The 72,089-nt window shown below is 37.9% G+C and overlaps 1 protein-coding gene across 3 annotated transcripts; it reads right to left on the reverse strand.

Annotated features, from left to right (window-relative positions):
• Nucleotides 1-10,911: 10,911 nt before the first annotated feature.
• LOC131239645 (protein TIC 22-like, chloroplastic) lies at nucleotides 10,912-32,058 on the reverse strand. Of its 3 annotated transcripts, none has more exons than XM_058237442.1 (7): nucleotides 31,382-32,056; nucleotides 26,376-26,450; nucleotides 13,035-13,091; nucleotides 11,745-11,804; nucleotides 11,576-11,656; nucleotides 11,468-11,503; nucleotides 10,912-11,320 (listed from the first exon to the last, which is right to left on the reverse strand). In XM_058237442.1, exons 1-7 carry the CDS (start codon nucleotides 31,946-31,948, stop codon nucleotides 11,240-11,242), a joined length of 957 nt encoding a protein of 318 aa, XP_058093425.1. In that variant the 5' UTR covers nucleotides 31,949-32,056; the 3' UTR covers nucleotides 10,912-11,239. The 3 variants fall into 3 exon arrangements, with proteins under 3 accessions (XP_058093425.1, XP_058093426.1, XP_058093427.1); XM_058237443.1 differs by having other exon boundaries at nucleotides 10,912-11,381; nucleotides 31,382-32,054; XM_058237444.1 differs by lacking the exons at nucleotides 10,912-11,320; nucleotides 11,468-11,503; nucleotides 11,576-11,656 and adding an exon at nucleotides 26,157-26,256 and having other exon boundaries at nucleotides 31,382-32,058.
• Between the last annotated feature and the right edge of the window lie 40,031 nt (nucleotides 32,059-72,089).

The raw sequence follows: 72,089 nt of genomic DNA on the forward strand, positions 1-72,089 counted from the left end.
TGGAGATGGAAATGCCCACCATTTAAACCTTCCAAGGCCCATTATGATATTTACATGCCATTCAACCCAGTCATGTGGTGACTTTCATAGAGATGAAGGGAAAACACAAATATCACCTTAATCCATAACACATTGTGGCTCCCAAGCCATTAAGGTAAAGGAGCCTATAGGATCATTCTAAGGAGTTTGGATTAGATTTTGAGGGCTCCCATAGTGATGAAGACTTGGATATCTTTGAGTTCTAAAGGCCTCCGCCATTACTTCTCTCCCTAGAGATTTGGGAGGAAAATCTGACCATAACACCTTGGAAGAAGAAAACGAAATCCTTCTCCAATGAAGAAGATGAAGATAGAGAAGATGATGACTTGCAAGAGGCCTACGACCAGTTGTATGCTAAATGTATAAAGATTTTTAAATAGTTGGGTCGAGTTAAGGTAGAAAAGAATTAATTGGCTAATGATCCAGAAAAAAGTAAAATCTGAGAATGTCTCCCTTTTGTAAAAAAATAAATAAATAAATCTCCATCTAATTTAAATGAGACCTTGGAGAGATATGCAGGTCTAAAATATGAACTTGAAACAGTTAAATATATAAATCAATGCCTAAGATAAGATGTTAGCATACTCGAATCTCTTCTTGTCATTATCAAGGCTAAGGTTGTTCAACCAGACCAAATAAGAAAATCTATGTGACATACTTATGGAAATATGGGGTACATAAAATTAATACTTCAAACTCTACCCCTCTGGTAATCCAAAAGGATTTGTCTGCTTTAGGAAGTAGATCGAGAGCCTCTCCTATGTGACATACTTATGGAAATATGGGGCACATAAAATTTGAATGCTTGATCTAAAAAATGCTCCAATCCACCTCAGTCCTACACCGAATAGGTAAATATATCATGACTGAGAAATCGATACACCAATGGAGTACTCCTAGAGGATCACCGAAAAAGAAGAAAAAAATTTTAACCCCTCTTAAAATGACCAATCATATAAGGGAGTTGTTAAAATAGGTTGCCCTCTTAAATGAGAAAACTAGAAAAATGCTTAGTTAAGAGGACAACAACCATGATAGGAATCACATAGGTAAATCCCCAACCAAACATAGATATTTAAATAGGACATCACCTGAGAGAGTAGAATCTGGGAAAGAAAACCTCTTTCCCAAACGTAGTCTGGCTCTTAAAAGATTCACACCCAAGTAGATTGTGAAAAGGGATAAGTGATCTTAGAAGGTCTATGTGGGCTTAATAGGTAAATCTAAGGATTTTAGCCTCATTTTCATTTAGATAGTTTAGCTTTAAAAGTAGCTTCATTTAAGTGTCATATGTTTTTTTTTTAAACTATCATTGGATATGTTGTTTGATAGATATATCTTTTAAATGATCATAATATGCATGCTCCATATTTTAATATTTATATGCACCCTATATTCCCTTATTAGTACAAGTTTATAAGTAAATTGATAACTTATAAAGCTTTTCATTTTTTTGAGTTTATAAGCATATCATTGGAATTGACTCATTGTCATTTACTGACAAAAAGGGAGAGAAAGATCAAGTCCCACCAAAATAAATTGAATGTTGTTTTGCAGGTTTTATTTATTGAAGGTAATTGATGAAGATAGGAGAAGAAATTAAGGGAGAGCATTGTAAGTGTTTACATGTTTAGTCCTGTATTTTTATATATAAATCATTATAATTTGACATGTAATATTTTTGGGTTATTTTTGTTTGTCATTGGTATGGACCATTAAAAGGTCTATGTTAGTTTTTGTCACGTAATTGACAAAGAGAGAGATTGTAAGTACATCTGTTTGTCAATCACATGTGTTAATGTGTTAGTAAGTCAGTTAATCCCTTAAAAGCTGAAGACCGAAGACACATGAAGACTTAGAGTATCAAAAAGTGAAGAAGTAGATAAATTGAGGTGTCTCAGTGACTCTAACCTTAGACCTATTTAGGTCCAAAATAACTTTCGCCTCTTTATAATCCATTCCTAAATAGGTAAACCTTTATTTGATCATCACATAGCCTTATGATCTTAATTATATCATAATTAGATAGGCTTTATAATTGCTAAGTTGTTGTAAATACATAGTCCGAAACAACAGTTTTCGAGTGGATCTCGATCCTATCGACAAGCTGTCAATGGGACTTGATAGTATCAAAAATCAGCTCGATTAGATCGAAGATACAATCGAGCAACCAAATTGTAAATTCTTAAATTTTCTTGATGGGATCGTAGACCAGTTCGATCATATCGAAGGATAGTTCAATCCTATCAATAGAGTCGTTAACTAGCCAATGGAGACTTCTTTCTATAAAGCGGGCATTTGGTTCTTAAGAAAATTGATAGGTTTTTATTGCATTAGAAGCCTTTATGCTTATAACTCCTTTTCAACCATTATAAACTCTAAGGGCCTGTTTGGCCAGACGTATCCCATGGGATTAGGAGGGATGGGATGGATTTTAAGGTAATGATGGTGGTGTCAGTGGATTGGTTTAAGATCCATGGGATTGCTATATCCCGGGACAAGTTCACCAAGTATGTTTGGCACGCCCGGCATATCCCGAGATTTTACCATCCAATCCCTTCCATTCCGTCCAACCAAACACGCCCCAGGCATGATTGAACGGGATTAGGAAGGATGAGATCAATTTAAGGTAATGATGGTGATGTTAGTGGATTGGTTTAAGATCCATGGGTTTCCTATATCCCGAGACAAGTTCATCGGGTCTGTTTGGCTCATTTGGCATATCCCGGGATTTTACAATCCCATCCCTCCTAATCCCATGGGATTCGTCCGGCCAAACACGCCCTAAACATAAGAGATCTAATTCATATTTCTTGTGATTTATCACTCTAATGATGATTTCAACCTCCTTTATGAAGATGCATATAGTCCATTTTCATTTTTTAAAGATTAAACACTAAAACTATAAGTAAATCCTTGTCAATATTATCTAGAACACCCATCTAGGTGAATCCATACTATGAACCAACTAAGACCATTGGTTGTAGAAGATTCAACTCAACTCTCATTACCTTGACATCTCATAGGAAGATCATTGTCAGTAGTCGATTCAAGAAAGTGGAAGAAGACCGACTTCAAAGATCGAAGGAGCACAAGAGAAGCAAATTTAAGAAGTGAAGACGCATCTCAAGTAAAGAATTATAACGAGGCTCAATTCGATAAGTAAGGTTTTCACTTTTAGAGTCCAACGAGTTTGAGATCCAAACTCAACTAGGTTCTTGTGTAGGACCACCACCAGGCATAGGTGCGTACGTGTTAGTCTCCGTGGAAAACTTTAGCGGGAGTATACTTAGGTCCTTAAAATTATGATCGTAATGGTTATTAGTTAGCTAATAGAAAACTAAGCCTCTGCGGGAGCCATCGACATAAGTGAAAACGTGTTTTACCAACACGGGTGAGTACATATAAGTTTTTTTGTAAGACCGTCACCAACATGGGTGTATACGTGGTCCACCGATATGGGTGTGTACGTGTAAGTTTGCGGTACACCTATAAAACCATTATAAAGGTTAGGGTGAACCTATTGCAAACTTTTAAGATAGTGAAATCCAGTACACTCGAGGATAGTGCATTCGTCGGAAGTGAAGTAGTCAAATAGTCAAACCATTATATATATCATTGTATTTGCAATTGTGATTTAAGTAAAATTTTATTCATGCTTATAAGTTTAATTGGTTGAATATTATATGAATGCTTGAATGGATTGTATTCTAGACATTTGATTAAAAGCATACGCATACACAAGATATCTATCTCACACATTGACTAGTGGCTTAACTTATTGTATAATTTGTAATATATATAATTAGATCCACTTAGCATGAAAGCATAAGTGTTAATTAGTTTTAATTTATAAATATTTTTAAGTGGTCTTATTCAACACCCCCCCCAATCAACGTAATTTCATGAGATACTAAGTCTGGTGTGCCCCAAATTCAGTACCTAACACATACATGTCGTTTCATAAATCCAACATGCAATGAAAATTTTTTGCTAATTTTTTATATTCGATCAATAAGCCTGTAACCTGCATAATATATCAAAATAAATTTCATTGACATTATATATAACGTTTACGCATACAATGATCTTCAACAAACAAGTACATTTCAAAAGGAATATCAAATTAGTATAACATTGTGGGCATCCTACTGTTGAAATTTAAATATTGCATATTTATCCTCTCAATTACATTAGCTTTCCTGGTATCTAGATGTTAATTCGATAAAATTATATATGTTATCTTCATGCAATATGATTTTGGACCTAAAGATGGATACATGCTTAAAAGATAATATTAAAGCTCAAAAAGAGAAAAAGTTGAAGATGATGAAGAGATAGAGATTTTAAAGTCATTAATGAAGATTTTACATGCCAAAGATCTAAGAAAACCAAGTATAAATGATGAAGAAAAGGTTGAAAAATCACAAAGTACATTAATAGAAATAACAAACTGTTTGGTCCCACCTGAGGTTGGTTCGATTCGACCGAATGTGCATAGAATAATTCAGCAAGAAATTGCAGTTTTCAAAGTTAACTCATCTTAGCCCTTAGGTGTGACTAAAGCCATGTTTGGTGCCACCGAAAGAGAGTTCGGTGTGACCTAAGGGAGACCAAGATTTTAGATAAATATTGAAAAAATTCATTTGCAACCGTGAGACTAATTCGGTGCGACCGAAGGTAACAATCTATGCGATCGAAGCATAACAAATGTGCATAAATTTGAAGTCAATTCCAAATCAGTAAGGATTTTTTCTATTTAAAATTATGTTTTAAGTTTTATTAATTACGAATTAGGGCTTAGGAGAAAGACCTATGAGTGGCAGAGCTTTCACGGAGATGTCCTTCTTCTTATTCCCCTCAAATCTAGTTTTTTTTTTACTTTTTCTTTTTTGAGATATTGGTCATGTTAGGCTAATCTCTTAGATAAGACTAAAGGATAAAGCTTGTAGTTGAATTACAGTATTTAGTTTATTTGATTTAATAGCATTGGTTTGAATTATGATAATAAATTGATTTGATTTAGATTTACTTTAAAGTCTTTGAGTTGTTTGTTTATGGATTTGTTGTACACTCCAGGTATAATGAATACTTTGATTTAACAATTGTTTAGCTTGAATTAGAGAAGAATTCAAGTTATATAATTGATAAATTTATTGAATTCATACTCTTAATAGTGTTAATGAATGTTTTAACAGAATAATCTTTTGATTGGATAAGATAGAACTTCAATTCTAATTGAGTTATACATTGAATCAGTAAATTAAATATTGTAATTGTTATAAGTGGATTCCTTATTTTTTTAGTTTTTTATTCATTTATTTTAAAATCATTTCTTTAATCGTTGGATTAAAAATTCAGGCAAACCATTAGATTTATATTAGTTCTAAACCATATTCCCCATTTATTGTGGATTCGCCCTCAATCTCATCGAGTTACTACTACATCGCAGCCCTGCACTTGGGATTGTCAACCCTTGGGTTCGATCAGCTACTCCAGGTTCAAATTCATCAAGTCCATCACCCCAGATTAAGCCTTGAACTTATTTAAACCTCTCCATTTACCCCAGTATTGAATCCCTCCAAAACTTCTAAAAGTATGTGGTATGATTTACCTTGAGTTTAAGAATTGAGCGATATTTCATGAGTACTTCCCTGTCAGTAAAAGGGTCCTAAGTAGGTTGGATGGCAAATGATAGCCACAGTAAGCCAGTATACAAAACCCATCAAAATGTCACCTATCCTCGGAGCCATGAAAAGGACATGACAAAGGTTGTATACCCTAGGTGTCTACTTTCTCATGAATAGCACTTGGCATGTAGTATGAGTTGATTATATGGCAGGCGCGGTGATTGATGGGGCCCCACAAAGCTTGTTTGAAAGTTGTACTTGGAGCATTTCTCCCTTGAAGTAAAGTGGATACCATCTAAAATAAAGTGCATGATTGTAAACAATTCCCCTGCTGTATGATAAATGTGAATGCTTCCCTCTTCTTTTATTATATATAACCCCTCTGTTTCATGACAATTTTAAATACTTCCTTTAATATTAGATAATTACATATACCTCTCCTTTCTTCCAACACCAGGAATAAGTTGGAAGAAAACACTGCCCACCTGAGTTACAAACCAGCTAAATTTTTTGCGGGACCGTTCATGTTGTGCCTCACGGAAATCAAGAGTTAGCCTTCCCTCTCAACTTGTTTTACCAGTGATGTGGCCCACCTGATTTATGGATCAGCCTGACTTTTGCACCCTAAGGTAATCTAGGCCGCCCATCTGATGGATAGGTAGGATGTCATGCATGCATCAAATGATTCCCACGTCAAAGCACCATGTCTGCCAATGGTATGGCTCTCATGCCTGTAGCAAAAAGCTAAATGTCTCATGTTTTACCTAAAAAGGCTATTATGGCTATCATTCATCTATCTAGCAAAAAGCTAAATATCTAACGTTTTACCTAACAAAAGCTATTATGGAATGTCTCGTGTTTTACCAAAAAATACTATGATGGCTCTCATTCCTATAGCAGAAAGTTAAATTTCTCATGTTTTACCTAAAAAAGCCATCTCCAAGTACCCTATCATCTTCCCTTCTAGCACACTTTTCAAAAAAGAAAAAAAAAAAAAGTCACCTCAGTGTGCTAGTCATACAGGGCGTTGCTATTTGCTGACGTGGATGGGTAACTTCATGTGTTTGAGATCCACCCAATTCATCGGGTGCGCCACCCCGCACTTGTTCGGCATCAAACTACCCCATCCATGTCTTTTCATTAACAACAGTATAAAATCTCTCTAAAACTTATAAACTTATGTGATGTGATTTACCATGAGTGGGTGTAAGAATAAGAGTAATATTTTAAGAGTGCCTTTGTCTTAGTAAACGACTACCATGAGTAGGTTGGATGGCAAATAATAGCCATAGTGAATACAAAACCCATCAAAATGTCACCTATGGTTGGAGTGATGGAGAGGACACGACAAATGTTGTACCTTAGGTGTTTACTTTCTTGTGAATAGCCGTCCGCATGCATTATGATTTGATTGGATGGCAGGCAGATAGGACAAATGGAGTCACACAAAGCTTATTTGAAGGTTGTTCATCTTGGATAATAGCTTATCATCACGTCATGCTTTTACTAAGTCCATTCAGGAAGAGCAGTACTAAATTCACTGAATATAACATTTATCTGAATCAATTAAAATATGTTCCAGCCAACCAATCTAAAACTCCTTTTCAAATGTTTCTACTATCGTTTCTTGACCGTCCACACAAGAAGAGTGAAGAGAGAAGTGATCGGATGATCCAACCATACCTGATTTGCCCTAATTTCTAGTCCAATCTTTTTTCCAAGCCATTGATAAAATTATTATAATTGCCTAACAAAAGTGATTCTTTAGAATTATAAACAATCTATGATGGTCTCTAACAGATAAATGAATCAAATTGTTGATTGGACATATTTTTGTATAAACAATCAAATGGTTAATATTAAACAAATCAGTGTGACTTTTGCCATGAAATGACACTGGACCTAACCAATAGTCTAGATCAATGGATTGGGTTGTCAAACAGTGATACTAATATAGGTGATTTGTGGAGCAATTAGGGTGATGCCGAGACATGTGTCCTCTCTCCAAGCACAGGCAACATAAGCCTCTACAGGGCCCACCATAATGCATATGTGGAATGCAATCTGTCTGTCAAGCCATCCCATTTTTGGAGGTGAACCTGAAAATCATGTCAATTCAAAACTCAAGTGGGCCACACCATAGGTAAAAGTGTGAATGGAGATTTCCACTGTTGAAATCTTCCAATGGCCACTGATGTTTATAAGACATCCAACCTGTTTATTAGGTAAATACACAGAGGACCTGGTTTATTTTAAACTACCTCACAAGTAGGGCTGTCAATGGGCAGGGCCTGGGGTAGGTCTTGGCCTGGATTTTAAACTGTTCCGGGTTGGGCTATCGGGACAGGTCTATTAAGATTTCTGATTTTCAGGCCCGAGCCCAGCCCATTGACACCCCTTCTCGCAGGCAACTAGGCGTAGACATTTGGGCCTACCATGGTCTGCTAGTGCCATCTAACCGGTTCGATATGGTAACTACACCGTGAATCAAGATGATCCAACCACGTGAATCTAGAAGTTATTTGGGGTCAGTAGCGAGGTGGCTACTGGACTGCTGTGTGAGCCCCACCATGATGTATGTAGTTTATCCATGCCATCCATCTATTTTATTTTATTTTTTTCAGATCATTCTAGGGCATGAATCCAGAAATGAGAGATCCAAATATCAAGTGGACCACACCACAAGAAAACAGGATTCATTGAATGGCCACCATTAAAAACTTCCCAAGGCCCACCGTAATGTTTATTTACCATCCAACCTGTTGATTGGGTCACACAGACCTTGATAAATGGAAAACACAAATATCAACTTCATCCAGAGCTTTTGTTGTCCCCCAAGAAGTTTTTAATGGTGGGAGTTCAATCATCACTATTTCTGTGGTGTAATCCACATGAGATTTGAATCTTCCTTATTTTTGGGCTCATGCCCTAAAATGATCTTGAAAAATGGATGGATGGACAGCATGGATAAAACACATATACCATGTAGGGGACCACAAGCACAGTCGAGTAGCTATTGACGTAGGCAATCGACGTCGGTTATTGGGTGCTTGTCAATTGTTCTGTGGTGTGGCCCTCGGTGATTGAATTAGACTGACTTCTTGTATCCAATTTTTATGTTATTCAACACTGCTAGATGGTTAGGTGCCATTTGCACTGAAGGTAGGTCTCGCATGCAAAATTACCTCTCAAATGAGGGCATTTTTGTTATCTATAGCATAGATTCCCCTAAAGTTTTCATTGAGAGGAGGTACTTGTAATCGACCAAAAAGGAGGTGAGGTGTCTGCAGTTTTCATAAAACTAGCTGAGGTTTTATGTGTTTACGTAGTAATAATAATAATAATAATAATAAATGAAAAGATACAGTAAAACTAGAACCGTAAGATGGCGGTGAACGGCGATGTATGATAAGAGTCCGGCCATATGCTGACACCGGGACGGACAGCTTACATTTTAAATAGGACAATCCTATCCATTACTTTTCTCTATTTTACCCCCATTATTTTTGTTTCCACAGTCGCTTTAGTTGGCCACAAATCAGATGGATAGGATCGACTAATAGGACGACGATTTCTAGGTGGGAGCCACCATGATGTTTCTAAAAAATCCACCCCGTTCATCCATTTTTCCAGATCATTTTAGGAACTTAAATCAAAAACCATGTGGATCCAAAACTCAAGGCGGCCATAAGAGGGAAAATTGGAGAAAGAGTTTCCTACCTTGAAACCTTACTGGCTCCACCGTGATGTTTATATGCCATCCAAACCGTTTATAAGGCTATTCCCACTTGGATGAAGTCAAAATACGAAAAGCTTTGCTTGATACCAGAATTTTTGTTGCCATTACGAATGTTTAAAGGGTGGTCACTGAATCTCCACTGTTTCCTCTCCTGCGGCCCACTTGAGTTTTGGATCCACCTGATTTTTGGTCTCACATCCTAAAATGATTGGGAAAAACGAATGGACGGGTTGGATTTTCCAGAAACATCATGTTGGCCCCACCTAGCATCCCAGCGCAGGAAATTCCAGCTTCCGGTACGAAGAGAGTAGGCCCTGCCATACGGGAAATTCCATGCAGCCAGGTGCAGCACCAATGAAAATGTCCCACATGCGTGGGTCTAAACGTGGGACCTACAGTAAAAAAGGCAAAATCTTCGCAGAAATCTTTACTTTTCACTATGGGGCCTATCATCTCCAAGCCCTGGGTCTGCTTAGCAAAGCTCTTATTTTGTAGATACACCCACAACCAATACCTTCATTTCCTTCTAGTAACTAGATGAAACCCATGATCCAGACCACTGGTCTAATGGCCCACTCCATGATCACCCAAACATAATGTAGGTTTTCTCAGGTAGAACATTGTATAATACAATACATCTCATTGTATATGGTCTGTTTGCATAATAAAAAACAAACCATTTGTAACAAGCATGCAAAGAGAGTAGCATAATACTCGGGCTGTATATGATGCTTGATACGCAGGCACTCAGAATTTCCACACGTGACATACATAAAATTAAACTGGCCGAACTGTGGAATCAACTGTCGCTTAGGGAGCGTTTGGATAGTAAGTTACTTAACATAAGCTACTTATACCTTAATTAGCTTAACTTGATTTCTACTTTTTAAATTGAAGTGATTAACTTCAAATAATAATAAAAGCTACCTTTTTAACAAGCGCGCGCACACAACATCACAGTGGGATTTCGACCTCATACTGAAACTCTTGTGAGTTGAATAAAAAAGCTACTTATAATTAGTCATAAACCAAACCTACTAATCTCAAAGAAGTTACTTATCTACTGCTCTTAAGTAGAAAAAGTAACTTATTTGGTGGTATCCAAACAAGCCCCCCAAGTCACAGTCCCAAAATCAGATTGGTTGAACAATCCTTACTCTTGATTCGTGGATACTTGTTTGTGGAATTAGGATCATTGGCATGATGTGCCATAACAGCCATTACGGACACCATAAAGGCCTGTAGCAACCTTTCCATATTATCAGGTCACAACAGCCGTTGTGGGAAAAAAAAAAATTTGGTTTTCAATCACCGTTACGGCCCCATATAGGCCGTAACAGTCCATTACAGGACAGATACAGGTTTTTTGGATGTTTTTTCGAAAAACAAAAAAAAAAAAGAAAAGAAAGAAAGAAAAAAAGATATTACCGTCATTGGGCTATTATGTCCCATATCGTAGAGGTATTTGTGGTGGCCATTACAGCCACCGTTGCCATTACAGAATACCTTGATCATTGGATAGTTTCCATTTCTAATAGTCCAATAAATGTCCACCAATCCAATGGTTGGATAATCAAATAAATGTAATTTTTGTACAAGGTACATCTAAAATGGGAAACATAATTTCTATAGTTTAACTTAATTGTATGTGACGTATGCAATTTCTAAGTAATTTTTAAGTGCCTGCGTATCAACCATTTCGCTGCCATACTATCAAAGTTTTTTTTATCACAAGAACTCGTACAATTTGCAAGGCCATCTACATGTAAGATAATCCTTTGAGAGATGCAAAAACTCTCCCTCCGACAATCCTAGGGAGTAGCTTCCACTATCATACTGGGGTATTTGATGATCTTACGAAATGACATGAAATGCTCTCTTGTAATAAGCTTCTCCTACTGACTGACACCGGCTGAAACATCAAAACCAGGAGGAATAAAAACGACATCATCCCACTCCGATGAAGAACTCTCCTACAATCATATTACGTGTTAGTGGCAGCACATCATCTTATGAATTCACATGATGCAAGCAAGATTTTGGTAGTTGAAGCCCTTACCTTCATCCCCTTGATTATTTCCTCAAGAACACAAACCTAAAGGAAAGTGATGAAATGTGTTAAAATCTTCATTTCACAAGCTAAATCAAGAGGCACAAAAGACCGCACCTGAATATCTCCCTTACTGAAGGCAGGATTTAGATTCTTCTGCTGCTGAGATGCTCTTAGAAGCGACTTCTCTAGATCCTCCTTGAAAAATATGGCAAAAGCATTTTAAATTATTACGTTAGAAATGACTGAAAGGATACATGCAGAAGCCGCTATCTGCTTGACTCACCTGTCTAAAGAAAACTGGACGATATCGCTTGTTTTGGCTTGCCAATATCAAACTTCGTGACTGAAATTCAAATTCGAGGGGGAAAAAAATTTAATGACGAATTCAACTTGAGGGAACATGGGTGAAAATGAACCTCACTGTGTGATCATCAAGCGTAAATAAGTGAAAGAGGCATGGATAAAATCAAAGTAACATCATGACAAGCCAACAGTTTGCAAATTCTCTCTTAAAAGAAGGCATTTTTTTTCATGTTAGGTTAACAATTCAATAAAAGGCAGAAAGAAAAAAAAAAAACAATTTTACAAAAGAAAAATCAAAGGCAGAATGTGATCCTCCGTCACTTGGCCGCGACCAACCAAAAAGTAAAAAGGCAAAACACCACCTAAAAAACTCAGGCCAACACACCCAAGGCCAACTACGCAAAAAATAAATGATGCAACGGAAACATGTGTAATAACTAGGTAGAGTCATTCTACCAATCTGATGGCATCGCATCGCACCAACAGTTCTAATGACATCTCACCAGAAGAATAACAATTCCCATAGTGGGAAAGGTGGAAGAAACACTCAATTCACTATTCAAAACATTATTCCACTAATTGCTTACATATGGCCTTAAAGATCTTTATCTAGGCCAAAATACAAAAATCTAAAGAGATCTTACACAAATCTAGACTTTACAGCTTTCAAACTACCTAATGACAGAATAAAATCCAGGAAGGATTTGACACATGGACTTCCGCTAAAACAGGAAAATAGCCAATTATTTAAAAGATTCTACGTCTAAGAGGGAAATAAAAAGACCCTAAAATAGGAAATACCCAAAATATGCCATTAAGTCCAAGCCATATGAGAGTTCTAGTGATGCCGTCTGTTCAAATCAGTAGACCACACAAACCAATTGGACCATTGAATCGGGTCCATAGATCACCCAACCCTTGATCTGATCAATTTGAACATTTGAAGCTAAGGTGCTCATGTTATATATAGCACAGAACACAAATAGTTAGGACCATTGAATCAGGTCCATACATCAGCAGACCCTTGATCTGATCAATTTGAACATTTGAAGGTGCTCATGTTATATATAGCATAGATAATCGTACAGCCAGGTAATTAAAGCAACCAGTGGAGAAGTTATTGAGGAAAAAAAAAACTCACATCTCATCATCTCTTATGGCAAATGAAAGGGGAGCAAGGCAAACTACAAAAGTGACCTTTTATTTTTAATCAGCCTGTAAGTGAAATACAATGTTTAAATAGGAGGACATTTGGATAAAATTAAAAAACCTGAAAAACAGGAACTCCAGAGAACCCCTCAGCAGATTCGCCAACCTTCTCCTTTTCCTGCGAAAGGTAAACTTGGTTAAAAGCTTTTGATAGAATATCAGCTGCACAAATATACGTAACCGAACAGACAAATAAAATACTTTCCGCTAATGTTACCCTTCCAATCCTCACTGCTAATCGAAGATAATTATGTGAACATCATTACTATATGATATCATGATTAATCTTCTCATATTAGCCAGCTTAGCAACAGTCAATTGGATTAATCATTCCCATCTTATGACAAATAAGCAGCCTTCATTCCAGCCTTCTAGCTGAAGATAGACTATTTCCATCTCCCTCTTTCACATTCACGTGCAGTCATGTCTTTTGTTCTTCCATGCCAATGATTTTGGCGAAGTTCATAATGGTATCATTAGTGAATATAAATAGGACTACCTAGTGCAAAAAAATCAACTATTGTCCAAGATTCTCTTTCCTATTAGTGAAATATTAGAGGCAGCACCTCAGATTTTGTACTCTTCTGAACAAGAACTCTCTGATAAAGGACCTGCTCCTAATATTTTGTTGGAGAACCTGGAGCTTGAATGTGCTTCCAGGATCTGTGAAAATAATGCACAAGATGGCCATTCAATGCGATCCACTTCCCGTTCATTTGGCTTTATCAATCCACCTCACAAGGTCATTTTTGAGAAACCAGGGATAGAAATCTACCTCTGAGATCTGCAAAATCAAGAAAAGATAACTGAAATTCCTTTTTTGATTGGGCTATGAGGGAGGATCTTGATGACTATTCAAAAGCTTTCCCTTATGAGGTGGTTTGTTTCCTTGAATTCGTCAATTCTGGATTCACCAACCCAGGGATTTGCTTCAAATCCAATGTTTGAGGCCTCCACGAATTGGCAAATCTCAGGACTAACGAGTCCGCCTACTGCCCCCAAAATCTCCAAAAGCAGGGATTGACAACCCCTGAAGGATACTACATTTGTCCATCCAACGCCTGCCCTTTGAAGACATACTCTCCAGATGAAGAAACTGCATTGAGGAAGAAGAGAAGTCAGACTTCTGGATTTTGTTCTTTGATGGCGCAATGAACAGCAAAGGTAGTGGCGTAGGGGCAATCCTAATATCACCCGATGACATACCAATATCAAATCTCCAAGTACAAAAAATGTCGCAGAATATGAGGCCTGTATCGCCAGATTAAGGAAAGCCATCACGCTCGGGATCAAGATGTAGAAGGTGTGCAGAGATTCTTTGTTAATTATCAGTCAGATGAATGGGGACTGGAAGACTAAAGAAGAAAAGTTAATCCCACACCATGTTTACCTTGATAACATGATTGAAGGAATCAAAGAGATCTCATTCACCGCCATGTCTCGGACCAACAACCAATTTATGGATGCCATGGCCACTCACGTTAATGATGAGATACCTGAAGGAGCAGATCGTTGGACGATCACTGTAGAATTGCAATCAGAGCCTGCTTTCTTTTCTCCAAATCAACGAAATTGAAGCAGTCCTAAACAACCTTCCATGGTATGCTGACATCAAGTGTTATCTAGAAGAACAGTCATACCACGAAGATGCAACCCCAAACAAACAAGTGATCCAATGGCTGGCTAGTCAATTCACCATTGCTAGGGGTGTTCTATGGAAACAGTCACACAATCAAATCCTCCTTCAATGTGTAGACGAGAGAGACGCATCCAGAATTATGAAAAGATTCATGGAGTTTGTGGACCGCTTAGAATGGGCTCATGATGCAAAGAAGATTTTGCAGCTCAGGTTTTACTAGATGACGATGGAAATAGTTGCCAGCACGTCAGGAGGTGCTTCAAGTGCCAAGAGCATGGGAATCAGATCTACGCACCGGCAAACGAGCTCCATAATTTAACAACCACCTAGTTGTTCACCATGTAGGGACCCAATGTGATCAGGAAAGTCAGTCCCAGGCATAAAATAGGCACGAGTATATCCTGGTGGCAGTTGATTATTTTACCTAGTGGGTAAAAGCGGCATCTTTACACAACCATCACAGCAGCTCAAGGGGTCAAGTTCATTCAAAATCATATCACCAGCCGATTCACAATGCTAAATGCCATTATCACAGATAAGACAACCAATTTTATGAACAAAAAGGAGGATGATTTCCTGCAGCAGTTCCGTATCAAGACGCACCGTCCAACTCCATGTAAACCACAAGCTAGATGGGTGCATAAATACTTTTCGACATTCCAGGGCTGTTGTCAGCTTGGCGCAGAAAAACTTTTCCCATATCCTAGATCTGCACCCTGACTTGGTGCTTTTCTGTCTGTCATATGCCCCTGGGCTACAATGACTCGTACCCGCATTGCTAGATATTCAAAATCAATTAATCCATTGTCCAGATCACCTAGACATCATCTATGAAAGCTTTCATCCACCCAACCACATTCGGACATTCAAACTCAATTTCCGAAGCCAATTTATCCATACCATGCAACTGTTCCCTCATACAGAACCCCAATTCATAAATCTGCATTCTGTCATCTAATTCATGTAGATATCCTGCATTCGCATTCCATTCATGCATCAACCCCGAGGCATTTATTATCCTATTCATTGCATTCACCCATTCACACAATCATTGAGACATCCAAACCATCTATCCATACATTTTGAAAAGTTTGATGTAAAGTGAGAAAAGAAGGGATGAGAGAGACAAACATGGGCAATCACTTGAAGATGTAGAATGACGAAAATGCTCCTCACTTGCAATGCAACAACCCACAGGCTTAAAACCAAATCTAAATACATGTCTAGGTCCCATGCATAAAAACCAAGCAAATGAGATCCAAGGGCGGTCCACACATGGACCCCGGAAAGACTACCAACAATGCTCCCCCTCAAGTTGGAGCATATATATCATGTGTGCCCAGCTTGACAAAGAATCGATCTAGATGCGCACGACTTAAAGCCTTTGTAAACATGTCTACCACTTGGTCTTGTGACTTGATGAACGGCATATATATCTCCATGCCAACAACCTTCTCTTTGATGAAGTGACAGTCTACTTCAATGTGCTTGGTCCTTTCTACTTCTCTGATGAAGTGAACGTCTATTTCAATCAATCTAGACTGGTTGTTTACAATGTGAGTTGCAGCCTGATAATCGCAGTACAATCTCATACATGTATCAACCAGGAACCCAAGCTCATACATGAGTCTTCAACCAAATGAATTCACAATGTGGGCCATTGCTCTGTATTTCACTTCTGCACTTAATCGTGAATACACTTTGCTTCTTGCTTTTTCACATAACCAGATTACCTCCAACGAAGGTCCAATAACTTGTGGTAGACAGCCAGTCAAAAGGTTGACAGCCCAATCAGCATCTGAATACCCTTCTACTCGTAGATGTCCAATCTGTTTGTAGATAATGCGATAGTCAGGTGCTCCTTTTAAATATTTGAAGATGTGAAGCACAACCTCCAATTCCATACAGGAAGTACGAGAAGCCTACAAGAACTGACTAACTACAGTGATTGAATAAGTGATGTTCGGTTGTGTATTCGTCAAGTAAATTAGTTTTCCAACAAGTCTGTGATACCTCCTTGATCTATACCCAGCTTCTAATCCATGAGGGTGACAACGAGCTTGACTCCCAAAAGACCTCTCTTCTAGTAAATCCAACACATACTTTCGCTGCGACAAATTAATTCCCATCTTCAATCTTGCATTGCAACTCAATACCCAAAAAGTATCGAAGATAACCCAAATCTTTGGTGTAAAAGTGTTGCTGTAAAAATTTCTTCAACTCAAAAATAACCACACTCAGTGTTCGAAGTATTGGTATCGTTACAATTTCCGTTGGTCGGGGATAGGGAAACGATATCGATATCAACGATAATATCGCCGATAACTGGAAATGCGGGGAAACGTGGGGAGAATGGTGGAATTTTTCAATAAAACTTGGGGAGATGCTAAAATACACATATTTGCATATTTAGGAATAAAAAACTGCAAAAAGAGTACATACATAATAAGTTTTGATTTAATAGGGGGCCTAAAAGCACGAGTAATGAGGACATCACTTCACGTACACCTTTGCATTCGTATCAGAGGCGAGCCGCACCGATTTTCCTATGGCTAGGCGAGTACCCGTGATCATGTTGAAGACCCCATGTGCATATGCGAGCATCTGGAAGACCCCACACTAGGAAGATGCACATGGCCTGCTATATGGAATGATCTAGACCGTTGGATTGGAGGGACATGACGATCAGGCCGTTGGATCACATGGATCACATGATCAGGCCATTGATCATAAATCGTCCACATCAAGTTTTTTAGACTTTATCACCTTTTAGGATTTAGTTTTGATCATTTTATGTTTGGACACCATTATGAGTTATTTTAGTATATTCTCTTTAGACTATGGCTATTTTTATTAAAATTGACCTCTCTCCCCATTAGATTTTGAAGAAGAGAGAGAGAGAGAGAGAGAGAGAGAGAGAGAGAGAGCTCCCTTGCTTTTCTTCTTCTTCTATCTTCATGTGATTTGAAGATATCTTCCATATGATTTGGAAAAGAGGTTAGTGTGAAGCCGATCTTCATCAACGGTGATGTGAGGTGTCCATCTATCCCCACATCCTTATCCATTCATACACCATCAAGGTATTTCGTTTTGAAATTCTTCGATCTTCAAATCCCAAACATTCACCTTTCTTCTAATCTCCGTTACCCATACCCATCCACAAGTCAAACCCTGAAAAAACCCTAAAACCCTACAAATCTAGCCACACGTGTGACCTCTCTCAGGTTGGCCGTATAGACATCCCATTATCCCCTTTGGTTTCCCATCACCTTTGAAGCAAAACCCTCTTCTTCCTTTTCCTAAACCATAACCTAAACCTATAGATCTCAAACTTTCCTATTTTTCCAAACTACCAAACCCTAACTTCTCCCATTCTTTAATCAACCCAAAATCCTTACACCCCTTCTACCCAAAACCCTAATTCTCATATCCTAACACCTAAAACCCTTAACCCCTTCAACCAATTTGATCCCATCAACCCTAATTCCTAGATTTCCCCAATTTCCCTAACCCTAATTTTACCATAGGTAGTATTAGATCTCGTACTTTGAAATAGACTTTTCCCTATGCTAATTGGATGTCCCTACATCCATTAGATCCTAGTTTCATTTATTTAATGATCTTGTATAACGAGGTTTGGTAACCTAGGCTAGGATTATGCATGATATTCTTTTGGTTTTCTTGGTATTTGAGATGATAATGGCAAGTTTTATGTTTTTTGTTAATTACTTTGATTTTGCTACTTGATCTCACATAATTTTTTGTTCATGCCTTGGTCCTACATCAACGTGTTGTCGTAAGAAACCAATCCAATCATTCCATCCAACCTTCCATCCAAACATCCATCGATATTTCAAAATATCGATAACACACGATATTTCGCCGAGAACTCGTTAACAACTGGAAAGGAAACGAAAGAGAATTGTCTCGATATTGCCCATGTTGCAATAACGATAATATCATAATATGATTGATATTATTGTCAACAATTTGAACACTACATACAACCATGTTGCCCATAAAAATTTTGAAATGAGATTTTTTTAATAAACAATATTTTGGCAATATTATCAAAATATTGCTAATACAATGGCGATACTAGCAACGCCTAGAATTTACACAATTGAAAAATATTGATGACATAAATACGTTAGCGATACAAGCAACACCTAAAATTTAGACAGTCAAAAATAATATTGGCGATATATTGCCGAGATCGATACATTTGCAATACTTAGCGATGTTGGAGCCGGTGCCCTGGAAAACCAATGTGAGCTCTAATCTATTAGTCATGTGGATGTGGTTGGGAGCAATCTCAGTCGTAGATCGTGATGACCATGAGTCCTTGGTGGACATCCCATTGATCCTCAGTATATAGCGTTGCCTTGAATCTTCATTATGGGTTTATTGAGTAATTCCTTTGATAGTCCTTGGGAACTTGAGGTTGGACATGACTGTCATTGACCTTGGAGAGTCATGGTCCATGGATCTCAGTACCATGTTAGACCATGATCGTCACAGGTGCATGGGACACCTATGGACATCAGTTCATGAGATATACGGTCATCTTGTGTGAGGGGACTGACTTAGGTCAGGATGGACAGTCTCCACCATTAGGAATCGACTTGGTGTCGGTGTATGCCTTACCCTTACCCTACACAAGAGTGAGTGTGTCATGAATAAAGGATCCAGGTTTGGACCTTTGGTCACTTACATTAGTGGATCGAGATCAAGTCACCAAGCTAAGGGCCCTTTAGCCTGGACTGTGATCATGAAATCAAGACTTGATGATATATGAAAAATGATTAATCCTTAAACCTGAGGATGTGTAAGGGGTCACAATCTTGATTGGTCAGCTTTGGCACTTCCTATGAGGTCCATGTAGGGGCCAATAAAATGGATGTAGCTAGGTACTTTCATGAGGAACCATTGATTCTTGCATGGTCCAACAAGGGATCCACTGATTTGCCTAGGAACATGTTTATGGCTTTGATCTATATATAACACAAACTCATCAAGTGATTTTTCCGTTGGGCACAACACTTTGATTGTTTTAATCGGGTTTTCAACAGTTGAAGTTTTGTTTTAACCGTTAAAATTGCTTTGAACACACTTGATGACAACTTAATAGTCCAGATCCGATGGTCTACTTTTAATTGGCATGGGATATGATCATTAGTGGATGATCATGGCAGTGGAGGGATTAGATCATAAGTATATGCATATATAAGGCAAATTGACGCACTTCCCTTACAGTAAGTTACAAAGTTGTGCATAGGGTGGAGGAATACCATACTGGTATTCCCCTTAAACCCTAGCTTCCTCCTTATTTTGTTTGATCCTAACCTAGAGGAGTAGATATGAGAAGCATTAGACACATTTCCCCTTGGGTGTGTGAAACAGAGAAGAGAGAGAGAGAGAGAGAGAGAGAGAGAGAGAGAGAGAGAGAGAGAAGAAGTTTTTCATCATCTATTTCATCTTTGTGTGATCCATCCTTGTGGATGGTTGTGGGATTCCTTGGCACCAACCAGAAGATATTCTTTGGGTTGTCTAGATCTCTCCAATATTGGGGATAGATCAAGGAAAGACCTCCTAGTTTGGAAGACCATCATCGGCATTGCATCAACAGATATCGTCACATTCATGTATGATCTAACTTTCTCAAGTTACTTGTTCGATTCGAGAAATTGTACATGATCGTATTCGGGAGATCTTGGGTTAGGATTTCATCTTTGAACTTGGAGAAAATCGGATTCCGTATTGCAAATTTGATGAAATCCAATCAAGCGATATATCGTCAATACCTGGAATTTTTGAGAATACCAGTATTATCAGTATCACTACCAGTGTTATGAGTATCACTACCAATGTTCTCAGTATCATTAGGCTAGAGATACAAATAATTTCGAGGATATTTTAATAATATAGGGGATACTTTGAACAATGCATGCATTATCACTTCCAATAGCAACGATGTCATCTACATACACAACTAGCACAACGGTACCTGCCTCACTGTGTCGCATAAAGATAGAATGATCAGCCTAGGCCTAACTAGGCTTCATTCCAAACTCAAGCACTAGTTACTAAATTTATCGAAACAAGCTCAAGGAGATTGTTTTAAACCATAAATCAATTTCTTCAAGAGATATTTTGGCAGACTCCCCTTGAGAAATAAAGTCAGGCGGTTGCTCCATATAGACTTCTTCAACAAGCTCTCCATAAAGAAAGGCATTCTTCACATCAAGCTAATGCAACGGCAATCAAGATACGCAACAACAAAAATGACAACATGGACAAAGTGAAGCTTGGCCACAAGGGAGAAAAGGCCCTGAGTAGTCCCCCAAGGTCTGAAAATATTCCGTGCAACAAGATGAGCTTCTAAATGGTCTATCGAACTGTCAGGGTTATATTTGACTTATATACAACCGCTGGCACCCGGTCCCAATGGCACGTCTTCCTACAGGTAAATCAGCGAGGACCCAAGTTTGATTTTGATGGAGAGCATACATCTCTTCCTCCATAGCCCGTTTTCACCCATCACTATCAAGAGCTTCCTGGAAAGAGTGAGAAACAGACACGAACAATAAAGACAAAGCAAATTTTCAAAATGAATGAGATAAGCCATCAAAGGAAACAAAGTTAGATATAGGATGTTTAGTATAAGAACATATACCCTAATGGAGGACAATGGGCAAATCACCTTCAATCAAAGGCATTGGGGAAAGACTCCAGAGAATGATATTCAAACAAGATAGAAGGATTGATATAGAGGACATGTTGGTAGGCATTCCATCGTCTATTTTGGCATGTCTTTGAGTAAACCTACCAGGTCGGAGAGGTGGAGATCATTCAGCAATATTACGTGAGTAGAGTTATCGTTTGGCTCGCAAGGCACTGTCCGTCGAGCGCAACAAAAGGACTATTTAGGAGCGCCTTGTTAAGCATTAGTAGAAGATGCCTCCCCCAAATTTATCCAAGTCCTACTCGTAACCCTAAATTTTTTAATTCCCCAACTCCCCCAAATTCCCATATCAAAACCTTTTTTTTCTTCTTTTTTTATTTTTTTGCTAAAATCTCGAAATTTCCAAAACCCTAAAAATCCAATTTTTCGATGTCCTCAAGTCCTTTAAGGCCTGTTTGGATTCATGAAAAGCATGAGAAAGAAAATAGCGTTTCTTGGGAAACCTTACTTCCAAGAAATTGCTTGTTTGCTTTTCAACAAGATTTTAGTAGAAACTTAAGATTTACTTTCAAGTTTATTGTTTGGCAAAACAAAGGAAAAAATTTATTGGAAAAACTAGCATGTGCCAAATTAGCACATGGCACATGTGGGATGCTTAGAGATGAACAGTTGCACATGTGGCATACACAACATATGTGAGCACTTAAAGCTAAATTGTTGCATGTGCAGTATATGTGAGGTGCTTGAAATTGAATTGTGGCATATGTGGCACAAGGCACGCATTGGCACATTTGACATGTGGGCATTAAAGCTACTTGAAAGTACTTGTGCACATTGGCACCATTCACACATGGCATATTTGAGGATTGAAGATGGACAATGGCACATGTGGCACATTGGCGCATGTGAGGCTCTTTGCACATGTAGGGCACAAGTAAGATGAATGGTGATGCATGTGGCAAAATGGCACATGTAGGGTGCAAGAGAAGATGGATGGTGAGACATGGTACACTAGCACATGTGAGGCTCTTTACACATGTGGGGCATAAGAGGAGATGGATGGTGGCACGTGCCATAGCCACGTGTGTAGCATAACCAAAGATGGACAAAGTTTCATTTGGCACATGTGACACATGTGAGGCGATTGAGGCGATTGAACATGGATAGTAGCACATTTGGGCTTTAACCCTTGAGGAACTCATTTTCCTTCTATCGTGGAAAAATGCATTTCTTAGGGGTGGAGGTGGGAAAATATATTTATTTATTTTCCAACAAAAATAGAAAGTGGGTAATGGTGTTTCCCACAATTTCCCACAAAGAAAGGCTTAACAAACAAAGGAAAGTAAGTTTCAAAGGAAACATCATTTCTTTTCCCATGCTTTACATGAATCCAAACAAGACCTTAACCAAAATTTTCAATTCTTCTAAAATCCCTAATTTGTTCTCTCTTGCATGGCACACATGGAGACTCAAACTGATTTTAAAGAGTCCAATGTAGTGCTTAAAAAACTAATAGAAGAAAGAAATCCAGAAGAAGATTGCATGAGTTATGGAAAATCTAAGAAATTTAGGAGGAGCTACTTCCATGAAAAGCTGACTCCAAGTCTCCAACTAATTTGGAAAAGGCTCAAATGATGATGATATAATGATGATGTATTTTTCACATATCAAAGTTTTGATCCAAAAGAAATGGGAAAATATGCTAAAAAGACAACCTTAATGGGTGTCAAAATACCCAAAGCATTATTCTTTTATATGCATATAAGGATCCCTCATAACATTATGCACGTGGCACATAAGCATACCTATGCCCACAGTTGGGGCCAAGACCTCGCCTAGAGCCCAGGCAAGGTGTATGTGACCTGAAATGCCTGGCATGTGTACAAATTGCCTTTGACTACATTGAATGCACTAGTTTCCCAAGAATTGACTGCCATTCACTTTTTCTTTCTTTGTGCTACCAACCAAGGTGTACCGTTGCGATAACGGTGGGCATAACGGTGCCCATAGTTACCGATACGGTTATAGGTCGTATCGGCCATTACAGCCCCGTAACAGCCGATACGCCCCCTATAACGGTCAGAATTTTTTTTATTCTAAAAAAAAAAAAAAATCCAAAAAATATTCATTAAATCCAGAAAATTCTAAATATTCCAAATATACATTTATTTATAATTTTGAACGTGTTTATGGTGGTGCAACAATCCAATCTTTGGTGAGAAAGTTGTATCGGGTAGTTTGATGAATTTATGAGCCTGACAACCTGGAATTGACTGCAAAACTTATAGATTTAATTTTCTAACTATCTAATATCAGTAATAGATATATTATAATGAATTTAATATCAAAATATCTCACATGTATAGGTGTTTGCTAATTTTTAAAAATTGACCGAAAATAGTCTTAAAAAAAAAAAATTTCCAGTTGCATAATTTGTAAAATGCACATTCATATGTTCGAATTTCAATAATGCATCATATTTAGCCATAACAACAAAGATTCAATTTTTAAAAAAAAAAAATGTATAAATACCTATTTTTGAAGATTTTCTGAAAAATGACCCACAGAGCTTCGATTTAATAAAATCCTTAAAATAACTTGTTTTGATCTTCAAATTGAAGCTAAGAGTGGTCGGAATTTGCAGTAGAATAGTTTACGAAAGAATTTGGAAGAGAAAAGTGACAAAAAAAATGAGAAAAATCATAACTTAAAAAGACCAAAAAAAAAAAAAAACCTAGGCATTTATGACCGTTATGCCCTTTTTGTTACAAGGAAGTAACAGCCATTATGGGGCATAACAATTGTTACGACCCTAGTAACGGCCGATCTAAGCCAAACACTGGGGGGGAGGGGGAGGGCGGGTCACTGCTTCGACCCCTGTATCATGTAACGGACTCGACCATTACTGTTACGTATCGGCCGACACGTAACCGATTGGGTACACCTTGCTACCAACAAAGCATGAAAAAAGATCCCAGTGCCCCTTGCCACTTCCCTGTCTAGGCAAACAAGATTGAAGGACATCGATCGTGCCTTTTCGCTTCCTCTTAGCCCATGCAACAAGATCATATATTCCTTGATTAATGTTTAATGCTTTATAGTTGTCAACACCAACAATACTAAAGGAGATTGGTATCTCTATCCCTTTTCCTTCTTGTACGTACATATAAGGGTACCTCACAAGATAATGCAAGTGGCACATGAGCACACCCATTCCCACACTTGGGGACAGTGCCTAGCCTAGGGCCTAGGCAAGGTGCTTGTGAAATGAAATGCCTATCACGTGCACGAAACACCTTTGACTACATTGAAAGCACTAGTTTCACAAGAATCAACCACCATCCTTTTTCCTTCTTTACTCCACCAACATAGCATCACGAAAGATGTTAATGTCCCTCACCTCTTCCCTGACTAGGCAAACAAGACCAAAGGACATCAATCATGCCTTTTCTCTTCCTCCTACCCCACGCTAACAGGATCATATGCCCCTTTGGATCATATGTGTGTAATGCTTTCTTGTTGTCTCTGCCAACAATACTAAAGGAGCCTGCTTTCACGCCCACCCCGAGTTTTATAGAGAATTAACTATCAATTTTTAAAACAAAAACTGCAAGGAGAAACAATGAAAACCCCCTTGGCCAACCAATCAACCAACTCATTCATCTCTCTCTACAAGTGGGTCACGAAAAAAGTTTAGCCTTGAAGCAATAAAAGAAATAAGATCATGACCCCGATTTCTCATGACGGCCCGAGAAACAACATTCCAAGAATCCCCTTCAACAATAAGCGGACCCAAGAATTTGCTTCAGAAAATCCATAAGACTTCTCCAGGAGCCTTGGTTTCTGCTTCATAAGAGTCTCCAAAGCCAGCTAGACCAAAGAGCAACATATATGCTTTGCTTCTTTCCTCGGGCCAACTCAGCCCCAACCTGTGTCATGCCAACCCTATGCATGGAGTCCACTTCCATCATGATCTCCATTGCCCTCTAACTCACTAACCCCGCACCTCCTCAATGCCTTGGACACATGACTAAACTTATACTCTTTCCATGTGAAGCTAGCTAATTCTGTTCTGATATCATTGGCACAAGTTCAAAAAAATAAAAAATAAAAAATAAAAAATTCAAAGCAATCTCCATGCAATAATCTTGCAAGGTCTTGCACCAAAGTCAACAGAAACCATCAGGCCCTGCAAAAGATTACGGAAGCCTATATGCTAGATATTATAAAACTAGTATATCCGTAAATCTTTCTTGACCAACACTTAAGGACCTAAATTTCCCCAACTTTGGCTGGCAATGAGCCAGTACAGGGCTAAGCGGAAGCTAGATTTTGAATAGGCCTGACGCCCGCAGTTCAAAACTTGGGCCTGAGAACTTTTCAGGCCCAACAAATGACCACCTGACCCCCAACTAGTCCCAAATGAATATGGAACATGAAGAGTAAACTGCACAGCTTGCTGCATGCACTATCAATGGTCACCACTTATCAATTTATAAAACAGGTAATGAGCATGTTCTAGATAAATTAAGAAGGAACTTTTTAGAGACATGAAGTACGCAGTTCTGTCACAAGTCACAACCAACACAGAAGAACCCTTAAGGGTAACTTGTCACAAGTCACAAGTCACCCTTAAGTCATTCTAGATAAATTAAGATGGAACATTTTAGAGACATGAAGTATGCAGTTCTGTCACAAGTCACAACCAACACAGAAGAACCCTCAAGTCATTCAAGCATTCCACGAAGCAAACGAGCAACATAGCATTCCTAGTTTTCATATACAAAGATGAAACCCCTTCATAACATGTATCTTACAATTGTAGCAAGCCATTTTATGCCCACCCATGAACCCAATACCTAATTTGTTATCAATGTTTGATGCAGCTACGCTGGCCTGCCATAACTCAAATGGATCCCGCTCTATACAATCAAGTTCCAAAAGCACAAAAGATGAATCCTTCATTTTGTTCATAATCAAATCATAATGATGTTACTAGAAAGAAGTATAACCCTCATTGAAATGGGAAAGGAAATTGTTATCTTATTGCAGTATACTAAAGCCAACAAACCACTAACCTTAAGTGCATTCATGATCTGATACGAATCAGGTATGAACCTAAAGGCAACCCCGTCAACCTTTAGTTGGAAAACCTGTGATGCATTGCAGTTAGTATAAAAAAGAGGAAGTTGCAAAAGATGAAAAGCAATAACAAAGTATTGTCACAAGGTGTGTCCTATTCAAAGAAGAGCATGGGCATTCTTCCTTTATTCAGTAAATAATGATTTCGTAGTAGAAACAAAACCAGGTGCAAAAGTGTCTATCTCGGAGTGGAATTTTTTACATTGGTTAAAGATGACAAATAAACAGCTAACAAGAGGGAAACTGAAAATGAAGATACACTAGGGCTGCAACTTGGATTCAGGTCATCCCGAACCTGATTGAACCAACCCAAGTTCAGGTTGGGTTGGGTTGGGTTGTCAAGGTCCTTGGTTTGGGTTCGGGTGGGAAAACGCCAACCCAATTTGACATCAGGTTGTGTTTGAGTTGAGCGAATTCAGGTCAGGTTAGGTTGGGTTGGGAACAATTATATGTATTTGGGTCAGGTTGGGTTGAGTATAGAGGAATTTGGGTTTGGTTCAGGTTGGGCACCTCGGGTTGGAATTCGGGTTGACACAGATTGCCATACAGGTAACACAGATTTCCACAATTTGAATGGTCCATTGACATAAATGTATGTTGAATGTAGAGTGGATATGTACATGAATGTGACCCACCATACTCTCCCAGAATATCATATAGTCTTTCCTCTAGAATGTGTCCATGCCATAGTCAATTAGTCATAACCTACTTAAAACCATGAAAGCTGAGAGCCTGGTTGGATGTACATGGACACCCAGAATGAGGATGATGCTGAATAAGACCTGACCTGCCAAATTTTGCAGAATCAGATGTTTGGCACATCGTGTAAAAATGCAGGAGGGATGTGGCCAGTGGCCTACACTCCCGCCCAAAAACAGGCCCAAAATGCAAATGCAATAATAATGGTTCCGACCCCCTTTCTTATGATGTTCGCATTTCAATCAGTCAATGCGGGTCCAACGTTCAATTCCAGATTGTGTGATCTAGATTATGGTTAATTTGCGATCTGGATCTCTAATTTTACCAACCCAAAATGATAGATTAACAGATCGAATATAGAGAAATAAAACCAAAATCCCAAAAGAATGCATGGATTTATGTGATTCACCACATTCGGTAACTCATCCACAACAGAACACAATCAGGGAGTTTTCACTTTCCAGAAGTTTTGTGGACAATCAAAAGTTAACTCTAAAGAAGATTTTATAAATGCTTAATCCTGATCGGCTGATCCTACTCAACAAGGTAACACATTTCACATACCAAAAATACCCCTCAAAAATTTTGGTACCTGGGCTTGCACCCTGGCCACACCACTTAACGACCAATTGTACAATACACCCACAAATAAGGATTAAAACCTGGCCAATAGAGGGATTGAAACCCGGCCGATAGACACGTATGCCTGGGACAGTTCTTCTATCTTCTTCAGATACTCTAAGAAGGAGAAGTATATGCAGAATATGCTGAAAGTATTCAAGATAAAGAAGTAGAGATTGCCTTAGGTACTTAACCACTAGTAAAATAAATTTCTTATCATCATATTAGGAACAATTCCTATAGGTTATGGTCCACCATGCTCCGCTACATAAAGAAATAGTAGCAGATATTATAAGAAAAGCATTAAGATGTAGGAAGAACATAACATAATGAATCAATTCAGATGTCTTCAGCAGTTGGAATCTAATCTTTGCCTTAGGTTAGTACTCAGCCAGCGCCTCATGCCAAAACACCTAACATCATCAACAACGGCTAACGGCTACGGCATTACGGCCATACAACACCTCTTTATCGACTCGCTACGGCCAAGTGCAAGATGCCTTCTGAATGATTATATTTATGCTTTTGTTTTCTTACATGCTAATGTTCCTCACCATTCTACTATGCTTTCAATGGTGAGAGAATAAGATAAACCAAACATTAAATCTTTATTGATGATAAAAACTTACATACTAGAGCTTTTCCCTTCAGCTATCCCTGAAGGAGTTAGCCTTCCATAACTAACGAGAAACTTGCTTCTTAAGAGAGGAGAGGTTGCGTCCCCCTTACATTGATACAAACCCCTTTTTATAGATTTGAGCACACTTGAAAAACTCAAAAAATAAAAAAATAAAAATAAAAGATAAGTAATTGCGTGGATAGCAATCAATGCTCTGAGTAGGCTCTGGTTGCTTTGCTTTATTCGTTGTCAGCTCCTTTGTCAAAATCACGTGCTTCTGGCATCGTTTCTAATTCTCTGTAAGTGCGCCTTCGACTTTAGGCGTGGAGTTGCCTTTAGTCAATGTGCTGTCTCTTTTTTTTTTTTTTGTTTGAAGACACAAGGTGTCCCCACCTCTTTTTTGAAGTGAACTAATCCTTGCGGATACACGCAATCACCCACAACCACGTGTATCGGGTAAAGCCAAGGAGGGGGATCGAACCCTCACCTATAGGGAGCAAACCTACGGTGAAGACCATTCTCCCAAACCTCGTTGGGTTCTTTTTGATGAGATATCTTTGTCGCGTTTTCCTTTTTCGGGTATAGCGTTGAGATTCTCCATAATGGTTCCAAAGCTTTCTCTTTAGCCTTGTTGAGTAGTCCTAGTCAACGTGATCAAATGCTTTCTCTTTGCCTTGTTTGCATAAAACGCCCCTTGCTTCTGTCTCTATGGCGGGCATCAATGCATTCATGGGCTATATGGGTACAGTCAAGAATTTTCCAGTTGACCACAAAAGCTTCCAAGGCTTAATGCTAGCGAGGACATAGCTAAGCCTAGAGACAAGAAATTTAGCCGGGATACACGCAATCACCCACAACCACACGTATTGGGTAAAGCCAAGGAGGGGAATCGAACCCTCACCTATAGGGTGTAAACCTCCGGTGAAAACCATTCGCCCAAACCTCGTTGGGTTCTTTTTTATGAGATATCTTTGTCGCTTTTTTCCTTTTTTGGGTATAGCGTTGAGATTCTCCATAATGGTTCCAAAGCTTTCTCTTTAGCCTTGTTGAGTAGTCCTAATCAACGTGGTCAAATGCTTTCTCTTTGCCGAGTTTGCATAAAACGCCCCTTGCTTCCGTCTCTATGGCGGGAATCAATGCATGGGTGCAGTCGAGAATTTGCCAATTGACCACAAAAGCTCCCAAGGCTTAATGCTAGCGAGGACATAGCTAAGCATGGGACAAGAAATTTGACCGGGATTTTGTAGCGGAGCCTAATAAGGCTGATGGGCCAAAAGTCCTTAAGTCGGTGCGCTCCTTCAATTTTAGGGATAATGGCTATGGAGGAAGCCCCCACTTCCTGCAACAATTGACCTTGGATAAGAAATCAGAGATGAAGTTGATAAGGTCATTTTTTACAAAATCCCAAAATACTTGGAAAAAAGGCCAATGGGAACCCATCAAGACCCAAGGCTTTGTCTCTACCAATGGAGAACACAGTGGCCTTGATTTCTTTTTTAGAGAATGGTGTTATAAGAGGCATGGATTCCTTGACAAAGATCTGAGAGAAGACAAGATTATCCGACTTGGGGCGCAGCCAACTGAGGATAACAGGTTGTTGTAGTAGGAGATAAAGTGATCACAGACCAAATGGTTGTCCTCCACTCTGTTACCATCAATAGAGATGTTGCTTATCCTGTTGCATATGGCCATCGCACTAGCGATGCTATGAAAAAAAAAAAAAAATTTTGAGTATTTTTGTCCCCCTTCTTGAGTGAACCTCGCACTAGTAATGCTGCGAAATAAAATGAGTATTTTATTCTTCTTCTTTTTAAACAAATGGATGGATCATATGTAGATTGGACCTACTTTTGTAAAAATTATCTTAACTGCCCATATTAATGACCATCAATCAAATGGTTCATTTTTGTTAGATGGTAAGTGGTGCTTGCATGATAGCCCATTCTAAAATGTGTGCATGTAAACTGTTACAGCCCATTCTCAAATGGTTCATATGTACATGATGCTTGCATTGATCAAGTGGTTCAAGATAAAAATCAACTCCAACAAATTGGAAAGAAAATAAGAATTTTTAGTTCTATTTTGCTTACCATAAGTTTCGTTCCACATTACAGGTATTTCATATACGTGTGCCTACTTTTATGGCCCACCTGATGATTAGTTTAGCCTAAGAATTTGCTCAACTATTCATCTAGATGCACTTAACAAAATCGCATATTTTTATCCAAGCTTTCTTATGTGTCAATCTGACTTTTAAATGATTCCCTACTCCAAGCTCTGGTTCGTGCTGTGAACATATAGCTTCTTACCTGTAACTAACTTACAAGTTATACAAACACAAAAACGAACTTACCTGTAACTTACAGCTTACATCCAAACAAGATTGCCTGTAACTTACTTTCACCTGTAAGTTATCTATAACTTACAACTTAAAAAACTCACAGCCATCCAAACGCACCCTAAAAATCAGGTTGATCCAACCATCAGGTGGCCAACCACAAACTTGAACGTTTTTGGGTAGGTGTGACACACCCAATCGTTAGATTAGCCTAATTTTATGGCATCCAATATATATGGTGTTGGACCCTGCTGGATAGCTTGGATACCAGTCATGCATCACAGTGGCCACACATGTGGGCGAAAACCAAAAAAAAAAAGAAAACTTCTAAGATGGGGTATCTTTGTCATTTGCAGCAGAATCCTCTAGCATCTCTAGCAGCAAAGAGGCAGGTGTTTACCATTATCCCTGATGATGATGATGACGATGATGATTTCTCATATTTTTATATTATTTAAACAACTAAATAATTAGCTTAAAGTGTACAGAAATAAGTCAGAAATCATGAATTATTCGGGAAACTTCTTTTGTCAGGAATGGTTTGTCCTGTAGAATTTTGTACAAGAGATTCCATCACAATCAAACCAAATGTTCACAATTCGATTCACTTCCACATCCAAACCCAGGAAAAAAAAAAAATCGTGAATCCAAAATCCAACACTTACCTTATTCAACGCGACAGCGACAACCTTCGACCCCTGCCGCATGGTAGGATCCATGGCCTTCATCTGCTCCAGAAGAGCCTCTGCATCCTCCCTCTTGAAACAAAAGAGCCCCAGAGACTTTCTCGACCTCACGCCCGACACCAGAACGAACTCTTCTTCAGCATTACTGAGGGCATAAACTGGAATGCCAGCGAGCCGCTCCTCAATGGCTTCGGCGGGCATCGTGTGGGGCCTAGCAGGGACCTGGTTTTGGGAATATGCCCGGGCCCAGACTGGAGATTTAGCAGAAGAGGGGATTGGGTTGGGGGGAGGGGCAAAACTGGAAAGTGCTTGTTTGGCTTGGGTTTGGAGGTTTTGGAGGGTGGTTTTGAAATGGGTTTGGAAAGAAAGTGTGGGGTTTGGGAGAGGAGAACAGGAAAGGTGGTGTAGGAAGGAAGAGAGATGGGTTTGGATGTTTGAAAAGGGGTTTTGGAGGTTTGGGCTGAAATTGGGGAAAGCCATTTTGGGAAGAAAGGGGTTTTGGGGTTTGGGGTTTTTTGGGTTTGGATTGAAGTTGGAAAATGGCATTTTGAGAGAGGAAGAGAGAGAGCTGCGATGGAGGAGAGCGGTGGCGCGGAAAGGGGTTTAAAGGGGTTTTGTTTCACGAGGAGTGGTAGCAATGGACCGGGAGGGCTGGCCTTGCCGGGCCAATTTTGAGCCCATGGACTTGGTGCGAGTAGGGATGCAACTTGGATTTCGAGTCAATCCGAATCCGACTGACCCAACCCGAATTTAGATTGGGTTTGGGTTGAGAACCTTGGGCTGGAATTCAGGTCCGGTCTCAGGTCGGGTCCTGTCAGCTTGACCCACAACCTGATCCAACCGGCCCAAGTTGCACCCATGGTGCGAGATCTGGGACCCGAATTTAAACTAGGCATGGTGTCTGGGCCAGTTCCAATCATGAATGGCATGGCCCTTGCCGTTGGCCCAATCAAATCATCAAGTTGGCCTCCATTGTACAAAAGGAATGGAAGCCCCTATTTAGGAACATGTGTAGTTTGAAAGCTCCTCGAGGCCTCTTTGGTCCAGAGGATTAAATGGTATGGACTTGCATTAGATGGGATCAGCACCATTATTGTACAATGATTGCATGTTTGGAAATTCCATAGTATTTTGACTATCCAAACCTCATGTTTGAGATAAAATTCCTGGTAGGAGATAAACATTCGATTAAGCAAAACCATGTTTGATGGACTATAGGATTGTAATCAACAAACCAAATTCACATCAGATTAGTTACTTGTAAATATATATTCTAGTTATATATAACTAAAATGTCACGTGTAAAGGGCATATATAGATAGATGGCATGGATTAAACACATGCATCAATGTGGGACTCACATGTGCAATGGATTTCAAAATCCATTGGAAATATTGGAAATCTTGCATGGGACTAAATACAACTTTATTCCATGTAATTTCAACCCTTTCCATCCTCCCCAAACACAAGATGAAATTTGCACCGGACCAAATGCAATTCCATCCCACCTAAACCCACATACCAAACAGGCCCTTGGGATCTCGGGTTATGTTCTATGATCTAAATCTTTATACACAGACTCATCTTGGATGGAGTGGATGACTCGGAAAACTTTGAACTAATATGAAACCTTAGTTCATTTCACTCTTTTCTGACGAGGGACAACCTCAGCCTGGCCCTCACTTCGAGGTAGGAGTTTCTTACATGAAGGCACCGGTTTGCTACGTCCGAGCTTAATTGGACATGCTCTAATGTCGGTGTTGATAGGCCAGAGTCAGAAATTATTTTGATAGGATCCACATTCCATTGAAAAGATGGGCTGGGATATATGGGCATATGGCCCATCCACACTGTCATGCAAAAATCCAATCTTTTAATTCCCAAACAATTGTTCATGGTCACATTCCAATGAAAAGATGGGGCTAAGATGCCCTAATGTATGTTATGCTTGATTTGTACAGTTGTAATGTACTCTTGAATTTGCATCTTGAACTATTGTCATCCTATGAGTGAATTAAATGGAATTAGTTGTAGACTTACCATTTATAAATTTATTACACCTTATGTTGGCTTTGTTAGGTGGAATAACTTTGGTTGTGTCCCTAAGTAAACTTAGTGCTTTGTTAGCTTTATTTGTATCTTCTTGGCTTTATTTATGCATATTTAGCTTGTTAATGCCTTGTTGGCTTTGTTGGGAGGAATCTTTTATTTGAAATCATATATTATTTGGTGATTGTAAGGTCTACTTGTCAAATCAAGGTTGGACACCAATTGTAAAGGTTTTGTTTGAATAAATTATTTGTAAATTGGACCAAATTGGATCAATAAAGGTTGGATTAATCATGCATCAATAGCACATTGGCGTTATCAGGTGGTTAGAAGTTGTGGTATCATGTACAATGTTTACTTTTGTTGGTTGCTACCCCACAGTTTGAACAACCCTTTTCGGTTTGCTAGCCATTATGAGCACATACTAAGTTTGCTTTTGCTTGTGGCTAGTCACCATTATTCACGAACTAGATACTGTGGTAGCACATATGTTAGTGCACTCACCTTGCACATTATGTTTATCAATCATGTGAGTAGTTGTGTCAAATAGTCAAATGAGTCCTTGACAAATGAATATGGACGATGCAATTGGAGCTGAAGCTCAAAGTACAAGAAGCTTCTACGATCTTAATCTTACTTATAGATGACCTTGACTCAAATAGGAAAACCCACTTAGATCATCTATTCAAGTCATTCTAAGTCTATATTTTCTACTATTCTAATGTTGGCTTTAATAGGTGTAATTACTATATTGTATAAAGCACATCTTTGTTTGTCAAATTTCATTTAAACAAAACAGCTTATGAAGTGGTTCGTCTAATGTGGATCAAGATGTAAAGTTCAAGTCTTTACTTCAAGTCAAGAAAGTTCAAAATCTACTAAGTTCAAGACTCTATTGAAATTCAAGTCAAGAAGTAGATCAAGATGGAAAGTTTAAGCTTTACTAAGTTCAAGATGAGTGAGTTCAAGTTCTATTACATTTCTACTAGAAGATCAAGCTTTATCCTCAACTACAAGTTCTATTGAAGAATCAAGTAGAAGAACAAGTTCTGTGAAGTTCAAACATCCAATCTACTTCAATGATTCAGTCTTTTCAGGTATAACAGACCCTAGAAAGACCTTAGGGTAGGTTCTTTTAAGATATAAACTTAAATGAGTTTTTATACTTATATTAGACTAAATTTTGACTAGTTTAGGCTAAGATTCGACTAGTTTAAGCTGTGGCTCGACCAGTCTAAGAAATCTTCGACCAGTCCTAGTTTTAAACTTAGAAAAATGGATTTTTTCATTACTTCTTTGACCAGTCGAAGAGAGGCTTTATACCAGTCAAGGGTTGTTCGACTCGAAGTCCAGCAACTAAATTTTGGCACCCTCGACCAGTCAAAGCCCATGCTCGACCAGCCGAGCAGGGCCCTCGACCAGTTGAGCAGGGCCTTCGACCAGTCGAAGTTCTTTTTTATTCGATCGCACCCAAAATTTGAAAATTTGTTAATTTTTAGATGAGTCGAAGAATGTCTTTGACGAGTCGAAGCAACAACTTTTCTACCTATAAATAGAGGCCTTCTCTCAATCTGAAATTATCAATTCAAACTGATAAAAGCCTTCATCAAGAGAGAGAAGTTCCCATTATTGTCAAGCTATTACATGGTATTTTTAATATTCTTTTAATAGCTTTTTTATTTTGATTCCTTAATCTCCTATTTTATTAATCTTATTCCATAAAGAGAGTAGATACTCTTCTTTGAGATCTTGAGGAATTCAATATAACACCCCGTACTTTACAGTACTCGAGTGTTACCATGTAGATTAATTTAATATAAATATATAAATAATGCAACCTAAATATATATGCTATGAAGTGTATATACTTTGTAAAGATTTAAAATTTTATGCTAAAATGATATGTACGTATTTATGAAAATAATATTATATTAAATAAACATAAGGAATAATAATTTCACAACATAAAATTAAATTACAAATAATAATATAGCATTGAATATCTTTTATAAGCATGTATACAAAAATCATTAGATACTTTAATGGAGTTGTATATTATTTAACAATATTATCAAATACAAATTTAATTTTTATTAAATAAGATATTGTACAATCTTCAGTTCATTTATACGTATAATACGATATTGTATATTATAAATTATGTATATTAATGAATGTGTGAACAACAGCATATAATTAGTAGTATGTTAATATTAAGATTATATTTATATACATGTATGAGATTTCAAATATTTTAATTATAAATAATATACAAAAGTAAAGGAATCTATGTTAATATTAGTATTAGTTAGTAAAGTATGACGAAAGCATTACAAATGGCCCTTTAGGACCCTTTTAACCGTTGACGTCCAACTTCGGAATCATCCGACCATTAGATTGACGAGAAACCACCATACGACTACAGATCACGTTGTGGCCCCAACTAGGCATTTCATTGGCTTGATCTTTAGTCAAGGCCCCTGAATGAGGCCTTCCAAGATGAATGGACGGTGCGGATTCATCACAACCAACATGGTGAACCCCGCACATGAGTTGCATGTGCACCAAGGGCGGAGCACCCACTACGCACTAGGCCATTGGGCACGGTCAGACATCTCTGACCCGTGTCCCTCCAAAAAAGGAGAAAACTCTCCTTCTCTCCTCAGTTGCAGCAGCCGACGGATGACCGTCCATTTCTGATCACAGCCCACCATATGGTCCCCACCTTGAAGATCCAAACCGTCCATCTGACAGAGGACGCGCGTGAGACCAAAACCCAACTTTCACATCAGACTTTCATGCATGTATGGACACACAAACCTCGCTGCAAAATGGCCCTACAAAACCATATTTCAAAAAATAGCAACTGTCCTCCTTGCCACAAGGGCAATCCGTGTGTTCTCTCCCTTCTCAAATCTCAGCCGTCCATGCATGTTATCTTAGCCGTCCAATAGCCCTCCACCTAAGCAAGTGGTTTAGGGCTTGCAAACGAACCCACGACCGATTCCATTTTGCCCACCGTTTTAGAGGCGGTTTCGGCCAGAGAAGATCCGAACCCCTAGGTACTAATCCGACAGTCTAGAAAGGGTTAGGGCGAGCATAAGAGGCGTATGGATCAGGGAACAGTAGCTCACCCTCCATTTTCGCAGCTACAACCATGAAACCAGCCGTTTCCTCCTTTGCTTGAACCCACCTGAAAACCTCCCTGGAGCTTCACCCCAACCATTCTCCAAGCTCCTCTGAGCTCATACACACCACCTACAATAATCAGTTCGAAGAAATAAACCCCCTTTTGCAATCTGTCATTGGAGCCATCCCCTTCTTCTCCGTTTGAGCCGCACCAGGTCGCACGATTGGTGGCGATTTTTGGAGTTCCTGTTGGCCTTAGTAGAAGAGAGAAAGAAAGAGAAAAGAAAGGAAGAAAAGAGAAAGAAACTGAGAGAAAGAAGAAGGTGAGGATGTGCAGTCGTTGTGCCGCACCACCACACCCGGACTCTGTCCGAGTCCAGGATGAGTTCGAGTCAAGTTCGATCCAAGTGGGGCATGGGTCCGGTCCATTCCAGACCTTGTGAAAGGCCATGGAGAGAAGAAGAGAAAATGAGGAGGAAAGGAGAAGAGGAGAGTGGCTGGTTGGTTGTGAAGCCTAGCTGAGTTAACTCGGCTGGAATTGAGTCTAGCTAAGTCCAACTGGGTCAGGAAGGGCCTGGTCTGGTCAGGTTTCCAACAGGGAAGAAAGGATGGAGAGAAGAAGAAGTCAGTGAGAGAGAGAGAGAGAGAGAGAGAGAGAGAGAGAGAGAGAGAGAAATGGTGGTGCTTGAAAGCACCAGGTTGACTAGACCGAGTTAGCTCATTAAAATAGGAGTTGGGCCACACTCAACACATGTTGAAGTATAAACCCTCCACTCTCTTGTGTTGTGAATTACCTTTAATTATTTAACTAGATGTTATAGCCATTAAACTTATATTTCTCAAACCTTGACCTTAAGTGAGAGTGTGGGTCAAAGTCCACTAATTGATGTGACCAAAACCCTAACTATAGGATAGATTGTGGGTTGAAGTTCATTAGATAGCATAGTTAAGACCCTAACTATCATGAATCTTAAGCATGAATAGACTATTACGTATACTAATATTAAATATAATAAACAAAACTATAATTATTAGATATCTACATTTTATCTACTATCCTTAAATATTGTCGTGACTAGACTCACTATCGATAACTATTATTATTATCATTAGAAGATATTATCATTTCCCTTATGGGATTAGTCAAATACCTATTAAAATAATTATAAGTGTTAGTCCTTATTGTATTATCATTAGAAAATGTCCTATTATCACTACTTGTATTCTCTTAGAGATTATTAGTCATTATAAAAATGTTAGATAAGGTTACTTGTCGGTGCATTCGGATATGAACTTATGAACCATCATTAATATGAATATTACTCGATCCGTTGTATACTAATAATAATAATAATAATAATAATAATAATAATGATAATGATAATTGAGGATTCAAATTTCAGAATCTAAGTTTAAGATCAAGCTCTAGGATGAAATCCTACAACCTAAGTAATCTAAACCTTAGGTCGATACCTTAAACATAAACAGTAAGTCAAGTTGGGATCTAATGATATAATTCATGATAGGATCCAAGTCTAAGGGCGTGCGCATTTCCTAACAACATTAATGGACGATTCGACACATAAGGTGATGATTCTTCCCTTTGAGCTTTCCATCATCTCATTAGCCTAAGTTATAGTTTTTATTTTAATTTATAAATGATATGTCCATTCTATAAGCACATGTGTTAATTGTTGAAATTGAATTGCTATATTACATGTTTAATGTTCATCCTGTATATTTGTTCATGCTTGTGGATTATTTGTGGATTGCTTATGGACTTCAAACTAGTACATTAGTAGGAAACCCCCACCTATAAATGTACACCCATACTTGGGATGTAACCCGACTGGTCATGATTGAAATGGACCTTCAGCTTAGATATCATTGAAGGGTGGTTTAAATTGACCATTTATGTAGGCCTACCATCCAGGTTGTTGTGTCCAATGGTTTTCAAGGATAGTCTTTTATCGCATGGTTTTTATACTCGCCCTATGTGGCCTATTTTGGTACTCACCTATGCGACTTGCTTTGCTATCGCCCTATGTGACTTTGTTCTGATATTTTTTCTATATGGGTTCGTTGTTTTATACCATGCAACCATGCGATGGTAAGCCCTATATACTGTAATATGATTGCCCATTAGTCGACAGATTCTATTAAACATCCTAAGATGGTAGTCTCATGAGCTAGGGATGGTGGTATGGGACCTATGCCTGAGCGTCGGCCTACGCTGGGCTCTGAGCTCCTCATAGTGACCTTTGAGCTTATTAAAATGGCTGGTTGTAATTGGATTAATAATGGATTGGCTAATCATGCATACATAGCACAAACCAGCATCTATTGCTATCATACGTGATGTACATATTGTTCCGACTGGATGATGTTTCCCAGGTTCGATGATTCCGACTGGATGATGTTTCTCAAGTTCGATGATTACATGGGTGACAGCCCACTATCCGCATGGATGAGCATCCCCGAGGCGATGATTGCATTCATGCATCCATGCATCTAATAAGACCTACATCATGTATTGTTTGTATGCTTTGTTTTATAACTATACTTACCTAATGCGGCAGTGTGTAATCTTGAGAGGAGTTCACACTGAGTTGGCCACTCATCCATCAAATATACAACCGTATAGATAGTATAGGTGGCTTAAGTGATATACAGGTTCAGACTTGATAAGGAGCAGGGTACGATCGCCAGGGATGCGTAACTGTATTTGCCTGGAGGAGCTGTGTTATCTTGCGACTTATATTTATATGTTTTCTGTTATTCTTCATGTATTAAATCATGTAAATCTTGTACTTGTTTAAATTCAGAGACATTGGTTTGTATAAGTCAATATGGGCAGCTTCTTGTATATTTAAATGATAATGAAATTTTCCTTTATGTCGATTTGTCCACACTACGCTCATCTGCTTACTCTGACTCTGATGAAAAAAAAATGTACACTTGAATTTGACCATCCTTTAAGGTTAACACTCGGATTTTTGGGACACGGGTCATATACTCGGGTCCTGAAGATTCGAGGCGTTACATTCAAACAAGTAGCTATTGGTTTGAATCTATTTAAAATCAATCTAGAACCTATAACCCTTGTTTATATGACTGGAAATTGAACAATCTACTATAAGAGAAGCGATTCTATAAGCTACCTCAACAGATACGTCTTCAAGGTGAAGATACGTATATTCTGTCTTTTGTTTTTAGTTTTATAGAGATAACTAAAAAATCTCATTTGTTGATTTTTCTGAGATAACCAGAAAATCTCATTGAGGGATTTTTTATTTGTGATAGCCCTTTAAAATCACAACTGTATCAGGTTTTAAGGCGACCCTGTGAAAACCTATTTATAGTAAAAGCTAGTATCACGTGGATAGTGATTATTGGGAGTGGAGTAGGTATAGTTGTTTAAGAACAATTGTTGTACACACCGAACTACTATAACTCTTGCTATTATGGTGAATGTTTGCTATTTGTATTTGTGGATAATGGTTGTAATTTTATTTATGCAAAAGTAATGAATGTTTTTAATAGATAGCTTTATTTTCTCTTGCTTGGTTTGAGATCTTGATTCTTACAATTGTTCGTGAAATAAGGTTGTCCTACCTAAACTTTGTTTTAGGTATAGGTTGTCCTACGAACTAGTTTGAATCAATTTTTCAATACTAGTGTGATCGAGCTTTTTGATTTATTTATTATTTTAACATTGTAATTTTTATTTGGCATAGTCCGATTCACCCCCTTCTAGGACTATCAAGCTCGCCATTTTCAAGTGGTATAAGCGCTAAGTTGCTCATATTTTTGGATTAATTTCCTTGAGTTAAAAGATCTAGAGCTTTCATTATGTCAAATTTCGATAGCTTGTTTATTACCAGGCCACCACCTTTTGATAGCTCTAACTATGCATATTGGAAAGCCAAAATGAGGATTTTTCTAAAATCATTAGATGAAAGCATGTGACAAGCGACTATAGCCAAATGGAAACCTCTTATGTCTGAAGTATTAGACAATGATGGAACTAAATCTATGAGAGAAATTGCATTCTTTTTATGGACTACAGCTCAGAAAAGCGAAAGCAGTGCCAATGCTAAGGCCTTAAATGCCATAACTTGTGTTCTATCACCTGATTCAAGAGAATTATTTCATATGATACAACCAAATAAGCTTAGGATATTCTTGAAATGACACATGAAAGAACTACTATAGTCAAGATATCAAAAGTTCAAATCTTCACTACTAAATTTGAAAAAATTCGTATAAAAGAAAATGAAACTTTCATGGACTTCTATACGAAACTAAATGATATAGTAAATTCCATGTGAGGTCTAAGAAATGGAATCCCAGAAAGCAAGGTCTGTGTAAAAATACTGCGATCTCTTCTTGAGAGATTCAATTCTAAAGTAACTGTCATTTAAGAATTAAGAGATACTGATTATATGAAGGTAGGTGAGTTATTTGACTCTCTCCAAATATATGAGTTAAATTTTAAAGCTCCTAAAGGTAAGTCTATTGCTCTTAAATCGTCTAAATCTGTTTCAAAAGAAAATTGTGTTAATTTTGATTTTTAAGATACAGAAGATGATATGACATTACTTGCTAAGAAATTTTACAGAATTTTTAAAAACAAGAAAACATCATATTTTCAAAAACCATCTGACAAAAGAAAAAGAAAATCTAAATCTTGAAAATTTGTAAAGGACAGTCAATGTTTCAACTATCATGAATATGGGCACTTGGCAAATAAATGTCCTAAAAGGGATAAGTAAAAAAGAAAGGGCATGATAACTACTTGAAATGAATCATCCGGCTCTAAAAGTTCTTCTAAGTCTAATGAATCGAAACAAGAAAATACAAATGATGTAAAAGCCCTGATGATTATAGCCAAAGTCACCTCCTCAAATATCTATAACTTATCTGATTATGAAAATTTTAGTAGTAACCCTGAAAATGAAGATAATCTTTAAAACGCCTACAATGCCTTATACAGGAAAAGTTGTAAAATTGCTATCAAACTAAAAATTCAAAGAGAAAAATATCTTAAATTAAAAGAAGAATTTGAAAACAATGCTTTAGAAAAATCTCATCTTTCAGATTATTTTGAAAAAACAAAACTAGACTTAAATTTGAAAACATCAGAGTTAAAAAAACTTAGAACCGAAAATGAGAATCTGAAACTCGAAGTTTCTTCTCTTTTGAGTTCTAAGGATACTTGGAGATATGCCACGGAGACTTAAAACTAAAAAAACTGTTAACCTCATCTAAAAATATGGTGACAAATCAGGTCTCGGCTATATCAAAGATAATTATCAGAAAAATAAGAATTCATCTCCTATATTTGTAAAAGGAGAATCCTCAAACTCTAATGGTAAGAATTTGAGAAATTATGGTCGAAATGATTTCAAAATTCTAAAAGCTTTTCAAGTTTTTAAAATTAATTCTAATGTCATCAACTACAGAAATCAAAGATATAACAAACCTCCTTTAGCTGAAAAAAATAATGGACTTACTCAAAGAGCTTCTAAAATTCAACTCAGATGGAATGGGAATTAATAAAAAGGGGAGAAATTCCAACTCCTAGAAACAGAGAAAATATAATGGAACTCCTAAACCCAGAACTATAATGAAATAGGTTCCAAAGGTTACATGTCTTGTTGCCCACGCAGCCTTCAAAGCCACTAGCCATTCAAAATGGTACCTGGATAGTGGATGTTCAAGACATATGATAGGTGTCAAAGAGATATTCACCAACTTCAAGGAAGTAAATGACGGCTCAGTTACTTTCGGTGATGGAAGCAACTGTAGAATTCATAGGCCAAGGTAGTGTTCAACTCTTTAATCTTCCTCCCTTTGAGAATGTATTGTATGTTGAAGGTCTAAAACATAACCTCCTAAGTATATCTCAAATCTACGATAACAAACATAATATAAAATTTACAAATGATATTAAATGGTTATAGGACTTCTGAGAATTGTTATATTATTTTTTAATCATGCTTTTCTAACTATTCATGTTACATGGTCCAAACAGATGAAATAGAACTATGGCATAAACGTCTTAGACATGTTAACTTTAGAGACCTTTACAGATTGAGCAAGAGAGATCATATTCGTGGTTTACCCAAATTAAAAAAAGGTATAAAAAATTTGTGGCGCATGTCAGATTGGCAAGCAAATTAGGAGTAGTCACAAGAAAGTGAACTCCTTAGCCACAACCAAACCTCTTGAACTACTCCATATGGACTTGGTGGGACTAACGAGAACGGAGAGTAGAGGTGTAAAGAAGTATTTTCTGGTTATTGTAAATGGTTTTACCAGATATACTTGGGTAGCCTTCTTGAGAGAGAAATCAGATACTCTCGATGAAGTCAGAAAAAATCTAAAACGAATTCAGACTGAAAAAGAAGTACATGTGATCAAAATCAGAAGTGATCATGGTACTGAATTTGAAAATAGCAATTTTGAGAAGTATTATACACACCATGGTATATTACATGAGTTCTCTGCTCCTAAAACACCTCAACAGAATGAGATTGTTGAAAAAAAGCATAGACTGTTACATGAAATGACCAATGTAATGCTAAATAGCATGAACTTACCGAAAAACTTAAGAGCTGAAGCTGTTAATACTACCTGCTACATTATAAATCGTGTATATGTTAGAAAAGCTAAAAATAAAACAGCCTATGAGTTATGGTTCAACAAGAAGCCAACAGTCAAATACTTTCGAACTTTTGGAAGTAAACGTTTCATTTTACGTGACTGAAAAAATTTGAAAAAGTTTGAAGCTAAGAGTGATGAGAGAATATTATTGGGTTATGCTCTAAATAGTTAAGCATATCGTGCTCTTAACAAAAGAACATGAGTGATTTAGGAATCTATTAACATTGTAATTGACGATCACCTGATCACACCCATACCAAGTAAAGATGATGATGAAGTCAACATTATCAATAAACTTGACTCTTCATCTAAATCAGATAATGCTGAATTAAGATCAGTTAAAGACCATCTGACTGATCAGATATTGGGTAACCCTTGTACTGGTGTTCAGACAAGATAATGGTTAGAAAATATTTGTAATTACGTCTACTTCACTTTTCAAATTGAACCGGCAAATGTAAAAGAAACACTTGCCGATGAAAATTAGATATTGGCTATGCAAGAAGAGTTAAATCAATTCGTCAGAAATGATGTTTGGTATTTGGTTCCTAGACCTTCTGATAAACATATAATCGAAACCAAATGGATTTTTAAAAATAAATCTGATGAAATGAGAAATATCATTAGAAATAAGACACGATTAGTTGTACAAGGCTACACTCAGATAGAATGAATTGACTATGATGAAACCTTTGCACCAGTTACATGCCTTGAATCCATTAGATTATTTATTTCAATTGCTCACTATAAGAATTTCAAAATATATCAAATGGATGTTAAAAGTGCATTTCTAAACGGTTATTTACATGAAGAAATATATGTTGAACAACCTAAGGGTTTTGAGGACCCTAAACTTTCAAATCATGTATGTTATCTTAAAAAGGTACTTTGTGGTTTAAAACAAGCTCCCAGGGCATTGTACGAAAAGTTGACTAAATTTTTACTTAATCACAACTTTATCATGAGAAGCGTTGATAAAACGTTATTCATCAAAAAATATAATAAACATATATTGATAGTACAAATTTATGTTGATGATATTATTTATGGATTTACATGCACTAACTTGTCCATTGAGTCAGTAGATCTGATGAAATTTAAGTTTGAAATTAGTATGGTTAGAGAACTAAATTACTTTCTTGGATTACAAGTAAAACAATAGGAAGATGGTATATTTATCTCTCAAATCAAATATGCTTTAAATCTAGTAAAGAAATTTGGATTTGAGAATGGAAAAAAATTTAATACTCTTATGAGTACAACTCTCAAAGTCTCTAAGGATGAAACTGGTAAAAGTATTGACCATCGCTTATATCGAAGTATGATTGGTAGTCTTCTATACTTGACTGCTAGTAGACACGATATTACTTTTAGCATTGAAATATGTGCTAGATATCAATCTGATTCTAAGGAATCACATCTAATTGTTGTTAAACGGATAATCAGATATGTCGCAAGTACTGCTAATTTTGGTCTATGGTATCCGTATGGTACAACTATATAACTTGTCAGATATACCAATGCAGATTGGGTAGAAAACATCAATGATAGAAAATCTACCTGTGGTGGATGTTTCTATGTAAGGATTTGTTTAGTTTCCTGGCTCAGCAAGAAATAGAATTTTGTATCATGCTCAATAGCTAAAGTTGAATATATTGCAGCTGGCAATGCTAGCACCCAGCTGATCTGGATAAAAATGATGTTAGTTGATTATGGGATTGCACAAGATAAATGATATTATATTGTGATAACTCAAGTGCAATTAATATTTCAAAGAATCTTATTCAACATTCTCGTATGAAACATATCGACATTCGATATCATTATATTCGAGAATTAGTTGAGGACAAGAGCATTTCATTAAAACATATTCAGACTAAAAAGCAGCTTGTAGACATTATGACCATACCGCTTAACAGGAATAAATATTTCAAATTAAAACATAATATTGGTTTGTGTACTTTTAATTAATTAAATCATGTCGTTTATACATTTTTATTTATTATATGTTTATAATTTTTAAATGCAAAACAAATAAATTTTAAATTTTAAATATAATTTTTTTTAGCTGCTGGACGGGTCAAGGACCATACTTGACTATTCGAGGTGTGCGGGTTTACTCATTAAAAGAGTAAAAAACACATTTTTTATTTTATTTTTCCTTTCTTTCTCGACTAGCCATGGCTTCACTCGTCAAACCCATCTCCAAATCTTCATTATAAGTGGTTTATTTCCAATTTTCTTCTAGATTTGGGTTCCTTTTTACTAGTTAATATTCCATTTGTGGTTTATTTGTGATTTACATCCCTTAGTGGGTTTTGAACAAAAATTTGATCTAAGTCAAACTTATCTATCATCTTTAATATTCTCTTTTGCAATCTCTAAATGGAGCATTGCACTAAGAGGAAGACTACTCACAAGGGCCCTAGCGGCTCCTCCTCTAGGTCGACTCCAGTTAGGGTGAGAACCCTAAGATCTCCCGAAGAAGATTCGGAGCATGTTAGGGATTTCTGCTCTAGGGAAATTATCATTGAAAGGATTGTGAATGTAGACCACATTACTTCATTCCATCTCCTACATATCCTTACTATCATTGGTTGGGAAAACATTCTCGGTTAGGGGGGAACGGCTGCATGTATGCTTCAATAGGTGAATTGTCTCTTAATAATCTAACATTTTCTATTAATTTTAAAGAATGGATAGTCCCTATTGATCGACACCTGATTTCAGGTTTGCTTGATGTAAATGTCAATGATGATGGCATACACATTGCCACCCTTGCTGAGAAAATGATTGAAACTAAGCGACATGATATTACTCACAAATTATGTCGATTTAATGTAGAATGGAGTTCTGAAAATGCCCTCCATGCCAACAAGATGCTTCCTAAATATAGAGTCCTACATCGCATTTTCACATCCAATGTGTATCCACGGTTTAAGATTAAGTCTGAACTTAACTCCCTTCATGACTCGTGTCACGCTGTTGTATCTGGTATTCTTATTTGTCTTCCCTCATTGATGTGTTATTATTTGATCATCCAATTTCGTATCCATCCCGATCATGGGTCGATACCTTTTTCTATCTCATGACAAGTCTTGCCATTTATTGCAATGTTGTCATTCCATCGACCGTGGCAACAGAGTCAGCTCTATCATTTGATAATACAAATATTCATAAAATGAACCTGACATTCCTTTCCGGCCAAAGAGATGAAGATGAAGAAGAAGAAGAAGATGCTCATCTACCAGAGGACACTTCCATGAATGACTCTTTGCCGAGCTAGATGAATCAGATGATGAAGCTGATCCTGATTATCAACCCTCTCAAGTTGATGATCGGCTCAAGTCTTTGGAAGAGAAAGTTGTCGAGTCGAAGGTATCCCAAGATAATTTGACAAAAAGTCACAAAGCATCTATGAAATATACGTGAAAATATTTTTATCGCATTATAAAGGGACTTCAATAGATTAATCCTTTCATACCTCCTCCATCTTCCTCCGGATCCGATTAGGCTGATTTTCATTTATCTTTGGGTTGTATAACTTTAATTTTGTGTGTGCTTGCTGATAACTCTCAAACTCTACTCTCCTAATGCTTCTTAATGACATTTTGATAACTCCTTTAATCAACATATTTCTATACATTTTCTTCTTATTATTCTACTGATTCTACCGTGGTTTATTAATTATAATCAAATGTATGATCTTTCCTTTGTCATTTTGTGACAAAAAGGGAGAGAGAATTACTAATTTTATAAGTAGAAAGTAGAATAAATGAAGATGCGCATTATATAAATGCTGATATATGGTTGGAATGGAAAATATTGATATATGATTGTTGGAGTTTTGCATGGAAAATGTATATGTTATAATACAGGGAAAAGCTCATATTGAGGGAGAGTAGTAAAAGTCTTTACACATTCATTATAGTTGCACCTACTATAACATGGAATTCAAGATATCATTCTAGTTGTTGTAATATTAAGTGTTTTGTCACGAATTTAACAAAGGGGGAGATCGTAAGTGCTATATTGTATAAAGCATACCTTTGTTTGTCAAATTTTGTTTAGACAAAACAGCTTATGAAGTGGTCCGTGTAATGTAGATCAAAATGGAAAGTTCAAGTCTTTACTTCAAGTTAAGAAAGTTCAAAATCTACTAAGTTCAGGACTCTAGTGAAGTTCAACTCAATAAGTAGACCAAGATGGAAAGTTCAAGCTTTACTAAGTTCAAGATGATTGAGTTCAAGTTCTACTACATTTCTACTGAAAGATCAAGCTTCATCTTCAACTACAAGTTCTATTGAAGAATCAAGTAGAAGAACAAGTTTCGTGAAGTTCAAACATCCCATCTACTTCAATGATTCAGTCTTTTCAGGTATAACAGACCCTTGGAAAGACCTTAGGCTTAGGTTCTTTCAAGATATAAACTTAAATGAGTTTTTATATTTATGTTAGGATAAATTTTGACTAGTCTAGGCTAAGGTTCGACTAGTTTAAGCTGTGGCTCGACTGGTCTAAGAAATCTTCGACCAGTCCTAATTTTAAACTCAAAAAAATAGATTTTTCCGTTACTTCTTCGACCAGTCGAGCAGACTGCTGGACCAGTCGAAGAGAGGCCTTAAACCAGTCGAGGGTTGCTCAACTTAAACTCCAGCAACTGAATTTTGGCACCCTCGACCAGTCAAAGCCCATGCTCGACCAGTCAAATAGGGCCCTCGACCAGTCGAAGTTCTATTTTAGACGAGTCGAAACAACAACTTTTATTCCTATAAATAAAGGTCTTCTCTCAATCCAAAATTACTAATTCAAGCTGATAAAAGCCTTTATCAAGAGAGAGAAGTCCTCATTATTGTCAAGCTATTGTATGGTATTTTTAATATTCTTTTAATAGTTTTTTTGTTTTGATTCTTTGATCTCTTATTTTATGAATCTTATTTTATAAAGAAAGTACATACTCTTCTTTGAGATCTTGAGGAATTCAAACAAGTAGACATTGGTTTGAATCTATTTAAAATCAATCTAGAACATAGAACCATTGTTTATATGACTGGACATTGAACAATCTACTACAAAAAAAGTGGTTCTACAGGCTACATCAACAAATGCTTCTTCAAGATGAAGATAAGTATGTTCTGTCTTTTATTTTTGGTTTTATTGAGATAACCAGAACATATCATTTGTTAATTTTTTTGAGATAGTTAGAAAATCTTAGTGAGGGTTTTTTTTTTGTGATAGCCCTTTAAAATCACAACTGATCAGGTTTTATGGTGACCATGTGAAAACCTTGTTTATAATGAAAGCCAATATCACATGAATAGTGATTATTAGGAGTGGAGTATGTGTGGCTATTTGAAAACAGTTGCTGTACACACCAAACCACTATAACTCTTGGTGTTGTGATGAATGTTTACTTTTTACATTTGTGGAGAATAGTTGTAATTTTATTTATGCAAAAGTGGTGAATGTTTATAATAAATAGTTTTATTTTCTCTTGCTTGGTTTGAGATCTTGATTCTTACAATTGTTCGTAAAATAAGGTTGTCCTACCTAAACATCATTTTGGGTGTAGGTTGTCCTACAAACTAGTTTGAATCAATTTTTCAATACTAGTGCGATCGAGTTTTCTGATTTATTTATTATTTTAGCACTTTAGTTTTTATTTGACATAGTCCTATTCACCCCCCTCTAGGACTGTTAAGCTCGCCCTTTTCAGTGGGTTCAAAGTTGCTAAATGAATTGCTGGAAAAAAGTTCAAACAGGAAAATCTGTTCCAATTCGATTAGCGAAGGTGCCACCGGTACCACTCAAGTGTCATTCAGTACCACCGAAGACACACTCGGTGTCACCAAAAGTGTCCAAAACAGTCCAACAATATTTCAAAGCTAATTCGGTAGCACCGACTGCCACCGAAGAACAAAGTTTGATGCCACCAAAAGTAACAAAATTCATCTAGCAGCTTAAGGATCTAATTCGGTACCACCAAGTGATATTTCGGTTCCACCGAAGGTTCACTCGATGGAACTGAAAACTAGCCATTTTATATCTGTTATGACCTTTTCTTTATAAATACAAGACCCAGAACTTTATGAAATTAGTGGATTTAGGCATTTTAGAGTCTTTAGTGTATCTCAAGCTTATCCCACTCATCCCAGACTCTATCCACTCGAGATTCATGCTTTCTTCAATGTGATTCCTTACTTCAATGAGCATTCAAAGCTCTTATTGATGAAGAACATAATCTTGAGCCTCCTCTAGAGTACAGAGATCAAACCTATTATCAAATCCATAATCTCCGTGATACTCTAGAGCATCCGTTGGTTGAATGTAACACCCCGTACTTTTCAGTACTCGGGTGTTACCAGGAAGACCAAATAATTCATTTTAAATGGGATATAATTGTATGTATATATTATAATACAAAATAATTTTACAATTATTTGTAATAATATATATGTTACTTAAATCATTTGTAATAATATATATGTTACTTAAATTATTCAAATTAGGTATACTATTTATTTCACATTATTTAAACTATATATAAAATAAATTATATGTCAACACATTATCATAAAATTTATGTATATTGACTAATATTTACACTTTTAAATTTAAACTACGTATTATTCTATTATATCATATATATAAAATATACATCACTTAAAATAATTAATGTTTATATATATATATATATATATATATATATATATATATATATATGTAAAAGAAAAATACGTATACACACACACACATATATATGTACTTATAGGTAATTATAACAAAAATTAAATTTAATTAGTAAGATGTAATGGAGTCCTTAGACACACAAATGATCCCTTTGGGCGTTTTGACTGTTGATGGTCGAGATAGGACTAATCCGACCGCTGATTGATGCAATCGACAATAAAGGACCTAAATTCTATTAGTATGGCCCACCTAAGTCTTGGATCGGCCTCATTCTTTGGGCCGGGTCCTAATTTAACCCATCAAGGCAAATGAATGGGATGGATTGCTGTTGGGCCAACTCTGTGGGCCCCACTTTCGATGTGCGTGCTCGGCCCATGCGTGCACTCGCCGTGCACTGGTCCAAGAGACCCAGTCAAATCGGGTCTGTCCGATATTCCACAATAGGAGAGATTTCTAACTCCCTTCTCCCGCGCCAGGTGCGTGTTTGAACGAATGCAGGGCTGTCCGTTTGCAACCGTTGTGGCCCACCATCTTAGAACCCACACTCAATCCAAACCGTCCATGTTGTAGAGGACCCAAAATCGTGCAACTCTGCCTAGTTTCATGTGATTCCTCACACACCTGCGAGCATAAATGCCGGTGAAAACGGACTGATTGTGTTTCTTTCCCTTCCGAAAACGGAAAGTCTCCACATCAGCGATCCATGTGAGGGGTCTTCTGCTGATCTAGGTCGTTCATTAAGGTAAAATCCCAGCCGTCCGATGGGTCTCCGCGTGGGAGAGAGTTTCTGCCCACAGGAAGCTAAAACCGCTGTCGGTTTTGGTTTTGCTAGACGTTGGGGGTTGCTGCCATCCGGTTTTCAATCCAGGCCATCTGTTACAGATCCAACGGCCTGGGATCTTTTAGGGCAACCCTGGGAAAGGGAAATAAAGCTAACTGCAGCGCCCTCCTTTCATTGCTTGCGGCTGTTGGAGGAAAAATAGCCGTCTCCTTCATCCTTCGAACCCACCAGTCAAACGAAGGCGAAGCTTCAAAACCTTCGTTCTACAAGCTCTAATACATCCCTAGAAATCGTTCCACGCTGTCAGATTGAAGATAGGAGCTGAGGGAGAGAATCTGCCATTAATGGCGGAGCTTCTTCCTCGTTTAAGGGGACACCAAACCGAGCCGATTCGGATCGAATGCGGCAGCCCAGTGACTCCGCTGGACCTGCAGCAGATGAAAGAAAAAGGAAAGAAAGAAAGAACTAGAGAGAGAGAGAGGAGTCAGCGGACTCGAGCTAGTGCCGCACTAGCCGTTGCACCGAGCTACTCGGGCCAATTGCGGGCCGAGTCTGTCATGTTGGGTCACCCCTGTGATGGGTCCAACTATCTGGAAGCAGAAGAGAAGGAGAAGAAAGAAGCAGGGAGAAGCAGAAATAAAGGAGAGAACGTGAGAGAAAGAGAGTGGTGCGGCTGCACCACGCTGCTGTACTGCGAACTGAGTTCAGTTTGGGGCAGGTCCTGCTGCAGCTGGCCAGAGAAGGAGAGCAGGGAAGAGAGTGAGAACAGATAGGGCGAGAGAAGGAGTGAAGAGAAAAGAGAATCAGAAGGGGAAGAGGGAGCTCGGGTTAGTTGCTGAGTTGACTCGGTTGGAACCGAGTCCAGCCGATTTGAGTTGAGTGGATTTGTCCAGGCTCATTGCTGGACATCCCAGCAGAATGGAAAGGAGAAAGAAAGAAAGAGAGGAGAAGAGGTGCTGGTGGTTGTGCTTGAGCTAAGTCAACTCGACTCGAACCGAGTCGACTAAGGTGGGTCCACGTCTTCCTCCATTTTGAGATTCTTTTGATTACCATTAGCATTGTTAAGATCATTGTTAAGATTCTTAGTGGTAGATATGGATGGCCATTAGTAGATTATTTATGCTAATAATAGTTATTATAGGCAAAGGGATAATAATAATAATTATAATATCATTGTTAAACTTCTAGTGTTTTGTTTTACCACTCTTAAATTCTATGAGAATAGATCACAATGTTAGCTATCAACATAACAATTGTCATTAAATGTCAAGCTAATATAAATTATAGCACTAATGATAATGATTATCTTGTAAATTATTAAGTCTATATGGTACACCGACTAAAGCTCAAATCTAAAAATTTATCGTAGACCTAAATTCTAGGATAAAGTCCTGGATCTAAGTAACCTAAGCTCTAGGTCAATACCTTAAACATAGATGGTGGGTTAGGTTTGACCAAAGTGTAGAAACTCAAAATTCATGGTAGCTCATGGTAGCTATTATCATGGCTAGAATCATTATACTTATGAATATTAGCATTTAAAAATATTTATCAATGTCCTTATGGGATTAGTGAAATACTTGTTTATATAATTATTAGTATTAATCCTTATTATATAGTAAATATTCTATTATTACTTATATTATTTAAGGGACTACCAGTAAATATAAAAGTATTAGATGATGTCAGTGCGTTTAAACATAAACTTATGGACCATCATCATTTATATGGATGGGTTAGTACTCCTATCATGAATATTAATTGGCCCATCGCACAATAATAATAATAATAATAATAATAATTTAGGATTCAAGTCCTAGAATCTAAGGCCTATGGCTAAACTCTAGCATGAGGCTCTAAGTCTATACTAAAACCCTAAAAGTAATTCGAACCCTAGGTCATGGTCTTAACCATAGGGAACGTATAGAACCTGTATCTGACCATATAATTTTACAATTCATGGTAGGATGGATTCTAAGGCACACGTGCTTCTTAGCAACATTAGAAGGCGATCTGAAGTGTAAGGTGATGATTCTTCCCCTTGAGCTTTCCATCTTCTCATTAGCTTAAGTTATAGTTTTTATTAAAAATTATAATTGATATCTCTCTCTTATAATCACATGTATTAGCTGGTGAAAATTGAATTGCTATATTGCCTGCTTAATGTTTATCCTGTATATTTGTTCATGCCTGTGGATTATTTATGTATTGCTTATGGACTTTAAACTGGTACATTAGTGGAAAACCCACACCTATAAATGCACACCCATACTTGGGATGTAACCCGACTGGTTGTGATTAAAATGGACCTTCGACTTAGTGGTTATTGAGTGATGGTCTAAATGGATCATTAATGTGGGCCTACCATCCAGGGTTGTTGAGTCCAATAGTTTTTAAGGATGGTCTTTTATCGCATGGTTTTGATACTCGCCCTATGAGGCCCATTTTGATAATCGCCCTATGTGGCTTGTTTGATATCGTCCTATGTGGCTTTGTTCTAGTATTTTTCCTATATGGTTTCAATGTTTTATACCGTGCAACCACGCGATGGTAAGCCCCATATATTATAATATGATTGGCCACTAGTCGACGGATTTCCATTAAACATCCTAAGATGGTAGCCTCATGAGCCGGGGATGGTGGTAATGGGACACTATGCCCGAGCTGTCGGCCTACGCTTCCCGTAGTGACCTTTGAGCTTATCTAAATTGGCTGGTTGTAAATGGACTAATAATGACTTGGCTAATCATGCATGGCATACTACGACGGCTTGGATCATTATGCCTATGCGATTACGCTGCGAGTTGCGCTAATGACCAGCCGATCGATTTATGATGATGACTTGGATCACTCATGCCCATATGATTACGCTGCGTGTTGCGCTGATGACCACTCACATCTTTGGGTGACGACCCCATTACTGTCTGGATGTTTTTCTGGGCACCGACCGTCCGGATGATTTACCCGGTCGATGATTGCATTCATGCATCCATGCACCTAATAAGACCGCATTTACTCTGTTTTGGTTGTCCGGATGTTTTATACTATCCCTTACCTAATGCGGCGGTGTGTAATCTTGAGGGAATTCACACCGAGTTGGCCACTCATCCATCAAATATAAAACCGTACACAGGTAGTACGGGTGGCTTAAGTGATATGCATGTTCGGACTTGATGAGGAAGCATGGTACGATCACCAGGAATGCTTGACTGTATGCTTGGAGGAGCTGTGTGATCTTGCGGCTTATATTTATATGCTTTCTATTATTTCTCATGTATTAGATCATGTAATTCTTCCATTTGTTAATTTTGGAGACATTGGTTTATATAAGTCATTATGGGCAGCTTCTTGTAAATTTGAATGATAATGAAATTTTTCTTTATGTCGATTTGTCCACACTACGCTCATTTGCTTACTCTGTTGAAGGAAAAAAAAAAATGTACACTCGAATTTGACCATCCTTTAAAGTTAACACTCGGGTTTTTGGGACATAGGTCATATACTCGGGTCCTGAAAATCGGGGCGTTACAAGTTGGTATCAGAGCATAGTTTGGACAAACTTGGCCTTGGGAAATGATCTTATACAAGCCTCAGATGTCTCAAGTTAGAATGTTTGAAATTAGAAATTGAACTTAGGTGAATGTCCCTTAGACTTAGAAGAGTTTTGAGAACGTAGAAATCCAAACTTAGGTCCCCTTGAAGATTTTATGTTTAGATATTGGAACTTAGAACAAAAAAAAAAAAAAAAAAAAAAAAAACAAAACAAAACAAAACAAAACTTGGTTCCCATGTAAACCACCAAAACTACTATTAGAACTTAGAATCAAATATAGGTCCCTTTAGAAATTATTAGAATAACCATTTGAACTTATATGAATCTCCCCTGTAGCTAGGATAAATTAAGGATATAGGGACTCAGAATTTTAGGCCCCTAGATGATTGTTTTGGACGATCATAAAACTTAGAAATGATATAAGGTTCTTTTAAAAATATAGATATTCAATGTTTTAGGTCCCTTAAGAAAGTTGTTGGAAAATCTTAGAAACTTCAAACTCTAAGTCCCTTTAACATTCTAGGTTAGCCATTTGAACTTAGAGACAAAGCTTAGTTCCCCATTATAAAATATCAGAGTAGTTGCTTAAACTTGGAACTAAACCTAAATATTGTAAGAGGACAACTTGAGAACATAGGTACTTCAAACTTGAGACCCTTGAAATTTTCAGGACTAGACCTTTGGACTTCAAACTCATGTAGAGATCCTTAGAAACTATTAAGTTCGCCATTTGAAATTAGGAGGAATTGAGAACATAGTGATTCAAAATTTTAGGCCCCTAGAAAAGTTGTTTGAATGACTGGAGAACATAGAAATGAACTTAGGACCCTTAGAACATTTAGTCATTGAACTTATGGAAAGTTCCCTGCAAAAATTATAGTTTTGAGAATATAGATACTTCAAAATATTAAGCTCCCTGGAAAATTGTTTTGGTAACTATAGGACGTAAAAATAAGTGTAGGTTCCCTTGAGAGATTTTAGGTTTAGTGATTTGAAATTAGAAACTAAACTAAAGTATTGTAGATGTACAAATGCCCACTATGATGTATGAAAAGACCAAACTAGAACATTTTTATACTTAACTTCCAAATGAAGATTTGCTAGAAATTCAGGATATGAAATTTCTTAAGATTTCATGGTTAGGGATAACGTCATCGTAGTAATCAATCAAATGGATTGAATTTAGGCTTCGTAGGAAATTCCTTATCCACCATATTGTACGCTAGGTTGAACATGAGCACTTCCTAAAATCTAAGGAATTAGGCTTGCAATTGTCGTTTGAATCTCTCAATACATCTTTTACTTAGAAGTAACATTTTCCACAAATTTCAGCACGAAAGAATTAACTAGAGATGAAGTTATACAAATTTGGCTAAGTTTTCAACCATAGTATGCGAATATTAGAATTAGATTTGAAATCCTAAATGAGTTTAGAAATTTCAAACTCAAATTCCATGTAGAAATTTTAATCATAAAATTTTTGGTTAGTAAATTTAGGAATCAGAGTGCGCATTGGAAGCGTAATGGGCCACATGGTCTTATCCGTTATGGAGGAAGAAAATTACATAATATTTCCCATGAGTCTCAGATAATCAGGATTATGAATGGATGGAAATATATTTATACCAAGTTTACATGTTTGACTCAGATTCTAAGTCCTACCAAATCTTGATGATCTCAATGCCCTGATCAGGTAGAAGATCGAGATTTAACAGGATTGTGAATTGATACCAAAATCCTCTGTCCTGCAGGCAGACGACTAATGTATCGGGCTCAAACCTAATACAACCATCTATTCGTGTTGGCTTGAGCGTGAAAGTAGAAAATTGCAATGTACTTTAGTCAGTAGTGAAACCATCATTAAAAGAAAGAGAAAATAAAGAGAAAGATGTAAAATATTATTAGTGGCCACCTAAATGAACTTTTAATCTTTGTAGATACTATGGGAAATTTTAAACGTTGACAAGCGATAGGATAACCCTGCTACTTGCACCATTAAAAATAATAATAATAATAATAAAATAAAAAAAATTGGAAAGAGTATCATAAGAATCTCGGGGACGAGATTCTTCTTTAAGGGGGGTAGATTGTAATAGCCCCAATCCTTTAGTCAAACATGAACGCTTATTCATACAAACATGCTTCACGGGGGAAAATAGTGAATAGTTAGAGACAGAAAATAAATTTTCCTCGACCCATTTAAGGTAGAAGTATTGAATTTCGGGGACGAAATTCTCTTTAAGGGGGGGTAGATTGTAACACCCCGTACTTTTCAGTACTCGGGTGTTACCAGGAAGACCAAATAATTCATTTTAAATGGGATATAATTGTATGTATATATTATAATACAAAATAATTTTACAATTATTTGTAATAATATATATGTTACTTAAATCATTTGTAATAATATATATGTTACTTAAATTATTCAAATTAGGTATACTATTTATTTCACATTATTTAAACTATATATAAAATAAATTATATGTCAACACATTATCATAAAATTTATGTATATTGACTAATATTTACACTTTTAAATTTAAACTACGTATTATTCTATTATATCATATATATAAAATATACATCACTTAAAATAATTAATGTTTATATATATATGTAAAAGAAAAATACGTATACACACACACACATATATATGTACTTATAGGTAATTATAACAAAAATTAAATTTAATTAGTAAGATGTGATGGAGTCCTTAGACACACAATGATCCCTTTGAGCGTTTTGACTGTTGATGGTCGAGATGGAACTAATCTGACCGCTGATTGATGCAATCGACAATAAAGGACCTAAATTCTATTAGTATGGCCCACCTAAGTCTTGGATCGGCCTCATTCTTTAGGTCGGGCCCTAATTGAACCCGTCAAGGCAAATGAATGGGATGGATTGCTGTTGGACCAACTCTGTGGGCCCCACTTTTGATGTGCGTGCTCGGCCCATGTGTGCACTCGCTGTGCACTGGTCCATGAGACCCAGTCAAATCGGGTCTGACCGATCTTCCAAAATAGGAGAGATTTCTCCCTCCCTTCTCCCGCGCCAGGCGCGTGTTTGAAAGAACGCAGGGCTGTCCGTTTGCAACCGTTGTGGCCCACCATCTTAGACCCCACACTCAATCCAAACCGTCCATGTTGTAGAGGACCCAAAATCGTGCAACTCTGCCTAGTTTCATGTGATTCCTCACACACCTGCGAGCATAAATGCCGGTGAAAACGGACTGATTGTGTTTCTTTCCCTTCCGAAAACGGAAAGTCTCCACATCAGCGATCCATGTGAGGGGTCTTCTGCTGATCTAGGTCGTTCATTAAGGTAAAATCCCAGCCGTCCGATGGGTCTCCGCGTGGGAGAGAGTTTCTGCCCACAGGAAGCTAAAACCGCTGTCGGTTTTGGTTTTGCTAGACGTTGGGGGCTGCTGCCATCCGGTTTTCAATCCAGGCCATCTATTACAGATCCAACGGCCTGGGATCTTTTAGGGCAACCCTGGGAAAGGGAAATAAAGCTAACTGCAGCGCCCTCCTTTCATTGCTTGCGGCTGTTGGAGGAAAAATAGCCGTCTCCTTCATCCTTCGAACCCACCAGTCAAACGAAGGCGAAGCTTCAAAACCTTCGTTCTACAAGCTCTAATACATCCCTAGAAATCGTTCCACGCTGTCAGATTGAAGATAGGAGCTGAGGGAGAGAATCTGCCATTAATGGCGGAGCTTCTTCCTCGTTTAAGGGGACACCAAACCGAGCCGATTCGGATCGAATGCGGCAGCCCAGTGACTCCGCTGGACCTGCAGCAGATGAAAGAAAAAGGAAAGAAAGAAAGAACTAGAGAGAGAGAGAGGAGTCAGGTGGACTCGAGCTAGTGCCGCACTAGCCGTTGCACCGAGCTACTCGGGCCAACTGCGGGCCGAGTCTGTCATGTTGGGCCACCCCTGCAATGGGTCCAACCACATCTGGACTGTCTGGAAGCAGAAGAGAAGGAGAAGAAAGAAGCAGGGAGAAGCAGAAATAAAGGAGAGAACGTGAGAGAAAGAGAGTGGTGCGGCTGCACCACGCTGCTGTACAGCGAACTGAGTCGCTGACTCGGTTCAGGTTTGGAGCAGGTCCTGCTGCAGCTGGCCAGAGAAGGAGAGCAGGGAAGAGAGTGAGAACAGATAGGGCGAGAGAAGGAGTGAAGAGAAAAGAGAATCAGAAGGGGAAGAGGGAGCTCGGGTTAGTTGCTGAGTTGACTCGGTTGGAACCGAGTCCAGCCGATTTGAGTTGAGTGGATTTGTCCAGGCTCATTGCTGGACATCCCAGCAGAATGGAAAGGAGAAAGAAAGAAAGAGAGGAGAAGAGGTGCTGGTGGTTGTGCTTGAGCTAAGTCAACTCGACTCGAACCGAGTCGACTAAGGTGGGTCCACGTCTTCCTCCATTTTGAGATTCTTTTGATTACCATTAGCATTGTTAAGATCATTGTTAAGATTCTTAGTGGTAGATATGGATGGCCATTAGTAGATTATTTATGCTAATAATAGTTATTATAGGCAAAGGGATAATAATAATAATTATAATATCATTGTTAAACTTCTAGTGTTTTGTTTTACCACTCTTAAATTCTATGAGAATAGATCACAATGTTAGCTATCAACATAACAATTGTCATTAAATGTCAAGCTAATATAAATTATAGCACTAATGATAATGATTATCTTGTAAATTATTAAGTCTATATGGTACACCGACTAAAGCTCAAATCTAAAAATTTATCGTAGACCTAAATTCTAGGATAAAGTCCTGGATCTAAGTAACCTAAGCTCTAGGTCAATACCTTAAACATAGATGGTGGGTTAGGTTTGACCAAAGTGTAGAAACTCAAAATTCATGGTAGCTCATGGTAGCTATTATCATGGCTAGAATCATTATACTTATGAATATTAGCATTTAAAAATATTTATCAATGTCCTTATGGGATTAGTGAAATACTTGTTTATATAATTATTAGTATTAATCCTTATTATATAGTAAATATTCTATTATTACTTATATTATTTAAGGGACTACCGGTAAATATAAAAGTATTAGATGATGTCAGTGCGTTTAAACATAAACTTATGGACCATCATCATTTATATGGATGGGTTAGTACTCCTATCATGAATATTAATTGGCCCATCGCACAATAATAATAATAATAATAATAATAATTTAGGATTCAAGTCCTAGAATCTAAGGCCTATGGCTAAACTCTAGCATGAGGCTCTAAGTCTATACTAAAACCCTAAAAGTAATTCGAACCCTAGGTCATGGTCTTAACCATAGGGAACGTATAGAACCTGTATCTGACCATATAATTTTACAATTCATGGTAGGATGGATTCTAAGGCACACGTGCTTCTTAGCAACATTAGAAGGCGATCTGAAGTGTAAGGTGATGATTCTTCCCCTTGAGCTTTCCATCTTCTCATTAGCTTAAGTTATAGTTTTTATTAAAAATTATAATTGATATCTCTCTCTTATAATCACATGTATTAGCTGGTGAAAATTGAATTGCTATATTGCCTGCTTAATGTTTATCCTGTATATTTGTTCATGCCTGTGGATTATTTATGTATTGCTTATGGACTTTAAACTGGTACATTAGTGGAAAACCCACACCTATAAATGCACACCCATACTTGGGATGTAACCCGACTGGTTGTGATTAAAATGGACCTTCGACTTAGTGGTTATTGAGTGATGGTCTAAATGGATCATTAATGTGGGCCTACCATCCAGGGTTGTTGAGTCCAATAGTTTTTAAGGATGGTCTTTTATCGCATGGTTTTGATACTCGCCCTATGAGGCCCATTTTGATAATCGCCCTATGTGGCTTTGTTCTAGTATTTTTCCTATATGGTTTCAATGTTTTATACCGTGCAACCACGCGATGGTAAGCCCCATATATTATAATATGATTGGCCACTAGTCGACGGATTTCCATTAAACATCCTAAGATGGTAGCCTCATGAGCCGGGGATGGTGGTAATGGGACACTATGCCCGAGCTGTCGGCCTACGCTGGGCCCTGCGCTCCCCGTAGTGACCTTTGAGCTTATCTAAATTGGCTGGTTGTAAATGGACTAATAATGACTTGGCTAATCATGCATGGCATACTACGACGGCTTGGATCATTATGCCTATGCGATTACGCTGCGAGTTGCGCTAATGACCAGCCGATCGATTTATGATGATGACTTGGATCACTCATGCCCATATGATTACGCTGCGTGTTGCGCTGATGACCACTCACATCTTTGGGTGACGACCCCATTGCCTGTCTGGATGTTTTTCCTGGGGCACCGACCGTCCGGATGATTTACCCGGGTCGATGATTGCATTCATGCATCCATGCACCTAATAAGACTGCATTTACTCTGTTTTGGTTGTCTGGATGTTTTATACTATCCCTTACCTAATGCGGCGGTGTGTAATCTTGAGGGGAATTCACACTGAGTTGGCCACTCATCCATCAAATATACAACCGTACAGGTAGTACAGGTGGCTTTAGTGATATGTATGTTCAGACTTGATAAGAAGCAGGGTACGATCACCAGGAATGCTTGACTGTATGCTTGGAGGAGCTGTGTGATCTTGCGGCTTATATTTATATGCTTTCTATTATTTCTCATGTATTAGATCATGTAATTCTTCCATTTGTTAATTTTGGAGACATTGGTTTATATAAGTCATTATGGGCAGCTTCTTGTAAATTTGAATGATAATGAAATTTTTCTTTATGTCGATTTGTCCACACTACGCTCATTTGCTTACTCTGTTGAAGGAAAAAAAAAATGTACACTCGAATTTGACCATCCTTTAAAGTTAACACTCGGGTTTTTGGGACACAGGTCATATACTCGGGTCCTGAAAATCGGGGCGTTACATTGAATCCCTTAGGAAATCCATTAATAACCTTAGATAGGAAATTCAACCCACTCCCATTACCTAGGTAACTTTTATAGGAACATCATATGCAAGGTTCTTGATCATCAAGCTGTTACAACAGGAAAATTATAGCATTGTGACCGAGGAGCATCGGGGAGTTGATTCAAGCATGGAAGATTGAAGATTGAGCAACCTAAGACAAACTACAAAAGAGGACTTATTCCCGATAAGTAAGTGTCATCGTTAAGAGTCCACAAGTGTAACAGCCCCAGATTTCATGGCCAGAGTTCATACTCGTGCCCGAGAAAACAAGATGTTAATAATGTATAAACTTGGATGCATTTGAAAATTGACTTTTTTTTTTCCGTTCGGTTTGGTTTACATCCAGATACATTCATGAAGGTAACATTCACAAGAATAAAATTAACTATATTGATTATATTTCATCAGAGTAAAAAAGAATAATCAATGACCTTCCTAATAGAAGCTTATTACATTCATCGAGTTCGCAGCGAAAGTATAAAACTGAATCATAAATTGTCTTCTCCTTCTTTCAACATAATCTTCCTTAGGGAGTATGTTCACTAGGTCTTCAATATGTACATCACCTGCATAATCTATACGGTTGGGAGAGGGTCAACGCCCTACTCATAGTGAAGGTTATCCTTTTAAGATTAACAATAATTCAAGAGATTTATATAAGTGATGTAAATATTCTGATACGTTAAGTAATCCACACTACAAGAGATATCAATGCGCAATCAATCTATATGAGATGCATGCTTAGCAAAGTATATACGGTATATCACTCTTAACGATTGCCATAATATGGAATATAATTACAGTTATTCGACTCGACCGGCATCCCATACTACGGATATTCGCAAGCGTGTCCCACGCTTAATATGATTTTATACAGTTATCTTAAGATGGCCACAACACATATCCAGGTGAATACACCCCCAGAGATTGGAGCGACTATTTGCGATAGCCAACCCCCACTAAGATAGAAATTGATGTACTGCATATACAGAATAACTCACATACACCAACCAGTGCAACATCACCTAAGAACCCTGGAATTATTTCGCCTAGGGGCCGCTACCAAAAACGCATTACGTCCACGATATTTAACCAATCGCTAAAAGAGGGATTCCCAACATAGTACTTGCACCAAGAGAGAATTCATTTATCCATGGAATGTTAAAAATATCAAGACACCTGCCGAGCCCTTAAGGAAAAGGAGCGAGTGATGATAACCAGCTTGAATAAGAGGCGAGTGACGAAGGTCAACTCGATCATGAGGAGAGAGGTTAAAGCCAACTCAATAAATAAAAGAGCGGCAATGACCAATTCTTTAATAAGGGTGACAACGACTAACTCTGTAATTAGAAGAGCGACCACCGTCGATTCTTGGTAACAGAGAGTGGCAGAGCCAAATCAATGGTAAGGCAAGAGCATAATTGGTATCCACAGCCTCCCATTAATCCAGGAAAACTTCTTACAATGGATATCATGTAAAAATCTCAAAATGGCTAATACTTAATAATAACAAATTAAAATGAAAACAGAAAAAGTAATGGAAATCTGAGGACAGATACACAAGGCACGAAAAGGCAAGATAAAATACACCAACTCAAATCAGACAGATGGGCGTAATAAAATATCAAGAAGGCATGAAAGACAAAATATAATATCTTAAATTCATGTAAGCTTAAAGGATAAAACCCTCACCTCGAACTGGACTCAAACTTGGCCCAGACTCAGTCTATGGTCCAACTAGTCAGCTCGGCACACAATCTCTCTCTATTTTCTCTTTCTTCCTTTCCTTTCCTTTCTTTTCTTTTCTTTCCTTTCTTTCTCTTTCTCCTTTCTCCTTTCTTTTCTTTTCTTTCTTTCATTTCTTCCTTCCTTTCTTTCTTCCTTCCTTTTTCTTCTTGGATTGCAACGTTTTGGGTCAGCCCCAGACCCTCCAAACCCGGATCAAAGTTAGTTGGTGCAGCAATGCTTTGGCAGCATAATCGTGTCTCCTTCTCTTTCTTATTTTTCCTTCTTAATCTCCTTCTTCTCTTCCTTTCTCCATGTCTTCCAGCTTGGGAGCATGGGCTATTTATACCCATCTGGCCTTCTAGAGCTTTCCTATGTAAGCAAAAAGCTCCTGGTGGGATCGGCTGTGAAACGCTTGCAGCACCCGGTTTCAAAACATCCTTTCTTCTCTCCCCCGGTCAGATTTGAGACGTCCATTGGATGGGGCCCACAGAAGGAAGCCGTAGCTACGTTCTTGGGTCCAAGAACGCTCAATCCGTGGCCCTGCAAAGAGGTCTGATCGGACGAAGCTTCCATTCTTACAACAACTTCGATTGGAAATAGGGGAATGTAAATCCCACCAGATCCCTTCCTTCCTTTACTGACCACGTGGCAGCGGTCAATTTTGGTATGGCTTACAGTCAGACGGTTTTAAATGGTGTAGTGGATGCTAATCAGAGAACCGTGGTGTCTAATTCATTCCCCCCTCCATTTTTGTCATCCACTGTCACAACTAGCGGGAATGCTGCTTTCGGCTCATTTGTACGGCATTGATGGATCCACTTAGGATGGCCGGCCACAACACGTTTGGAAAGGTGAGTACTATCCAACATGAAAACATTTCTGAAACCATGTCACAAGGTACCTTGTTTGACTGTGATATCATGTGGGGTCCACTCGTGATGTCCTTTGTGAGATCTACTCCATTCATTGGTTTAGTGGGGTCATGTTAGGGCAGGGGCCAGAATATGGGGTAATTTTAAGTCATAGGTGGGCCACACTTTGTAATCATGTATTGGTGGTAATTCAATGTGAAAGGAAACTTATGTAAACAGATTTGTTAAGAGTTATACAGAGAATAGCTTTTTAATTACAATCTTACCCTTTTCTCTAGTCCAGGCTTCCGTCATCTGTACTCCGCAACCTCACCCTTTAAACGAAGTGAAATTTGACGGGTGATCGTTATTTTACACGCCCTCTCCACTGGTTAAATTTAGGCCCTGATCTATCAAGGATGACCAATATGCTCCTTTAGTGGCTTTGTACACCTTTGATTGACAAATTACCGGATGGTTTGGACCTAAACCTTAAGATCTTCATGTTGATTGGTTTACCGTGATGTTCGTGTGGCCAGTTTGGTGGATCCAAACATTACAGACTGTCAGATGATTTGATAAAAATAAAGGAACTTGATGATTAGTATTCTGACCATGTATGTAGGTGGATGTACGGTCAGTTTCGTAAATGGATGGTCATAAAGTAGGTTTTTTCAGTGATTAGGGGTAGGACTTGTATATTGTTAGATTTGAGTAACTTTTTCACACATAAGTTCCTCATATTGTAATTCTAATAGTGGGTTAAGCATATTCATATAGGGTGAACAAGATGAACGGATCAGAATCTTGTTCTTATAAGTGTACGGACGGATGTAGAGGTCAAGTAGTTAGTTTATTGTGATCTAAGGGCTGAAATTTGACGTGTATGGTTAATTTATGATAATTAAGCATGGTATAAAATTTCACATTGAACTAATAGTGGAAAACATGCGATCTAGAATTCAGGGGTCTAGGTTAGTGGCATTTTCATAATTACTGCTGATCTAAGAGTTTTGTGAAATCTAATAGTTCTACATAGTTTTATGCACATTTCTAAACAATTATTACAAAAGAACTTACATCAAAATTATTATGGATAAAGAGTTATTCACCGATTCAGTCAAGGGAAGGTACATATATCAGACCACGCGATCAATGGTTGGATGACTTAATTTATGAATGAAGATCATTCTTAATCGGTCAGATTCATGTTGGAGGTTGGATGTGGGGTTAGGTTGGCTAGATTGGTACCTTACATGTGTACATAATAGGCTAAATTTATTATAACACTCGAGGACTTTCAATAAAGTTCGGGGTGTTACAACAAGTTAGTCTCTATCCTCGTATAAGATTGATGCTAAGAGTTCACTATTCACAAACTCGATTAACTGTCTAGTGTGGGACCTTGGCCCGTGTGCCTAAAAGTAAGTGTCGTGTGTGGGACCTTGGTCGGTGGGCCTAAACGTATGTGCCTCATGTGGGACCTTGGCCGTGGGGCCTAAACTTAGGTTCTTAGTGTAGGACCTTTGCTCACGTCGAGAGTATAAATTATTGAGTCCTTTTGTGTAGGGTTGTAAAGGTTAATGGTGAACCTGATTTAAAATCATTCATATTGAAATCCGATACACTCTAGGAGAGAGTGTGTTCGCCAGGAATGCAATAGGCAAGTAGCCGAAGCACTATAAATGCTTGTACTTGGAATTGTCATTTGTGCATTGATTTAAATTATGTGTATGATTTGAATGCTTAATTATATATGCATGATTAAGATGAATGTCCAAGATTGATAGGTAACATATTCCACACACACACACACACATGCACACACACACACATGTTCACTATGCTATACGCTAGTCATTTAATTTACATATTTTAAGTAGCCTATGTGATTGGAACCTCTATTGGCTTAGAAGCCTTTAGAGTTATATTGCCTTACTTGATTTAAATTAAAGGATTGTTTAAGTTAGGCAATTAGAAGTTTTAGATAGGCATAATATTTGAAAAGTCCTATTCGCCTCCCTCTAGGACTCTCAGACTATTCCATACTTCTACTACAGCGGTCTAAACCACAATTTCAATTGGTATCAGAGCGAGATTCCTCTTGAAGGGTTTAATAACCTAGAGGGAGATCTTGACAAAAGTTGTAAGTATGGATAACGAAGAGATAAATGAACATCAAATCAATGAGGAAAATGAATAATATACACGATGCCTATGATCAACTCTACATACATAGCATTAGTATTCTTGAAAAACTTGGCATTTCAGAAAACAAAAATAAACAATTGCAAAAACTAGATGAAACATCAGGGATAAATACACAAATGATAAACAATATTCAGCAATATCATATTGAAAATGACAAGCTTGAAAGAACCTCAACGTCCCTTAAGTCTAAAAATCAGAAACTATATAAACAAATTGAACTTTTAAAATCAGAAAAATGAAGAACTCAAAAATGAAAACCACAAACTGAGATTCGATTTAGAAAAGTCAAAACAGTCTATTGTACTTAGTTATAAATTTTTACAAAGTAGTGAAAAACTGGAAAAACTTCTTGGAATGGGAAGAAGCCATAGGGACAAAAGAGGTTTGGGCTATGAAATTGGTAAATCAAGCTCCGTTCTTGCATCACCTGTAATCAAGAAAACTACTACATCTGGAAGCAATACAAAAAACACTTCAATCTGTCATTCTTGTGGAGACTTGGGACACTATAAATTTGAATGTCTTGCATCTAATAGGCCTTACTCTACTTCCGGTTTGAACTATATAGGAAAATTCAAACCAACTGGAAAAATAATACAGAGAATAAAGAGTCTGTCAAAGCATACACCAAATGAAGGAAGAAAATACCTTACTCCACCCAAAATGACTGAGAGGATGGAGGATCTGATAAATCAAGTAGCTCAACTAAATCGAAAAATCAAAGAATTGATGAAACAAGGAAATCTAGTTGAGTTACCCAAAAAATCCAAAAAGCCCCAAGATGAGAACAAAGCCACATCTCCAAAAAGGAATGTCACCAAATGGGTTATAAAGAACAAGAACAATTGCCTTGTAATTCATACTCACTAAAGGCAGACAATAGTTCTAAGTGGTATCTTGATAGCGGGTGCTCTAGACATATGACAGGTGATCGGACCCACTTCTGTGACTATTCAAATTTTGATGGTGGGTCAGTCACATTTGGTGATGGGAGCTCTACCAAGATTATTGGAAAATGGATAATAGTTGGGCCTGGCTTGCCCAAAATTGTGGAGGTTCTGTGTAGAGGGATCGAAACATAATCTCCTAAGCATTTCCCAAATCTGTGACAAAGAACACTCAGTCACATTCTCAAAAGATATGTGCAAGATCTTAGACCTCATAGGTAAACTTATCATGAAAGGTCTTCGCACAAGTGATAACTGTTATATAATTCAAAGCAGTGGAGAAAGTGTCACATCCACGAAATGCCACATGGCCCTAAACAATGAATCCAACCTGTAGCACCAAAGACTTGGACATGTCCACTACCAGAATTTGGCTAAACTAAGCTTAAAAATTTTGGTGAGAGGTCTCCCTAAGATCAGGAAGAAGGAGAAGGTTGTGTGTGGTGATTGTCTTAAAGGCAAACAGATAAAGGTTAAACATAAAAAGACAACCACCGTAGCAACTTCCAAACCACTTGACCTATTGCACATGGATCTAATGAGACCCACCAAAGTTGAGAGTCATGGGAAAAAGAGATATTTTCTGGTGGTAGTAGATGATTACTCCAAATTCACTCGGGTTGCCTTTCTTCGAGAAAAATCTGATGCTTTTGATGAATTCCAGAAGATGGCAAAATGGCTTTAAAATGAAAAAGAATATTGTATAAGTTGTATAAGGAGTGATCATGGTGGGAAGTTTGAGAATAATCGATTTGAATGTTATTGTGATTAAAATGGAATTCAACATGAATTCTCAACTCCAAAGACACCTCAACAAAATGGAGTGGTTGAAAAAAAGAACCGAGTATTGCAGAAAATGGGCTCAGTTATGCTCAATAGTAAAAACATGGCTAAAAGTTTCTGGGCTGAAGTTTTCAATACCACCTGCTATACAATTAATAGGGTATATCTTAGAGCAGGATTGAATAAGACTTCATATGAACTATAGAGTGGAAAACAGTCTAATGTAAAATATTTTTGCGTCTTTGGTAGTAAATGCTATATTCTTAAAGACAAAGAACATCTAGGCAAATTTGACTCTAAAAGCGACAGAGAGATTTTTCTAGGATATTTTACAAACAGTCGTGCTTATAGAGTGTATAATTTAAGGACACTAACTATTCAAGAATCTGTCAATGTGGTTGTAGATGACCAACCACATGATCAAAATAGTCTTGAAATTGATATAAAGGATGAAGTAGACATGCTCACAATAGGTAAACCACATAAAAAAGTCACTTCACCTCATGAGCCTCAACTGTCGAACAACTTGCCACTCATTAAAGACCATCCCATCAATCAAATCATTGAAGATCCTAATGGTGGTGTGAAAACTCGATGACGGCTTAAAGGTATTTTTAGTCATATGTGCTTCACTTCTAAAATTGAGCCCAAAAATGTTATATAAGCTCTCCAAGATGAATTTTGGATTGCAGCTATGTAAGACGAGCTCCAACAATTTGAAAGGAATGAAGTGTGGCAGCTAGTTCCCAGGCCACTTGATACTAACATCATTGGAACAAAGTGGATCTTCAAAACAAGTCTGATGAATCTAGGAATGTAGTAAGAAATAAAGCAAAACTCATGGCACAAGGCTACTCATAAATTGAGGGCATTGATTTTGATGAGACATTTGCCCCATAACTCGCCTTGAGTCTATAAGAATTCTCATGTTTGTGGCATGTGCGTTAAAATTTGAATTATTCCAAATAGATGTCAAAAGTGATTTCCTCAATGGTGTACTTGAGGAAGAAGTATATGTTGAACAACCAAAAGGATTTCTGGGTCCTAAGTATCCTCAACAAGTATACAAATTGAGCTAAGCACTTTACATACTAAAGCAAACACCCTAAGCATGGTATGAGCGCTTGGCGCAATTTTTACTAGATCACCATTTTTGTAGGGGAAGTGTTGACAAAACACTATTTACGCAAAAGACTGGGAATATCTTGCTCATTGCCCAAATTTACATGGATGACATAGTCTTTGGATCCACTTGTGAAGATGCTGCTCATGAATTCGTTGAATTAATGAAATCTGAATTCGAGATGAGTATGGTAGGTGAGCTGAATTTGTTTCTAGGATTGCAAGTGAAATAATTGGCAAATGGTATATTTGTGTGTCAGTCCAAATACGCAAAAGATTTGATAAAGAGATTTGGACTTAATTCTAGCCGCACTCAGAATACTCCCATGGGCACCACTCTCAAACTTTCTAAAGATGTCAATGGGAAGAGTGTAGATCAACACTTGTATCGCAGTATGATAGGCAGCTTTGTCTACCTAACCGCAAGTTGGCCTGACATTACATTTAGCGTTGGTGCTTGCGCTAGATTTCATGTCGATCCTAAAGAATCACATATATCTACGGTAAAAAGAATTATACGATTTATGGCTGGGACTACTGACTTTGGCTTATGGTACCCATTTGACACATCTACCATCATTGTTGGGTACTCAGATGCCGATTGGGTCAGGAACATTAAAGATCGCAAGTCCACTAGTGGAGATTGTTTCTATATCAAAAATTGTCTTGTATCATGGCACAACAAAAAGCAAAACTCAATCTCGTTGTCTACTACTAAAGCCGAATACATTGCAACTGGTAGTTGTTGTGCACGACTTCTGTGGATAAAGCAAATGCTGATGGATTATGGCATTAAGCAATTTACAATGACACTTTTTTGTGACAACACAAGTGCTATCAATATCTCAAAAAATCTAGTTCAACATTCTCGAACAAAGCACATAGATATCTGACATCACTTCATACATTAACTTGTCGAGGAAAACATTATCATGCTAGAACATGTGCCTACCGAGCAACAATTGGCCGATATATTGACAAAACCACTGGATGCTAATAGATTTAAAGATCTCCAAAAATCTGTTAGAGTTTGTGCAATTTAACATTACTTAGGAGTCCACTACTTTTAAATGTCACAATTAAGGAATCTTAGCCTCGGTATTATTATTCTTTTCGAACATATATGTATATTCAATTTTGATCCTTGAGTTTTAGTCATATTTTTGGACATATATGTTAACCATTTTGGTGTCTTTTAGATGTACAAAATATTTATGAAAGATATATACTTGTACATCATTCTGAAAATACTTGCAAATATCTTTTTAAGTACCTTCGGTAGCACCGAAGTGACTATCGGTGGTACCAAAATCGCGCGGGCGTGCCTATATAAGTCGGTTCACTAAATAGCCCCTTTTTTACTTAACTTTTTGTCAGTTTCACTATCGAACTCAACTGTTTCCAAGGCATTCCTCAAGTATTTTCCTTCATTTATTCATTTCCTAATAAGTTCTTTGCTCCTCCCTTGTCGTCTCTACACCATTTTCTTTATGGAAGGTCAAGAATACACTCCTCCAAGGGAGGGACGCGCCAAAAAGAAACATGATAGGGGAGAATCTTCTGGTACCAAGTCTAAACAATGTGCCCTAAAAAGAAGTCGCAAAATTCGTCAAACTACTCGACCCTCCGAAGATCCCTCTCCCCCTCTGAGTCCCATCGCGACTCGATTTGCCTCTAAAAAAATCATCTGTGAAAGGAACGTCGATACTACATGTCTCACAAACTATAATGTCTATAATATCCTCCACAACCGTGGTTGGGATCCCATTTTGACTCTTGGAGGGGAAGTGCATGTAAACCTAGTAAAAACCCTTTTGCCTCATTGCGCCCAGCCAGAAGACCATGATTCCCTTTGTAAGACCCGTATCCTAGTCCGTATCGTTCCGTATACTCCTGAGATCCTCCTTGTCGAAGTCCGGTAACCTGCGACTTGTAATCGGCATTTGCGCGCGACCCTAAGTCGCATCCCGTATATTAGAGTTGGCTCGACCTGAGACTTGTACCCTAGTGACCGAGCCAACGCCGCGGTTCCAACGCCGAGTCTCGCCCACCGATGCGATACCCGAGCCAGGAGTTGGGGGCCCGCGTATATTTTAAAAAAACGTCGCGCATTTGTAAAACCTAAGAGAATCTCTACCAAACATCACATCAATCAATCAAAATACAACCCATCACTCACCCATACCTCTCCCACCAACTAGTCAAAGCAACCCATGCTTAGCCCATTCATCTCATCCTAAAAGTCAATGAGACCCATGCTTCACATGTCATACACACCACTCCTCTCTCTCTCTCATGTTCTCACTCCATTCCATTCATAAGGAGAAAACGTCCAAGCTTCCCAAGGAAAAGCTATGGTGTGGCCCACTTCCTACTCCTTAATCTCTCATCTTCACCCTTCAACCTTTATTAACTTCCATAAAAGGGAAGGCCAAGGAGTTTAGGATTCCAAGGAGCCAAGAAGGAGCGAAGTCAGTGGGTGATTTTAGGATATCTAACCGTTGATTTTCATTTGAGGGCCCACTTGTGATGGGACCCATCTTGATGTATATACATGGAGGAGCTCATAGTGGCAGAGCTCCTCCCATCTTCGTCGTTTCTTTCTCTCTTTCTCTCTCTCTTTTCCTTTTTGTATGGTGATGATGATGGTGAGGTGTGTGGCCCACCTGATGTTTGTGTGTGTGTAGCCCACCATGATGTGTTATATCCATCCCGTCTACCTATGGGGCCCACCTTGCTAGACTGTCCAGCGAACGAGCATGTAGATGGACAGGCCCAGATGAAGAGGAAAAACAAATATCAGCTTGGTTGGCTGACAGGTGGGCTGGACATGAGACCCACCTCATTATATGTATTCTGTATCACTCCGTGCATAGCACGTGTGGCCCACCTTGATGGCATGTGGGACCCACCTTGACTTCATCCAGACTGTCCAACCAGGGACGGTGGGTCCCATGTAGCTAGTGCTACTATGTTGACGACAACAAGTTCTGTGGGTTAACCATGAGGTATGTATTATACCATACCGTCCATCCATTTTTCTTGGTGTGGGGGCCACCCCACATGTGTGGCACGTGTGGGGGTGGGACCCGCCTTGATGTACGTGTGCTATATTCCACACCGTCCATTGGTCAGGACGGTGGGACCCCACCTCTAATGCGTGTACTGTATATACACTCCGTCCATCCATTTCTAGACACATGGGGCCCATCCTACACGTG

Source organism: Magnolia sinica, chromosome 3, assembly GCF_029962835.1.
Source record: "Magnolia sinica isolate HGM2019 chromosome 3, MsV1, whole genome shotgun sequence".
Lineage (NCBI taxonomy): Eukaryota > Viridiplantae > Streptophyta > Magnoliopsida > Magnoliales > Magnoliaceae > Magnolia > Magnolia sinica.

Bases quoted from the DNA above. Each gene is read 5' to 3' on its own strand.
- LOC131239645 (XM_058237442.1), bottom strand. From the start codon at position 31,948: ATGCCATTTTCCAACTTCAATCCAAACCCAAAAAACCCCAAACCCCAA. The intron at 13,092-26,375 runs GTTAGTGGTTTG...TACCTTTCGCAG, and splicing joins AGATCATGAATGCACTTAAG to GAAAAGGAGAAGGTTGGCGA. The intron at 11,657-11,744 runs GTGAGTCAAGCA...ATATTTTTCAAG, and splicing joins GTCCAGTTTTCTTTAGACAG to GAGGATCTAGAGAAGTCGCT.